The sequence below is a fragment of the Emydura macquarii genome, unplaced genomic scaffold (genome assembly GCF_026122565.2).
Source record: "Emydura macquarii macquarii isolate MOO-44397 ecotype Brisbane River unplaced genomic scaffold, CSIRO-AGI_Emac_v2 contig_2680, whole genome shotgun sequence".
NCBI classification, from domain to species: Eukaryota; Metazoa; Chordata; order Testudines; family Chelidae; genus Emydura; species Emydura macquarii.
In genome coordinates, this window is record NW_027132817.1 from 4,579,949 (window position 1) to 4,652,037 (window position 72,089).

The 72,089-nt window shown below is 41.0% G+C and overlaps 2 protein-coding genes across 3 annotated transcripts; both read left to right on the forward strand.

The window, feature by feature from the left end:
• The first annotated feature begins 38,266 nt into the window (after window positions 1–38,266).
• On the forward strand, window positions 38,267–48,678 carry LOC137164618 (uncharacterized). Of its 2 annotated transcripts, none has more exons than XM_067565522.1 (2): window positions 38,267–38,537; window positions 48,540–48,678. In XM_067565522.1, the coding sequence occupies exons 1-2, from the start codon at window positions 38,499–38,501 to the stop codon at window positions 48,630–48,632; spliced, it is 132 nt and encodes a 43-aa protein (XP_067421623.1). In that variant the 5' UTR covers window positions 38,267–38,498; the 3' UTR covers window positions 48,633–48,678. The 2 variants fall into 2 exon arrangements, with proteins under 2 accessions (XP_067421623.1, XP_067421622.1); XM_067565521.1 differs by having other exon boundaries at window positions 48,537–48,676.
• A 268-nt stretch (window positions 48,679–48,946) lies between these two features.
• Window positions 48,947–58,689, forward strand: PTP4A1 (protein tyrosine phosphatase 4A1). The gene is made up of 5 exons (XM_067565520.1): window positions 48,947–49,085; window positions 51,224–51,316; window positions 53,289–53,419; window positions 55,785–55,859; window positions 57,281–58,689. The coding sequence occupies exons 1-5, from the start codon at window positions 48,981–48,983 to the stop codon at window positions 57,396–57,398; spliced, it is 522 nt and encodes a 173-aa protein (XP_067421621.1). The 5' UTR covers window positions 48,947–48,980; the 3' UTR covers window positions 57,399–58,689.
• Window positions 58,690–72,089: the final 13,400 nt, after the last annotated feature.

Consider the following 72,089-nt stretch of genomic DNA (forward strand, 5'->3'; position numbering starts at 1 on the left):
AACAGGAATATTAAATCTTTTACTATGAGCAAGAATATGCTCTAATTTCAAAATTTAGAATTTATAACTCTCATACTTCTATATGTGGCCCCCTAAAATTTTTATTCTCTCAACCACTCCTTTCAGGTAATTCATAGAGATTAATTGATTTGCCCATGTTCCTACTGGACGTCTGTGACAGAGCAAGAATTAATTCTAGGAACTAGATCCACTGGTTGTCTAAACTGTTGGTTTACACCACTAAAGATCTGGTCCCTAGCACTCCTTAGTGATTTAATCACAAGGATTGGGATTTTTCAAAGAAGCCTGTGGGTAAATCTACACTGTAATTAGACACCCACAGCTGGCCTGTGCCAGCTGATTTGGGCTTTGGCTAAGGGGCTGTTTAATTGTGGTGTAGATGTTTGGGATCAGGCTGCAGTCCGAACTCTGGGAACCTCCCACCTCGCAAATCCTAGAGCCCAGGTTACAGCCTGAGCCCAAACGTTTGTATTAATTAAACAGCCCCTGAGCCCAAGCCAGCTGCCACAGGCCAGCACCAGGTTTTTAATTGCAGTGGCCATACCCTAAGAGAGCTAGAAAATCAACTCCCATTGAACTGAAGAGAGTTCCCTTAAACTCATTTGAAAATCCCAGTCATGAGCATTATCCTTAGATTATTATGTAAAATAAAGCAACATTTCTTTTTTAACTATAAATCACTAACCCATATTCAGACAGTCAGATTAGGGGACTAGGAGATTAAATTAAAATGCTTCATGAAGAGGAACAGGTGCCAGTAAGGACAGGGTTTCTTACGTCCCTGGTTAATGGGGAATTCTTTAAATCAGAGTAGTGAGCATTGATGTTGAGGTACATACACTCTGAGCTTTACTGATAACTGTCTATTTAAATAGCCCTGCTTAACTTTCAAAGTCCTGTCCTGGTAAGCAGTGAGTTCAATAGCAAACCTTTAATGGATTCTCTGGAGGAAGTCTCTCCTTTGGTTATTCAAAATGGTGGTCAGGAATCTAAAAGGGTTATTCCATTCTTATCATTACAATTCTCAGGACTGGATTAAGACTATATTGGTTTTAAATTCACTAGTATTTGTTCCCATCATACATTTAAATGACTCTTTCCCACCAACCAGAGAGAAAGCAGTATATGGAGTGCATGCAGACATAGGCTAGATGACACCAAACTTCTGCCTGCCTTTTCTCTCTGCTCTGGTGACCTGATCAGGGGTATTGAGCAGGGAACAAAGATGTAGGATTGCATATCTGAGTCCGAAAACAGCAATAGGTGGTTTGGTGCACAGCCAAGTTCAATAGACCAACATTTGTTGCTCACCAACTTTCTACTTTCCAGACCAGGGGATCCTGCCCTGATTTTTCTATTATGACTGCATGAAGCAGGAATATTTTGATCCAAATATATGTTTTGGTTTTGTTTGCTTTTAATGTCAATCTTCTTGCTTTTATATTCAGTTTATGTGGCACTCAAAAGTTTTATATTTAGATGGTTTCTTCATAGTTGGGTCGTCAATGTTTAAGATAGACACTTAGCTTCAACACTAACCACAAAATGGAACTACTCATGAGAAACTCTGTAATCCAAACAGATTTTGCTAAACTATTAGAATATTTTGCATATAATGACTCACATCAATATCTTTAATGGATTTCCTTTCCTCATTCTACTACGCTGCAGTGGCCGTATATTGATCTAACTTAAGTTGACATAACTTTGTAATGTACACTTGCCCTTATTATTTTTAGTATTATTATTATTTATTATTGTGGTGTGAAAAATGTTTCTATGGAGTCTGGACCTTGACGATACCTTGACCAAGAAAATTGGACCTTGAAAAAATAATTAACTATCCTTGTCAAAGGCTATATTAATCATAGAATCATAGAAGATTAGGGTTGGAAGGGACATCAGGAGGTCATCTAGTCCAACCTCCTGCTCAAAGCAGGATCAACCCCAACTAAGTCATCCCAGCCAGGGCTTTGTCAAGCCACACCTTAAAAACCTCTAAGGATGGAGATTCCACCACCTCCCTAAGTAACGCATTCCAGTGCTTCACCGCCCTATTAGTGAAAAACGTTTTCCTAATATTCAACCTAGACCTCCCCCACTGCAACTTGAGACCATTGCTCCTAGTTCTATCATCTATTACCACTAAGAACAGCCTAGCTCCATCCTCCCTGGAACCCCCTTTCAGGTAGTTAAATGCTGCTATCAAATCCCTCCTCATTCTCTTTTGAAGACTAAACAAGCCTTGTTCCCTCAGCCTCTACTCATAAATCATGTACTCCAGCCCCCTAATCATTTGTGTTGCTCTCCACTGGACTCTCTCCAATTTGTCCACATCCTTTCTGTAGTGGGGGGCCCAAAACTGGACACAGTAGCCTCACCAGTGCTAATTAGAGGGGAATAATCACTTCTCTCAATCTGCTGGCAATGCTCCTACTAATGCAGCCCAATATGCCTTTAGGCTTCTTGGCAATAAGGGCACACTGTTGACTCATATCCAGCTTCTTGTCCATTGTAACCCCCAGTTCCTTTTCTGCAGAACTACTGCCTAGCCAGTTGATCCCCAGTCTATAGCAGTGCATGGGATTCTTGCATCTTAAGAGCAGGGCTCTGCACTTGTCCTTGTTGAACCTCATCAGATTTTTTTTTGGCCCAATGCTTCAATTTGTCTAGGTCACTCTATAATCTATCTCTACCCTCCAGCATACCTGCCATTCCCCCTGAGCCTAGTATCATCTGCAAACTTGCTGAGGGTACAATCCATCCCATCCTCCAGATCATTAATGAAGATGTTGAACAAAACCAGCCGTAGCACCTACCCTTGGGGCACTCTGCTTGTTACTGACTGACAACTAGACATTGACCCTTTGATCATTACCTGTTGAGCCCAATGATCTAGCCAGCTTTCTATCCATCTTATTGTCCATTCATCCAACCCATGCTTCTTTAACTTGCTGCTACTTTAACTTACAGTGGGAGACTGTATCAAAAGCTTTGCTAAAGTCAAGGTATATCACATCCACCACTTTCCCCACATCCACAGAGCCAATCAGGTTGGTCAGGCATGAGAATAGGTAACCCTGAGAATGGAGGTGACTAACAGTCAGTGAATGTGATTAGTGTGTACGTACCCTTTCCAGTTCTGATTCACTTTAGACAACATCTAAATCCATTTCAAGGTTATTGCAGATAGTGCAAAGACTAAGAACAAAAGATTGTGTTGCAGTTGCTGAAAATATGTTAGAATCAGAACAAAAGGAAAAATCATAGTAGGAAAATAACAAGATGCCAGTACAAGGTACAGACAAAGGACCAAATTCTCATCTGCCTATAGGACTTGGATATGGTAATGTGGTAAGCCATCAGGTAGCTGGTTGCACCTCCTTGTTCCTGTGCCTTGGCATAAACTGCAGCTGCTGAGGAGCAGTGTAACTCATGACATTGACACAAGGTGATCTTACAACACTGGAGAATTGGGTTCAGTGGAGATCCACTCTGCCACACTGCCAACATGCATCTGCTTTCCTTTCTCCCAAGTGTAGGGGGCAGCTGGCACAATCAGCACAAAGTGGACTTAGTGCACCAGAGAGTACAGCCAGGACTGAATATCTCACCTAACCCTTCTGTTTCAGTTTCCCTATCACTAAAATGGTGATACTGGATAGTTAATTAGGAACTGAATATAATTGCTTTGAATTTTAAAAGTATTATAAATGCCTTTAATATTATTAATTTTGTGGAAACTTTAGATGCTATCTTTATCTTGCTCAGTTTTTGTTTTGTAAGGGTGTCAATGTAAAGTTATGCTGTAATTACTCCAACCTTTTTTGGTAGCATATTGCACATTCCCGGATTTTGAGCCATGATGACTGATCAACCACTGTTCTTTCTAAGTATCCATGTATAGTGAAAACAAATACTGGGATTTAAAGACATTTATCCTATGGACTGGCAAGCAGCACACTGCATTTAATGCCACCTCCAAGCGACTGTAAATAGAGGCTGCAAACTTTCCTTGTGACTTTTTTTGAGAAGGGAATAAAACATGCCATTGTCTTACTTTGTCAGTCCTCTACGAATGAGAGGCAAATACCCTGCCAAATCTGAAGGATTTTTCTGGCTGATTTGAAACACTGTTTTCTTATAAAATCCAAGAAGTCCTGTAATGTTCTGTTCCTTAATGCCAGCTTGGCAAATGCATATGGCCCAGGCTGCAATTTTTTGTCTGAGTGGTAGAATTCAACAGCTTAATAATAGGCCTTTTTGGCATTCTATAACTTTCACTTCTAATTTCCTGTAGCATTTTTTTCTTAGTATATCCAAAAGAACTTTAGCACTCTGGCAAAATTTCAGCACATCCTAAACATCTAAGATTTCTTAGGTTACTTTGCTTCTTAGAAGTCAGCATACATCTGATAATGACTCCAAAAAGCCAGCGCTGCCACAAACCCATTATTCCACTTGAAACAGCAGGCATCGATGGCAAATCTTCTAGAGAAGAACTCTTGACCACAAAGTTTTGGAATCCTGCTTTCCTGGCAGGGCAAACAGTGCGTCAGGTTTGATATTTGGAGTTAGTTCATTCCCTGCTTGAATGTCTTCTTCCCCAAGGGAAACCAACAGAAGTTTGGGAATTATATTTGCAGTCAGAGGTGGACTGGCTGGATAATAGTCCAGTACGCTATGCTACAAGCACAGCCCTAGTAGATGTGTTTTCTCCTCTGGTGCAGATTTACACATGCATCCAAACCCAGCAGCCCAACCCAACTGACTCAACCGTTCAAGATTATCTTTGGCCTTTTCACCTGTCTGGTAAATGGTGTGTGCTTTTGACATACTATACATAATTAAAATTTTAAAAGTGCTCAGCTATGCAAATGTACAAGCCACTTACCAGATTGGCTGGTGAACTTTCAGCATCTGAAGCACCTGGGCTAGTCAGATCCTATTTGCAGTACATCTTTCAGAGTGCATTGAAAACTATTAGTTCTGTAGGTATTGACTTATGAAATTAAACTCTCAAACTTACTATTGTATTAGCATAGTTCTTGCATATAATATTTTTAAAGGAAATAAGCATGAGCCTATCTACCTGAATAACACTTGAAAGATCAGACCCATAAAAACTGCGATAACAAAAATCTTATAAAATGAAAGTTGAAAGATTGAGGGCAGAAGTTGGTCCATAATATGATGTACTAAAACATATGTGTACTACTAAAGACTTCTTTTTCTCATTGTGTCTTCTATCCAATTTTTTACCAGTCCCAACTTTGCTTCACTCAAAAATGGTCAGACAGACTTTCTAAAACCTTTTATTTTGGGGAGGACATGTTGGAAGAAATTACATGAGGATGAGTAAGTATGAGATATTTCAATCCCTAAAATATCTGAGACCATTGTGAGCACATGGAAATAGGGGTTTATAAATTCCATCTCTGCTTTAAGTGTCATATTGCTATCCTTGACACTATAATTTATGTAAAGAACACAAAGTTCTCCCTGTGCTCAACTTCCAGTTTATAAACACTTGTGGTGTTCTGTCCAAAGTGGGTAAAAAGCCATAAAATAAACAGGATGGCACTGGTGGTAGAGCTATCCTGCTTGATGTGTGGGCTGCAATTATTAGTTGAGTCAGTAGCATCCAAAGTATATGCTTTACATGTAAACTTTGTCTTTTTTCACTTGTCCAGGATTTTATGGCCATGCTTTGTTAACTATCAATGTAAAATTAGAATTATATTAAGGTATATTCACCTCAGAAACCTTGGGATTTCAAAATAATCTTGTTTAGCTTTCCCTTAAAGTGATATTTAGATTTAAATGGGGAAGATCCTTCCTGATCGGTACATAGTGGGTGGTGGAGGATGTAGGACTTTCCCCATACTTATGGCCCAATTAAGAACCAAGAAGAACTACAGTCCCTATACTCTAGGGAACGTAGGAAAAAATATTATTCTATTCCTGCTTCCCCTGGGGGTACAGTGTCCCTGAGATTGGGGAGGTGCTGAACCTAAGCCAGGGGAGAAGCACAAAGACACATTCTTGGATCCAGAATCTGGCTCATAGTGTAAATATTGCATGATCTGACATCCCTGAGGAAAAGTGCTATCAAATTATATTTTAGTTGGCCAACATCTGTCAGACAGAGAGAAATGTGTATATAGCACTGATCTTAAAAGTCTAAACAGGGTGTTGTACCTTGGCCAAGCAGCAGCAGATTTAGAACTTTGCAGTAACTAAAATTTCCTGTTGCAAAAAGCTGTGTATCTGTTTTTCTCCTATTCTATTTTTATTCACAATACAAGTCCTATTTACCTTACACAGAATTGGCAAAAATGAAAAGCATAGCTACAGCCAAACAAGTATACCTGCAGAAAGCCTAATTAAGGCTCCAATAGGTCCAGTCCTGTGGCCAGACAGCATTGCCTCATTGGCCCAGGGTTTCTCAGCATACTGTTTTTTCCTTTGTGCCCTTGTATTCTCACCTGGGAATACAGCATGAAGAGATGGATTCCAATGTCCTCCTTGCTAAGAATGGGCTAACTCAAGTGGACATGGCTATTAACTCCCACTGCTGTCCAGTAGCCCTGCAACATGAAGGAACTCCTCAGCCAGGTTCAGTCATAACCAAAGTGCTGCTTGGCTTTCCTGCATATCTCCATTTTAAAAAACGACTGCCTAACCTGTACAATCTATGTAATGACTATCAGGATGCAGTTGCTGGTGCCCGTTCCTGTGAGCAAAGGTTTTCTTCATTTAAGCCTGTCAATGAAGCATTTCATAACAAGTATTCATGTAAAAAATTCATCACATACAATTCTTTAGCCAGAGGAAGAGTTTTGTGTTTATAAGAGCAATTCCTGTGTGTCTGGTGGGGTTTGAGTGAACCACAGTGGCAAGAGCAGATGGAGGGTGGAGAATGCAATGGCTATCTTTTTTACATCAATGTTGACTGTACAGACTCCAAACTGAGCCAATAGGAACATTAACGACATACCAGTCCTCCACAATTGTCAATCTGTCACAGACAGACAGTTCAGTACAGGCGGCAAGTTTTTCCTTGATTTTTTTTCTCTCATTCAAAATAGTGGAGTAGTTCATTTGCTAATCAGTAAACTGCAAGGATGACATTGATATTCATCAGATTTCTCATCATCTGAGACAAATATTTGCTTCCCAATGCAGATGTGTTAGAGGAGGTAAATGGAATCTTTCCCTGCCCTAGCACTCTCACTCATGAAGCAGGCATATGACTGCATGCACTCCTCTAGGTATGTTCACGGTGCTGGCATTGTTCAGTGCTATAGAGGGAGCACAATAGAGCAGAATGGAGGGATAATTGTGGATTTTCCCCCTTCTTGGTATTTCTGGGGGAGCACAAGGCACATCCTGCTTATGGTCTACCCCAGTGACCTGGAGGGAGATGACTGGCTACAGGTACCTGGGGACAGGGTGAGAGGAAGTAGCTTGGGACAACCAGCTCTAGAGTGTCTGAGTCTGAGGTTGGACCTGTCAGTGTATTACAGCTGGATTCCTGCTGACTCAGTGGCAAACCAGTTGGCCACTGATAGGGCCCTGGTCTGGGATGCAGTGGAGTTTAGTGGGCCTGCATCTCCTTCCCCCCTTCCCTAACCACCCTGGAATTGCTTGGCTTCCTCTGAACCTGCATACCAGAGGGTACTGAGCTTTGCCAGCCCCACCCCATCTGCAGGGCTGGGGGCTAAAAGACTGCTCACCAGCTGTAAGCTTATTCCTCTAGACCAAGGCGCTGTGGCCTTCCTCGGAGCCTGGGCCTGAGGCAGGGTTGCAATACCTCAGCTGGGCTGTGCCACCAGCCTACATGGAGGGAGGCCACTGGGCTGTGGGATGGCCAGGGTAGGTTGGGGTGGGGCAGCGCTGGTGCAGACATGGGCTCTTGGGGCACTCTGATACTGGGGCCACCTGGCCACCAGCCAGCCTGGCTGGTGGTGCTTGGAGTCAGACTGCCAAGGGTGGAGCTGTGACAGGAGAGGGGTGGAAGGGGTGTAGCTTTGGGAGGAAGGGGCATGGCTGGGGGCTAGCCTTCCTGAATGGGTGCTTCACCAGTCTCCTGCATTTATTTTTATGGGGGCCCCCCCTTAGCTTGAGGCTCTGAGCTGCAGCCTCTAAAGCTCCTGCATTAATCTGGCCCTGCCTCTAGAGGCTATTTGGGCTATCACACTTCCACAACAAGACCTCTGGGAAGAATTCCTCCAGGTGGTCTAAGCATGCCTTGGGCATGTAGCTGCTGCTGCACCATTACCAAGGCTGAGCCTTCTGGACTGAAAATGGTTTATAGCCACCTCTCATGCAACTTTCTCAGACTTTCTAAGCTGCATTGTCTCAAAGGTCTTTCTTGACTGATGAAGACCAGTTTTGCCAGTTCTTGCAAATTCAAAGCAAGTTGTATGCTATTTGGTGTTTTCCTTAATGCTCCAGCTCTGAAGTCACTTTATTTTGTAAGAATAGTCTTGCTATTTTAATGAAAGTTTCTAGTACCCATGGTGTTTTAGTCTAGAGGTGACATATGTGAAACCTATGGCTTCCATGTGGGGTGGTAGTTGAGTGATTGTTAATGCATCCTGGGCATTGTCTATGTGAAATCCTGCTGTGGATGACAAACCTAGGGAATTCCAACACCATGATAAGCAGCAGGTCATTTAGTTACTCTAGGAAAAAGTGTATTGAGCTGTATATCTGTAGACAGTAGGACAGCAGTTCCCAAACTGTGAGTCATGACCGTAACTGGGATTGCTTCATCGGCAGATGGGGTCATGGCAATCATGAGTGCAGAGGACAAAATGGCTTCCTCCGCATAGTGTGACCTCATACACACCATATGCATGAGGTCACATTGCATGGAGGATGCAATTTTCTCTACAAAATGGCACCCTCCATACAGCATAACCTTGCACGCACCATGTGTGTGAGATTACGCAGTCCAGAGAACGCCATTTTGTAAAGCAAAATGCCATCCTCTCTATGGCATGACCGTGCATGTACAGTGCGTGTGAGTTCAAACTGCAGAGGGGACATCATTTTTAAACTGCAATTTCCATGCTGTCTGGGGTAGTGGGAAACAACACATCTGCAAATGGGGTCATGCAGGAAAAATGTTTGGGCATTGCTGCACTAGGAGTTCCTTTTGTCTTTTGCCTTGCAGGTCATATGGAGACATTCAAACGTTTGTTGCTGGCATGTGGCAGCATTTGAGACTAGAGGGGAATGAATGTCTACCGGGCCTCTTTTTCCCATGTTCTAGCTGTGCTGCTTCCTGGGAGTACCTAAGGTTGTGAGGTGCCTTGCTACCACCTGCTCTTAGCAGGAGGTTGCCTTGTCTGCCTGCTGTGGGCCAATATCCCAACTCTACCAACTTCTGACAACACAACCACTGCCTTCCAGGACTCTGCAGGCCCTACTTTCTCTTTCCAGGTTAACGATAGGAACACTCCAACCCCCAAGTCTTCTGAGTATGCCCTTGAAATGCCCTGCCCTTGTTCCACTGGGCATTCACAGAATTGACAGGTCTGCTGCTCCCAAAGAATAGTACACACCAGTTTACCAATTTCATGTCAGGATCACCACTCTGCTCACTCCCAGATGTATTTATAGTAAAAACAAGAAGTGTATTTAACAAAGAACAGAGACTTTAGAAGAAGCAAATAAAATAAATGAGACCAAATGATTACATAAAATATAAAACATTCCCACACATTTTAGAATCTAGTATTTCTCATCAGCATTTTTCAGCCAGGTAGGCTGCAATCTCTTTTCCATGTCATAAGCCACACTCTCAGCTTGTTTCCTCATTAAAGGATGCAAACTGTAGCTCTGTACCTACAATTATAGCCCAAAAAATCCATTGTCTTCACTTGTAAACAGAACTCTCTCTTCCTTTAAATTCCCTTTCTGGAAGATTTCACAATCCTTTCATTAACATTCGTCTCAGATGATAAATGTATGGTTCACAATGAACACCCAATACTCCATTTACATGTAGTCAAAGATAAACATCTCTTCCAGAAAGAAACCTGTTTCTCGCTTTTCGGTGACCAGCCCCAAATCACAGGCATTAAGAACATAATTTTCAGTGCATGTACATAACTCCTTACATAATAGCCATACATAAATTTCACAATGACCTGAAGACCAGTGACACAGGCTTTCAGGAGATACTTTACATGACACTCTTTGGAAAACACATCTGTAGATACCAGACCCGAGAGATTCCTGCAATACCCTATCCTCTCTGCCAGTTGGTCCCAGAGGTCTGTTGGTCACTGTAGTTTACTAACATGAATAATCCCATTGACTTCAATGCAAAGTCTGCACAAAATGTAAGTAAATGAAAACGTATCTGAAACACAGTAAAGATAATGTATTTTTTAAAATTAATTTTAAACTGAAAGAATATTCAAAAGCAAACTACCATTTTTCCTTTAAAAAAAAATGGGGGCACTGTATCTTGAAAACTAAGTCTCCAAGGTAGCAAGCTGAGATCTTTAACCAAACAGGTGGCTGAGTACTGCCAACAATAGAAGGCAAGAAGTAAGCAGAGTCCAAATGCGTCTGAGTCCAGCAGATATAGATTTTGACAAAAGACTTTTTAGACACCCTAATTTATCTGTACATACTTACAACTTATTTTTAAATGTTATATTTAATATGACAGATGATTTTAAAAGGCCTTAAATAGAAATCAGATGTTATCTTTTGTCTACTTAGCAGCAAAAGGCAGCAAAAAAGTTTACATTAAAATAGAGGGAGATTTCAAAAGTTACTAATCAATAAGCAGCATTCTATTATCTCCCTATCAAAAAAATTGGAAATATTGGAGCGGGGGGGGAATGGTACTCTCTAACATCTGTAATTCAGTTTTAAAATACACTTCAAAGAGCACTAAAAAGCATAAACCAAATTACTTGAAAACTACATAAAATATCCCTTCTTTGGAAATCACATAGGGTTGGAAACACTTTTTTTTTTTTTTAAATAAGCATTTTAAAAATTGGGTTTTGCCCTTTAAGAGCAGAAGCCAAGAAGCACAATGTGCAGACTGCACCCTGCAGAAGGTAATAACCAGAACACAGAGTCCTCCTCACCAGCTACAGTAAGAAAACTACAGGACTTCAGCTAAAGGACCTTCCCTCTTTCCTCCAAAATTAATGCAGTTGCTAACCTTTTGGCTCTTTGTTCTTTCATGACTTTTGAAATATTGGATTGCTACTATTCCTCATTCTTACTAATTCAGCAACCAGCAATTGTAGCCAAAGAGAATGGGTTGATTTAAAAAAAAAAAAAAAAAATTACATCCAGGCCTTTGAAGGTTGGGGCTTGCAAGTGCTCAGTTAAAAGTGGAAGTGGAAAATCAAGTCTAAAAGTAGTTGTGGGACAGAGAGCAAACAAAGATTGGTGTCTGTTTAGGTGGAAATTAAGAAATGTCAGAATTTGTTTTTAACTCTGTTATGCTGAGTTTGCACTAGACCAATTTGATGTTTGATCTTTAAGGTACCAGATCTCTTCCACTTCCAGCATTGAGAATTCTTTGTTCAGACCTGGAAGCTGTACAACTTGAATTACCTGTTCTACTGAGGATGTGGGGGAAATAATAAAGAATACAATACAAGAATGGACAATACCCTGATAGTCACATGCAAATACATGTGTTCACTAATATTGTCACTGTGATTTTGACAATCAAAACTAGGCCTGAAATGAATCTGAAACTTGAATATTGTGGGCTTACAGGAAGCAGAGATTTTACACTCATTTTTCACTTAAAAAAAATGAAACCTTTAGGATTTCACTTGTCTACACAGAAAAGATGATAGAGGAAGCATGTCTTCTCTGTGTCAGTGCTAGTCAGAGATTTTATTATGGTCACTGATGTACAAGCATAAGGTAGCAAAGACCCACAACTCTGCGCTTGCATTTTCTTTTTAAATATTGTTTTTATTTTTAAGTAATATAGTATAAGTGAGTCAAACCAACACTTATAATATAAGTGAGTGTTGGTTTGACTCACTTATATATAATATATATATATATATAATATATATATTATACTTAATATAAGTGAGTCAAACCAACAATACTATAACAATATAAGATAGAGGCAACAAGGTAAGCCATTCTTAAATAACTGAGAATCCTATTTGTTTTTATATGAAGAATGAACTTGTCAGATACATATTTCCAAAGGTAATGGCTGCCTTGGGCCAAATTTTCAAACTTGAGTGTCTGAAGTCAGTCCATACTTAGGCACCTCAATAAGTGACCTTATTTTCAGAGATGCTGAATGCTAACGCTTCCCATTTAAGTGAATAAGATGGTCTTATGAGGTACCAGACTGGGTCTCAGGAGATCTGGATAGAAGACACTTTCAAATGTACCTTAGGATTAAAGACCACATTAAAATCAAGAAATATAGATACATGTGTCTAACAATAGGCATACATGTTTGAAAATTTGGGCCTTTACTTTTTTAGACTCTCAAATTAATGTACATGTCAAATTAGTTATTAAGGTCATAAATACTATGCTATTCTTCAGCTTCAGAGCCATCAATTAAAAAGTGTTGAAATCCTACAGTAAAAAATGAGGGGGTGAGCAGAGGGGGGAGAATTACTGTGCTGGATGGAAATTCACATATATTGCATCTACCTTCTAGCTGAAGAGAAAATATATTAATCTACAGCCATATCACTGTGCTGTGAGATATAAAAGTGAAATGCTAGCCACTGGTAACCATGAACAGGACAATGATACTTTAGTTTATGACAAAAGTACGAGTGTAATCCATGGTAAGATGGCAAACCTGGATAATGATATTTTGTTTACCTAAAATTCTAGCTTCAACATTCACAGTATTCTTCAATTTTTCCTACAAGCTGTTTTGCAAAGAGGTGGCTTTATTTCAGAGTAGGTATCACGTGAGATAAAAGGCATTATTGTACCTATTTTAGAATTTCTGTTTTATTTTCAATGCTATGTTTGTATTATCAGTCAGTTATTACCATGAAAGAAAAGATGTCAGATTTAACATTTGTGTCCAGTAACTTAAAATGTTGCCCATGATATCATCATCTCGGTTTCAATATGTGTGGATGTGGAATCATTAGCACTAACAGTCATTTCTCTGAAACACCAACACAAAACAGGTAGCAAGAAGTATTACAAATCAGTGTAGAAATCTTACTTCTCCTTCAAGTGATTAAGTGCCATTTACATTCCACTGTAGGTGTATGTGTGCTCAGTGCACTAGAATCTTGTCAAGCAGTACAGGGGGCAGTGCATGTGCCCCAGCTATCCTTGTGCACAGAGGTGAGTATAAAACGTTTGTGGCCATTTGTCCCCCCCTGACCTCCTCCACAGTTGGAGCTCCCTGTTGCTCTAGAGTTTTGGTTTTCTTTACTAACCAGCTTTAAAAATAAAAATTGTACATAGATTTCCATAAGTTGTGTGGTAGTTTAATTAGATAATTTTATGCATTGTGCTCTGTGTGTCTCTCACCATGCAGAGATTTCCCTAGATTTAAACAGTTTGCTGCTTTCAGGACTGTGATTGCTGTAAGTGAAAGACACTCAAATTGTCTGAGTTGTTTGGGGAAGGGAACAAATTAGGGACAAATGCTCCATACATACTACTTTCCCAGCAAGGACAAAGAAGTCAAGGGAATTACACCTGAGTTTGTTTGCTTGAGAAGGCAATGTGTCCTTCTTCAGAGTCTGACCTTGACCACATGAGGATGGAGAGCTCTTCTATGAGAAGTGCCCTCGCAGCTGCCCCGGCCTCAAAATAAAAATCTGGAGAAGAGACCTTGTTCTTCTTCTCCTGTCAGTGGCGTATTGAGGGGAGGGGCCAGACGGGGGTGAGGCTGCCCCGTCCAAGCTGGCGCAGGGATGGAGTGGGAGAGGCGGGCACCATGTGTGGAGAAGAGGGGGCGGTAGAGCCAAGTCTGCATTTGCATGCCCCAAGCCACACCCCCACCCTGCAGGTACAGACCCCCTGAGATGCTGGCTGAATTAGGGGGGCCATTTATTATATTTAACATCAATATGTCAAAACCATAATAATACATATGAGATATGCTGTGTCAGGTACCATTAGAAAGGCTATAATGTGCTAAGTAAGATGATGATGTTTATGTTCATGTGTTATATGTATTGGGAGTTATGGATATATTTGAATATATTTGTATTTCAACTTGTGCTGTGTTTCTGGGCGGCACCCCAGTTCGGATGACTACAGCACCAGCCTGCTTAATGGCCCACTAAGGAAACTCACAGGTACAAGGGGTCCAGGGGGAGAAGCCAGGGATATACCTGATGAGTCACCAAGATGTACTCATGTGACCCTGGACTCCATCTTATTCTTGTAAATTTCCACAAGCAGCATGGCAAAGGCCAAGGGACATAAAAGGCAGCTGCACTACATCATCCATTTTGTTTTCAGTCACCTCTGGATCAACCAACTCATCTACAACTAAGCTGTGAATCAAAGGACTGAGACCCATCCAGGTACTGGATGTACATCAGAGGGACTATACAAGCCTGCAAACTCCACAATTCTACTTCTTTTTACTGGACCTAGGGGCTGATTGGGAGCCAGAGACTGAAATGCACTAAAGGGGGCTGTGTATATTTTGTTTTAGCTTCTTGATAACCAGTGCGGGAAATCAGAAGCATTGTTTGTGGCTGGTTGGGAAGTCTGACTTCAGTATCACCCAGCAGTGTTGGGAAAATCTGCTCTCCTTTCGCAGCCTGCCCTGACCTTGGCATTTTCAGGTGGCTACCCTAGGCACGGAAGGATCACCCCACCCCCCTCCAGGGCAGCTGGGGATTGCGCTCTGACCCCTCCTGCAATGCGTGGGTGGGGTGGGCCGAGTGAGGCCTGGGGGTGCATATGTAGGCCCCCAGGCGCCAAGACCCACAGTACTCCACTGTCTCCTGTAGCCTTCTTGAAGCAGAAAAAGGTTTTTTTATCCTCAGAAGCTAATAGACTACACAGGTTTTATACTTCTTCCCAGAAATGGGACAAATCATCTGAAAAGTCTTCCAGCACAGAGTCAAAATTTGGTCATAAACATCTGTGTTCGTTGATACTATCTAAGGTGGCACCACTGACTCCAGTTCTGGCAGGGCTGTCAAGACCGTTGCCTTTGTCTTTGCTATTGGCAACTACTTCTCCTCTGGCACTATCGGGTCCAGTGCTACTTGTACTATCTGTGAAACACCCTCTGTTTTGGTACCATTGACAATTCTGGTATTCTTTGCAGCAAAAAACTTATTGGGACTTTCTGTGCCTGATTCACCATTACTTCATTGTCTGACTGGTAACAATGAGCTCATCCACACTGGCACTGTCTACCTTGCCTGCTTCATCAGCAAAGTCTGGACACCAGTCAGCATTTTGTCCTCTGCAGCAGCATCCATCTGGACTGATTAGAGCCAGCTTCAGTGCTGTCAGTACTAATGGTGGAGTAGCATGTATCATCAGTGCTGAGGTGTCTAATGACACCCACTGGAGCAGTTCCTCCATTTCTGGAAGAATGGTTGTGCTCTGTATCCAATTTTTCTTGCAGGGTCTGTCAGGTCACCTTAATCATCACATTCTAGGGACACTGCTCAGACCCATGGTATGGAACAGGAACACTATTACCCTTATAGGGATGTTCCAGTTTGGTGTCCATATTGTGAGCAGTATAGAGATTGGAGTACCCATCTTGCCCATAGTGGGCATTCCAGACTGCTCCCAGACCTTCTAGATCTCCATCTGCAGCACAGTGAAGAACAAAATCACCACCTCCAACCTCTGCTCCTGAACCTTCCAGTCTATTAGCCAACCCCAACACTGGGAACAACTGACAAATAGTAACCCATGGAGAAACACACAGATCTACGTCCCATTCCATCATCTTACCCTGATGAGGTTGTAACACCAGAGTTGTCTTCACCTTCTCCAGAAGACTTTAAGATCTTTCAAAATATTATAAGGAGGGTTGCCACTTTGCTAGGTGCACTGGCAGAAGTTGTGCAGGACAATCTGTGCAAACTCTTAGACATTCTGCGGGCTTCAGACCCTGAAAGGGTTACTTCCTAAAAGGTAGTCTCAGGTCCACTTTGGATTTGAGAAAATGGAACATTTTCATCAAGAAAATCAAATTTAGAATGAACACCCTCATGTCTATTTTGCCTTTCCTGGAGACTTAGCTACTGCTCTCAATTTGCAGGAATGTTTACTTTCATGTGGTGGTACATCCAAGCTACAGCATATACCTTTGATTCATTGTTGGGAACATGCACTACCAATACACATAATGCCTCTTGGTCTATCCTCAGCCCCAAAAGTGTTCAACAAGTGTATGTCAGTGGGTAGTAGCCCATCTCCAATGTTCCAGCGTTCAAATTTTCCTTACCTGGATGATTGGTTAGTCCAAGGAACATCAAAATATCACATTTGAAACAGCAGTAGCATCAGATATTTTTTCTCTCATCTGGGGTTGAAATTAAATGTAGTGATACCCCAAAAATGGGTTTGGTGGAGCTCCCAGAATAGCCCAAATACTGCCCCCTAAATCTGCTTTCTCTAAGATATGGATCTCCAGAGAAGTTAAGGAAATACCTGGAAGACCTGGACACAGTCTTCCTATAAATCAGCGGTGGCCAAACTTACTGCCCCCCGTCCCCTTCCCGAGACTCCTTTCCCTGCTCAGCAGAATCCTCTAGCCCCATCCCCCTGTCGCAGGGCAGAAGCTCTGAGCTCCCCACCCCAATCTGGTAGACAGAGAATGGAGGAGCATGGGGAACTCCACGAGCTGCACTTTTACTGTAAAAGCCGCATGTGGCTCATGAGCCACAGTTTGGCCACCACTGCTATAAATGATTGACCTAGGCCATATTCTTTGCAAAACAAGGCACCTTTTATTAATATAATCAATAATCCCTAAAACAGTAGTAATCTAAAACACAAATAAAACACAAATTCCTTACTGCAAGTTAAAGAGCATTTAAACTGCAATAACATACAATGCAAATTATTCTAAGTGGGTGTGCTCTGTCACAAATGGCCAGTCTGTCACAGATCACTGACAGCAATTCTTAAACAATACTTTAGGTTTTACATATGTAAATTACAATCAACACACATTTAATCTGCTTGAGGTGCTGCTCTTTTCCTCTAACTGCTGCTGTTGTTGCTTGCTGCTGATGCTTATCAACTTTCTTTCGCTACTCAACTCCTCCTCGCAATCAGGGCTTCTCCAGCAGCTCCTAACTTCCGCTCCTGGTCAGGTTCACCTGCTTCAGCTGCTGTCAGTTCCTGACTCTGTTTGCTAACTATATTGCCTTTTATATTATGCTAGCTGTTAGTTCCTTTATCTATTTTTAGCCTCAATATTTCATTGGCTATCTGCCTAATCTATTTTTCTCTTCCAATCATTGTCTATCACTTTTGTGACCGTTATCCGTGAATTGTTGTTTACCACTTTTCATGACATTTAGCCTACATTCTAATGGATTACATTCTATTATGTGACCTTTTGCTTACTTTTGATGGTGGAGAATCATGTGACCTTATCAGATCTTTACTGCACATGCTCACATATTCTCAGTACCAAACATTACCTCAGATTCTTGAATGCATGCCAATATCTGCATGGCTTGACTTTATTCAGTATACTGTCCAAGCAGACACTTTGGATATGCTGATTTGAATAGCTGCCCAGGTCTTTGAGTCCATGAATTGGTCCATGAATACCCCTCCAGCACATCAGCAAAGGGGTACCTTTCTCACCACCGGAATCAGACAATGATTCTTGTGACAGATGTTTCCACCTGGCCTGGGATGCTCATCTTGGACACAGTCAAGATTAGGTGTTAAGATCAAAACAGAAGGCTACTCTCCATGTAAATATATTAGAACTTGAGCCATTTGTCAGACCTGCAAGATATTCATTGCTACCATCAGAAATCAAGTGGTTCAAGTTCCTATCAACAGCAACTACTATCTTTTATCTAACCATGGAGGGAGGTTGGAGGTCAGTTCAGCTTTGCCAAGAACAATTTGTTTGTGGAACTTTTTGCATAAGAAACAATATTTTTATTAAAACATTTTACTTTCCAGGGGTGAAAAATACAATGGAGGACTCTCTCAGCAGACACTTTGTATACTACTCATGATGGTTTAAACAAGGGTTCTACAAGGTAACAAACCTTTTTTAGAGAAAACTTGAATAACAAATACAGAAGGTTCTGCTGCAGGGCAAGTCGCAGCCTGGGCTCCATAATAAATATCTTTCTTCTTCCCTGGTCAAGTCATCTACTATATGCATTCCCTCCATTTCCATTAATTCCAATGGTAATCAGAAAGCTGAAAAGAAGCAAAGGAACCATGATCCTCATAGCTTCTGCCTGGCCAAGGCAATACATAGACCTAATTCAGTTCTCAATTTGACCACCCAAATGTCTGTCTCTAGTTGAGGGCCTTTTGTCTCAGAACCAAGGCCAGTCACTTCCAACCTGCAATCTCTCTATTTTAAGGCTTGGATAATCATTGGCTGAGTAATGCTGAAAATATCTGCCCTCAAGATGACCAGATCATTTTGGCCAACAGCAGAAAGGTCCCAACTAGAACCATTTATGAGGCACAATGGACAACATTTTCAGTATGGGCTGAGTTGCATAGATGCATATCAAACTACCTATTACATTTGAAATATTCTGGGATCTAAATTAATTCAGTGAGAGTCCACTTATCAGCCATTTCTGCATTACACCTGCCTATGGATTGATCTTTTTTCAATCTTTTCACATCCTTTGTCAGGCCCCTGCAGCTTATTCCCAAATGGCCTATTCCCCTCTCTGACAGTATAAAAGGAGCTCTCATGAAGCACAGCTTTGCAACATGCAAAGAGTCCGTACACTCTGTCGTGGCTCTCCACATCCTGGCTTCTTCCAGACACAGCAAAACTGCATCATTCCCACTGCCTAATGGGCCTTCTGCATCCACAGCAGGAGGTGTAGGATTTGCTGAGAAATGTTATAAATATCCATGGGGTAAAATCCTTAAAAAACTTCACTCCTAAGTGTCTAAGCCTAACCCCTAACTCATTTTTGAAAACAGGACTTAGGCTCTTAAGTCATTTAAGTACTTTTTGAAAACTTTACCCATAATCTTTTAAGCTACAAACCAGCTCCTGAAGTTCTTACTCAGTCATTATTCAGGCAAATTCCCATCAAATAAACTGGATTTATTTGGGACGGAGTAAAAACTAAATAAGGACCTCAGGATGTGGTCTGAAATTAATAATCCTAAAATAGAAAATGCACTGTTTTGTTAATAAAGGGTAGCAACAGCACATCAAAAGTAGAAAGTAAGGTGGTTCTCTAAACATGTGAAAACACAAAACAGTAAAACAGTATTTGTGGCAAGTTATGTAAACAACTGTATTGCTAGCTATGAACATAGTGATTTCTGAGTTTCCATTTACTGGGGTTTATTAAAGCTGGCGGCATTTTGTTGTACCTTTTTGTCCTGTTCAAAAGATTGCTAGTTCTGGAAGCTTCTGTTGAAGGCTGGATTTGCTGAATTGCTATAGAGTTTTGAAAAGCGGCTTCCTAAATTGTATGGCTCATGGATTTCTTTATGGTAGCATCAATATTGATGGCAAAGAGTTTTAAGCTTTGTTCTGATTTTGTGCCCACTGAACGATATGATGTGTCTGCTTTCAAATCCTTTCCTGTCAAATTTTGTAATGCAAGTCGTTCTCAGACTGTAGTTTGTGTAGACTTCTGATATTTTCAGTATGTCTCCTGCTCACAAAATTAAATCTTGATTTGAGGCATGTTCCTCAGATGTGTTCTGGAAGGTAAAACATGTGGCTACTTCTCTGTGTCACTGGCTTTTTGTTACTCTGAAGGACTGTGGAATGATTTCTATTTGTGTCTAAGAAGTTGAAATTAATCGTATCTGTATTCTGCGAGTATCTTTCTTGTACATATCTTGGAAAATTGTGTTGAATTTCTTTTGGTGTGTCAATTATCTACAACATATTCTGAGAGACTTTGGATGAAATCCTGTCCCTATTGAAGTCAATGAGAGCTGTTTCATCCTTCTTGATTTTGTTGTGAACATAATGTTGGATTTTCTGAATTCCTTTTTCTGAACTATATCAGATTTTGAAAAATGTGAGGAGAAGATTAAGATCTAGAATTCATCATGAGGAGGTAGCAAGAGGCTTCCAAGGCTTTGAGAGGAAGATTAAGCATTTGTTGTATTGAGAGAGTTATGTAACTGGATGGAGTTTTAGGTTGAGCCATTTGTCTAGAATGGGAAACTATAGCTACCTCCAGTAGGTTGGAGGGCATTGAGGTACATGAGGAGCACTGAAAGGGTTATGTAACACGGAAGGGATTAGACTGGGAATCTGTGTGGGAGTCACTGTCTGCAAGGAGAAATATATTCATTTTAAGATTTGCTTAGTTTACTGAAGACAGGGTGTTACCTCGCAGCTGGCTCACCTGAATCCCCCTCCCCCCACACACACACACACACCACCCCGCAGCCCATGCTTGAACCAGAAACCAAAGGCATTTCAATATGAAAAGGCAGTGAAAAACCCTCCCATCAAGGGTGATACAACTCCACATGCCTCATCTACATCAAAGATGTAAAAAGGGGGCATACAAAAGCCTCATCCACATCGAAGATGGAAAACTCACTGAATTCTTGGATTGCTGAAGCAAGGAAGCACTGCATTTTAGGAAATCTCTGCTCTTGATGTAAATAAACTAACACCTGTGCACATCCAGCTCTGCAGTTACCAGACCATTCTAGTTATTGATATGCAAAACACTGTATCCTGGTTGCATTGTGAGCTCCCTCTCAAGGAAAAGTGCCCTTCCAGGAAGGATCAGCTCCTTCTGTCCAGACATTGTTTATCCATAAACAAACATGGCATCTACAAATCCCCTATCAAAGCTCAAACTTCTGTTCTGATGCCTGGATCCAAAATGCTGCATCAGTTCCACTGTAACTTCCCTCTCTTCCTGACTGATCCTTCTGGGAGCTCTGCCAGACTCAAAGCACTCCAGACCCTAAGCTGACAAGCCTGTTCCTGGGAATCTCTGAGCTGCATGGAGTGTTGAGATCAACTCCCCCTTCTTCCCCCAACACACCTTTTCTCTCTCCCTTAGTCCAGGTATAACTTTCTACTTTTGTAATCAAACCTGGGATAGCTTTCTCCAATACCCCCAACTGTAATTGTGTAGTACTGTAAGCATTTGATTGTTTTTCTCTCCTGGTATGGTATTACTATTAGTATCATAAGTTTTATATACCTAGCAATAAAATAACTGTTATAATCAAGCTGGTTGCCACTTTCTCTCTCTATCTCTCCAAACTTTATTTTACTCTTTGTGTTCTTGGTCCTTATCTTGCTCTGTAGCAACGCTTCTCTTACCTAAGCCAACGATCTCTGGAGTGCCCAAAAATCCTATGGGGTTTGTTCATCAAAGGGGTTATTGCTAGAACAATTGTGGTGTAAAGGGGCATATGCAGGGGACAGCCAGGAAGTGCTATTCTGCTTAGCCTATGGAGTCCAGGGGCAAATAAGGGTGCGGCTCAAGGTGCTGTTTGACCCAGCCTGATTGAGTCCAGGGGCAAATAAGGGGAGTAGCCAAAAGGTGCTGTTTGGACCCAGCCTGCTCTATTCTGGTGCATTGCAAAGGGGCATATAAGGGTGGCCACTGAAAGTGTGGTGTCACCCAACCTGCTGAGTTCAGGGACGCATAAGGGGTCAGCTGACAGTGCTGAAATCCTGGTCCACTCAGACGCACTTAGTTCATCTGAAATGTGTGTGTGTGTATCTGTGGGGGGTTTATTTGAATCTGTTGCTGGAGGAACCCAGCCCTGAAAACCTGGTCCTGCAGGATAGCTCCATTGGGAGGGGGCTTGTAGCCATATGAACACACAAGTAACACAAGCAGTACATTAATAGAATCACACCCCCCTTCCAGGAAGGCAAGTCAAATCACACCCCTAGTATCACACTCCTTTCCAGAAGGTAACTCTAATAAATGAGCATACCCCAAGGTGAAGGGCAAATCTGGTAACAAAGGGTTCTAGGAGTTAATATACAGAAGTCACTCTTCAGTGAAAAGGCCTTGGAATGTTTTTTGTGGGTTTTTTTTTTTTTTTTTGTAGGCCTGAAATAAATTCTAACTGTCAAGCTTCTCAGGAAGACATTCCAAGGTGTTCTTAACAAAATGTATCAAACAAAATGAAATTTTCACTCTCTGGAGAAAATTTCCTCCTCAGAAGTGTTCTTTTAGGACAGTGGGTTTCAAATGGAGGTGCAGACCCCTTTGGAAATCTTAAATATAGTCTGTGGATCCCCAGAGTCTGTGGACCATAGGTTGAAAACCACTGTTCTATGGTGATGACAATCTTTCGTGGACCCCTTAGACTTAGTTTTCAGAATTCCAGGGGTCCATGGACCACAGGTTGAAAATCAGTGTTTTAGAGGATAGGGTCTATGTTACGGGGTGGACATAGGCCCCGTGCTGGAGGCTTCAGGGTTCTACCACATCCTGCACAGAAAGAAGCAGAAGAGAAGTGCTCCAAGCAGCCTAGAATGGTTTCAGGGAAGCAACCAATCAGAGAGGCTGTAGGGAGCAGTCAATTAAGGCCCAGAAGACTCACATAAAAGGAGCTGCAGGGCCAAAGTCAGTCAGTTACTGAGGAATGAAGTTGGCACTTGTACTGGGCTGAAGGACCTTAGCACCATGGACAGCTCAGTGCTGGCAGGGACCAGAGGAGTGAGGATAATGGCTGAGCCTGAGCACAGAAGAGTTCTGAGGTATTGGTGAAGGCTGGGGCCAGGGGGAAGTGGCCCAGGGAACTGAAAGCAGTTTAGTTAAAGGGACATGGTGGCATGTGGCTGCTATACTTAGGGTCCCTAGGCTGGGACCTAGAGTAGTGGGTTGGCCTGGGTCCCCTGCATAAGCCACTGGGGAAGAGGCCTATATCTGGCCAAGCTGGGGCCAGAACAGATCAGAGTAGGTGAAGTTTCCAGGGAGGAAGCCCTGGGGGCACGGCTCCCTACCAGGGCCAGGAGCGCTTAAAGACTTTGTTGGACTAATATCCTGGAAGGGGTCTGTTTTAAGTTCTGTTTCCATAGAGACTGTGTGTGACTTGGCCAGAGGACTGAGTCTCTAGAAATCAGAGAAACTACCAGAAGAGGTCAACACAAATGGAGACTGCAGGCACACTGAACCAGAGGGGGCACTCATGAGAAGTGGATGCAATGCCATTACAGTCACCACTGACTTGCTGTGTGAATTTGGGCATATCCTTTCAGGTCAAATTTTCAAAGTGTACTGAAATAAACATAAAATATGTACTATTTCTAAGATATATTTAATGGAGCTCAAAACCACTTATCATAGACTATGCAATAACATTTTCCTTGAGTTTGATTCCTTTTCTCACTGTGAAGAGCAAAGGAAGGAGATGCTATAGTTTATTATGACCGCTACGTTGACTGCGCTGGTATAAAGCTTATATGATTCTGAGGAACTCCCATTAATTTCAACTGGAATTCCACATACAGAGTGCATGTAGGATCAGGCCCTGTAAGGTTAAAATGGATAAAGTTGACCTATATACTGCTATTTCTTGGTGGGGTTTTTTTTAAACTATTCATTTAGGATTTTCTGACAGGCTTACAAATCATTGCTATGTAAATATCAAAAACAAAATTATAATTGAAACAATGCGCTTCCTTTTTGTTTTAAGAAATCTTATGCAGTAATAATCAAATCCTCTATTTAACAAGTGTTACCATATTACTGAGTGAACATCTTTACAACATCCAGGATGTTGTTTCTAGTAATTTTATTAAATTGAATTAAACTACTTAGGCATATCTATCAAATGTGAATAGTGGGGGGAAAAATTGGACAGGCATGCTGGCATTTTTTGCATGTATCTGTATTTTGATCACTGAAAAAATGATATCCAAATCTATTTATCCTCTGTATATTTAATTGTTTAATTATCTCTGTTTCTTCATTTGAGGGTATTGCTAAGGCCTGTCATACAATGCTTAACCCAAAATAGGCCCAATGCCTCAGAGAGGTGGGGAGGGGGGAAATAATTTATTATTACTATATACATCGTCATGCTATTAAGTCACTGTCATCAACTGAAACAGTTTTCATTATGCAAGAAAATCCTAAATTTTCCCCATCAACTGCTGCTGATTACTTCTATTATAAAGGTCCAATTTACATTTCATTCCATGTTATTACTGAAACGAGCAGTAGCCACATAGTGCATAGAAATAGGTAAACTTCTTCAGCATTGTTTGTTTGATCATGTTAATAATTTTGATATCCTACAGTTTTCCACCTCATCATTCCGTGCTTCAGGGGCTATAATATACTAGTGATAATGAAGCAAGAAGCCTACTTTGAATTTTTCCTCATTCTGGGAGGTAGAAGTCCAATCTGTCCTCAGAATATAAAATTATACTTGTAAAATGTTTGAGTCTTGAGAAGGAATCGGTCTTGAATGGGAATCCTAAGTAAATAAGATCTGGTCTACATGGGGTAATATATCAGTATAATGTGTGTATTTATATATAAAGCTTGTAGCCAGGAGGTGTAACCTCCTTTAGAGATTAACAGCGAGGGAGAGCCAAACCCCCTCTTGGGAGCAGAACCCAGGAGTACAGCAACACCTGACCAGAAGCAGAGAGACAGGGCAGGAAGTATAAGAGGCAGCCCTTCCCGCTCAGTCAAGAAAAGGCGGCTGAGGGAGAAGGACATCTCTTACTTGGTGCTGGGGCATGAACCTGCACCTGACTGTTACCTGGAGGAGAAGCTGCCAGAGCTGCCCACTGCCTAGGGCTCAGAGGACCTGAAGGAGCTTCCTGAGCCCGGTGAGCCAGAGGAGACCCCTGGATCCTGTGACTTGGAAGAGCTACCCAAGTTGCCAATCCCTTGTGGGCCAGAGGAGGCCCCAGGACCCTGTGACCCGGAGGAGCTGCCCTCTGTGGACAAGTCTAAAGAGTTTCTGAACCTGCCATTGAGCGACGAGGCTGAGGGATTCTGGAACTTCCCTTGGCAGAGTACCCCAAGGAACCGGGGTCTGACTTCAGGGACCAGGCACTCTAGGGAGAGGGTGGGAGGAAGTAGCCGAGGGGTAGCCAACTATAGTCTGGCTGAGCTTGTGCTCGCACTAAGGCAGCATGTTTCAGCTGAAGCCCCGCTGACCCAGTAACAGGACACTCTGTCACTGCCAGGGCACTGGGCTGGGATGCAGTGGAGACAAATGGGCCTGCCTCCCCCTCCCCACTTCCTACCCTGATCTAGGGGTAATCGCCCGCTGAAGGCCAGAGCCTGTTTCCTGCTGTCTGCCCCACCCTGCCTGAGAGCTGGGCTTTGGACTATTTCTTTGCCTGCCAAAAGCTAGAGTCTGTTTTCCTCATTGCCTGCCCACCCTGCTTGAGGTCCGGGCCTCAAACTGCTTACTCACCCTATGAAGGGCGAGAGACTATTCCCGTTTGCCAGTCTGCCCTGCCTAAGGGTCGAGCCCTTGAACTGCGGGCTCACCCTACTAAGTGGCAGGGCCTGAAACCAGGACTCTCCCTGCTAAGGGCAGGAGATGGTCCCCTTTGTGTTTGGACTCCACACAGGGCGTAGGCGCCGGGAGGTGTGGCCTCACTCGGAGACTGACGCTGAGGGAGAGCCACCAACCCCACCCACAACAGGGTACACTTTAAAATCTATACTGCTATAACTTCCCAAATGGCTGTTCTTATTCTGGAATAAGAGTGTCTACAAGGAGAGTTAAACAGGGATAACTGTGGCAATATAATTATGCAGGTAAATTTCCCCATGTAGACAAGCCTTAAGTGTGGAACACAATGTTTTTATGTACCACTAGAATACTCTAAAGGGTGTGATGGAAATCAAACAATCTGTAAATAGGGTGGGAGTATCCTAGCATTGTATGTACATACAAGAACACATCAGCTGTGCAATGAAAATGTATAGGTAGAACAAAAGTGCATGCTAATGAAAAACCTGTTTGTGCCTAATATGTTGGAGAAATCAAGAACATTATCAGTAGCAATATTATGGAGGTAATCCTTCTGTCAAGTCAGTGTCTGCTTGGATTATCTACTACCTAGTTGCCACCCTTGTAAAAGCTGTTGAGAAACTGGTTAACTATAACATAAGTGGCTTTAAAAAAAAACAGTTTATGGATTGGTATTATTTCTTCAGTCATGATAAATCCTTCTCTTGTTTGAATTCTGCACTTCAATATCTACTGGACCAAAGTCCCATTGCATGGACATTACCACATATTAATTATGTATAGACAACAAGGGAAAGAAGTAATATAAGTTTTCAATATAAGTTAGAGAAAAAAGTTAAACTTTTTGTATCTGTGGGTAAGGTATCCTTTAACCAGTCCATGACTGCACCATAGTGCCAGTGGTTTTGTACAAAAAGCTATATGGTTCTCTTTTCCAACACTGAGAACACAGCTAAATATGTAAGAGTGATTTGCAATGAGCAGATGGCTGTAAGGAAAATTAAAAACAATAGTGAAAATGAATAGACAAGATCTAGCCATATCCAAAGATCCAGCAACAACTATGTATGCTGTGATCTAAGCATTATTTTTCTAAATATCTAGACATACAATGAAACTAAAAAAATAAAACTCACCAATTTAAAAATCTTTCAGGTTTAATAACTCAGAGTGTTATAGCAATACAGATAAAGAAACATTTATTTACATTATATATTAGGCAAGATTCTGTATTACACATGGGCCCATTTATCCCATTTAAACAGCAGAAAGGGCCTTACCAGTACTGAAATTTCCCTGACAAACATGAACTCCTTGCTGGTGTCAAGCTGGCAATACCAGCCGCCTCTATCCCCTACACAGAGCATATGTCAGGGGAAGAAGGGGGTAGGATGGAGCAGAGGCCTACTCCATCAATCCTTGAGAGATCATATGCTAGTATAAGGCTGCTCTAACTCACACTTGGGCCATGCTGGCATCGACTCAGGAAGAGATAACTGGCTCCCTGATTGCCCTCTCCTCTTCTGAAGCTCAGAGGTGGAAGAACTGAGCCATTGTTTTTATCTGACAGTGCCCATTTTAAAAGAAAGCATGAGACATGTTTTTGTAGACTGAACAGAAGGATACAGTCTGAAAAACAGATTCTGATTAGAGACATCCACTGAACCATAAGAAACCACATAGTGGCTGATAATAGGGATAAAAAAGAAGGATCAAAACCAGAAATGAAACAATGAAATTTTCGCTACACTGAAAACTGACTTAAGGGTGAGAAACTAGGTAGCTATAAAAGGAGATTTTTTTTTTCAAGCAGAGCAAAGGTTATTAGAGTAATGCTATAATGAAGGGATCTATTTTATACATGTTAATAATTTGTATAGGGAAGCTAAAAGCAAAATTTCCAGCTGAGATATAAAATTCAGAAGGTATAAGAAATAATATGTGACATAAGGAACTGAACTAAGCTAATAAACAAATAAAGGAGCTGTTATTAATATCGTCCTCTTCCTACCTCCAAAAACTATTAGCATAGGCAATATACCATTTCACCTTAAATCCCACCTTGATTTCAACATGTGAAAAAAGTTTAGTCATAGAATTTAAAACCAGAATGGACCATAAGATCAATTAGTGTGACAATCTTTCTATAACAGGCCACTAAATTTCACCCAGTTCTCTCTGTATTGAGCCCAATAACTTATGTTTGACCAAAGCATCACCTCTGTTTGGCTAAAGCAGAGGTTTTCAAACTGAGGGACATGACCCCATTATGGCGGCATGGAGGAATGTTCAGGGGGGCGAGTGGTGACACCAGGTGGTTTGTGCCAGTCCCCACGGGGGGTGGGGAGGTAGTGCCACCTCCACCCTCTGACTCACCTCACCTGACCACCCAGCCTGAGGGTCAGTGTCAACCGTGGCTGTGCCATATTCTGCTCCTGGCAGCCTCCATGCCCATTGCTGGCTCCAGCCCCAGAGACTGTTGCATGTACCTTCCCCCACCCTGAAAACCCGAGGGGGGAGGGACAGGTATTGACTCTGCCCTAGCGGTGCAACCTGGCTGCAATGTAGAAGCAGTCTGCTGCTGAGGAGGCCTTGGCTGTGCCATTAGTAAGTATCTGTGTATTTGAAATGTACAGGTGTAGGTAATGTAATTAAAGCTGTGTTAAGATCTCTGTTAGATTTATGAGAAGGCTACAAAGCACACTTTTGCATGTGTCTATTTTTGACTGGGTGGGGGGGTGCAACCAAAAATTGTAACTCAAAAGGTGGGGGCTCAGCTCAAAAAATTTAAAGATCACTGGGCTAAAGCATATCTTCCAGAAAGGCACCTTGTCTTTATCTGAAAACATCAAAAGGTGGAGAAACCACCTCTTCCTTGGTAGTTTGTTTCAAGAGTTAATCACCCCTCACTGTTAAAAATAGTGCCTTATTGCTCATTTGAATTTGTTTGCTTCAGCTTCCAGCCATTGGTTTTTGTCATGCCTCTCCACTATTTTTGTACAGGCGTAAATACCTGCCCTTTCCTGGTTACTATGCGGCCAGTCCGCCGTCCAATCTAGTATTCAGTAGCTAAGATAATCTAAAATCAAGATCTAACCTATAATATTTATTATTCAATTAATTTTAAAATTAAATTAAATTACATGAAAGGACAGTTAAACATAGTCAACAGGTCAATAGTATGAAAATTAAGCCCATTAATAAAATTTAAAATATGGAGAATAAATATATCTATATCTAAAATATATATCTAAAATCCACAGGATACACGAAATGAATGTTCGGGTTCACTGTTTATTGCTAAAAAGAGCCAACATATCCGTTGTAGCATACATAGCAAGTCTGCACACACATTCTTTAAAACTTTTAAATTTATCAATACCTAAAATTTTAAAAATTTCATCATTTCTTTCACTCCATTTACCTCTCGCCCCAACCACAAATCCAAAGAAGTGGATGATCTTCCCACCAGTGAGCTGCAGCACCTCCTCCTCCAACTCAGAGTAGTATGCCTCCTTCTCAATGTGGGCTGCCTCCACACTGTCAGCGTTGTCTTCCCATCTAACTGTGACATCCACAACGGCTACCACTCCTTCCTTTTCAATAATGAGGTCAGGTTTTCTCAACTTCCCTTCTTTATTATGAAGGTAAGGTTCAATCCAAATTTTACATCCTTTATTTCCTACTTTATCAATTAGTGCTTTAACTATTCTATTATGTCTTTTAATTCTTGCTTCTTTCATTTTTATGCACTGACCAGAGATATGAGGAATTGTCTCTTTGACCTTACCACACCATCTACATAACCCTTCCTCCATCTTCCGTCCTCTTGCTAGAGCTTCCCTGGTGGGAAAAACATTCGCTCTCGTTTGCAATGCCGCAATCAGAGAGGAGGACCTGGCCAAGCAAGGATATTTTAAAAACGAATTACTAATACAATCATTTTTAAAATATTTAATACCAATTCCCTGACATCTTAAATTACTCCATTTTAAAAACTCTTCATCTCTCCACGTTTTAGGATTAGCCGTTTTAGCACTATATATTAAAATTTTCTCCACTAAATTTTCCCCAGCATATAAAAACGAGAAATCTATCCAATCCTCTTTGGAGACAATATGTCTCCTCCATTTACGAATTAACATGTTTGGAATTTGGGTACTAAATTTTGTAACTGCTAAACCCCCATCTCTAGTTCTAGCATAGAATAGCCCGTCAGATATACACTGGGGAAGATGTAAAATCTTTTTAAGAGTGTTCCTAACTAAAACATCTAATTCATTTAACATATAAAGTGGCGGCTCGATTAAAAGTAATTCATAAAAAACTCTCGTTAAAATGTAAACTTTTAAAATTATCAATTTCTGCGCAGGTTTTAACGGAGCCTTACATAAACGTTCACACCAATCAATTAATTTTTCCTTAGGGGAATTATTAGCCACTCCCACCCATGGATCTATTCTTGCACCTAGATATCTTTCAGACTCACCAGGTTGAATATAATCAATTAATTCATCACCTAATCCCCATTTATCTTTTGGGTTGATAACATATGTTCCCATGCTTGGGAAAATATGAAAGCCCTTTGTCTTTTTAACATTTACTTTTAAACTTGAATTTTTACAAAACTGATTAAGAATTTTTAAATTCTTAACCATTCCCTTATAGGACCTACTTAATATAGTGATATCGTCGGCAAAGGCCAATGAAGTTATCTTTCTACCCTGCATTATAAAACCATCTCCTTCATCTTCCAATTTATATAAAAGAGGGTCCATGGCTATATTAAATAAAATAGGGGAGAGCGGGTCACCTTGCTTAACTCCACTCTTAATTAAAATAGGTTCTGTCTTATCCTCACCAACACTAATTTCAGTGTAGCAATCTGTATACAAATCCTTTACAATATCAATAAAACTCTCTGATATCCCAAATCTCTTTAACCCCTTTAAAATGTGACCATGGCCAACCGAATCAAATGCCTTAGCAAGATCAATAAAAACAACAGCTATTTCGTATTTATTTTTCTTGGCCCCTTTAATTAACTTTTCTAAAATCGATATATTTTTCTCACAGCCAGAGGCTGCGATAAAACCTTTTTGTCTGGGGCATAATTTAACAGCACTTGATAATCTTTTAGCTAAAATTTTTGTATACAACCTAATCCAAATCGAACCAATAGTCAATGGCCTCCAAGATGATATTTTTTTCAACTCTTGTAGATCCTTGACTTTAGGAATTAGGATTGTACGATTGCCTTTAAAACACTCTGGAATCTGTCTATTTAAAAACCAAATATTAAAAATCCTTACTAAAATCCTACTGTCTAAATTATAAATATCCCATAAATCCTTAACCTTAATTCCATCTGGTCCAGGAGCACTACTATTATCAATCTCTCTTAAGGCTTCTCTAATTTCATCAATTGATAAAGGCCAATTTAAAATTTCATTATCTACCACTTCTTTTACTTTTGGCCATCCTCTGGTATTCCCATGTCCTTCTCTACCCAAAATTTCTTTATAATAGGTTTCAATCTCCTTAACTGCTATCTTACATGTCGCTTTATCAGGTTCTCCCATAATGATCCTAGCCAACCTTTTCTTATCTTTTTCAAAGAGGGTTTGATAGAATCTAAATTTAGCTTTTCTCCCAGCATATTTTCTATTTCTATTATGTTTATCAGGAGGCTTACCCACTTTTCTTCCTTGTTTCCCATTATCATTCTGTATATTATTTTCTTTATTATTTTCCAAATTCTCTACATCTTCATGAGGAGAGTTCATCAACAATTTACATAATTCCTCAAATAATCCCCAATCTTCTGCTACAGTGGCAGAAGCATTTAATTGCTGTTCAATAAAATCCAATTTCTCTAAAATACGAGCCCCATTACACCTAACTCCTGTTAAAAACCTATCAATTAAAATTTTATCTTTTAAAGGTTTAATTTTCTCACGTGGGGGAATATCTTCTAAAATATCTCCCATCCCGCCCTCTTCCCATAAAACCATAGAATCTTCATCCTTTTTAACCTTATTCTTGGCCAGGTCCCTCCTCTTATCTGATATTTGCTTATTTGTTTTTGTTTTTAATTCACTTTCTATACACTTATTAATATTTCTAATCCCTGCATATTTTATTTCAAGCTGAATCAATAATTCAATTTCCTCCCTTGTCCATACCCGAGAGCGACTTGTTTTCCCAACCACTCTAGCTTCCTTTCTTTCCTCATTCCTCACCGCAGGATGCCTATGTCTGATGTGTTGACTCCGCCCCGAGCGAGTGTAGAAGGCAGACCCACAGACAGTGCAGGCATACTTCTTCTCTCTGAGTTATCCACCTCCTTGGGCCTGCACTTGGGGTAGTGGCAAGCTATGTTATGGAACTGCGAATATTTACCACATTTTTTGTAAATAACTCTTATTGAAGTGCTTTTATGTACATTATTTATATGCTTCGCCCATTTACCGAAACTAGCTAAAATTTGTGAACATATAGGGCAATTAAAACAATCTACGGGATATTCTAAATAAAATATTCCCTCTTTAAATGAACTACTCTCTTTAAAACTAGCTGTATTCATAAAATTTGTATTAAAATTATCTCCTAAAATATTTCTTCTATTTTCCATAGAATCATGTTGTAAATTATTAAAATTGGTATTATTATTATTAAGATTATTAAATTCTATTAAATATGGATCATCAAAAGAATCTAAATATTTGTCATAAAAGCTAGATTTAGAATCGATTATCTTAAGGTCACTATATAAAACATTCGTAAAAGCCATCGGTAAAAGATTAAAAGCTCTTTAATACCCTCTTTTTCTTCACGTGAAGTTATATGCAGTAATCAAGTCACCTCTCAATCTTCTTTCTGACCTTGTTTACACTAGCACTTATGCTGGCAAAACTTTCTTAGGGGTGTGAAAAAAAACATCCCCTGAGCAACATTAGTTTTGCCGACATAAGCGTTAGTGTGGACAGTGCTATGTAGGTGGGAGATGCTCTCCCACTTGACATAGCTACCACCACTTATTTATGCTACACAAGCGCTCCTACAGCAGCACAGCTGTACTGATGTAGTATTCCAGTGTCAGACTCACCAATGCCAAATACAGAAGTAAAATAACCTCCCTCCCACTACTCATTATTCCATACATCTAAGGATTGCATTAGCCCTTTGTGCCTGAGGATTGCACTGGAAGCTTGTGTTCAGTTGCTTGTCCACTATAAACCTTAGATCCTGTTCAGTCACCGGTTTCCAGGATACAGCCCTGTATTCTGTAGGTATGGCCTGCATTCCTTGCTCCTAGATATATAACTTTGCGTTTGGCATATTAAAAGCATGTTTTGTTTAAATGGGTCCAGGTTACCAATCAATTCAAATCACTCTGAATGACTACCCTGTCCTCCTCATTATTTACCACTCCACCAATCTTTGGATCACATACAAACTTTATCAGCTGTGATTTTTATATCTACTTCCAGATCACTGTTGAATAGGGCCTAATACCAATTCCTGCAGAACTAGTATCCCACGATTTATTAAAAATTAACAACAGCAGGCTAGATATCTCCTCAGCCAACTTTTAAGTTATGTGTTAATTCCACACAGGGAACACAGTGATGAGTATACAATTAATTTGACACTGCTGTGAATGAGAGCAGAATCTGGCCATTTTGTTTACAGTCTAGAGAATTATATCTCCATTAACTTCAAAAGAGTGACCCTAGATTAATACAGGTATAAATTAGCGTAACATCTGGCCCACAGTGTTCTTTTGAATTTTCTAACCTCTTCACTCTAACGTGGTTTAGCTGAGGCTGTGAAAGGGATAATAACTTGAAATCTCATCAATTTTTAAAAAGAAAAAAAAGAGTTTGAAGTAGATTCAGATAGCATACCTGTCCCTGTTTCACTGTGGTAATATTTATTTGTGATTTAGAATCACATTTTCCTATTTTTTATAAACTGATCTTTTCCCCCTGTTACTATGTGACAGACTCACATCAATGACAAAGGCAACTGACTATACAGAGGAAACTGAGTGTACACAAAGGGCTATAAAAGATGAACATATTAAAAATATTTCTTAATTTTTTTCAGTCTTTACAATTATACTAATTTTAGGTGATGCTTTTTACAACACGAGAAAAAAAATAAGATGTCAATATGATTGTGTAGGATGACAGTGTCCCCTTAATGAGCTCTCTATAGCATTTCTTACTGTGACAAAACTCCTCTTGACTTTTTTGACAACTAGGGAGAACTGAATAAATATTTATTTCTAGTTTGTTCTTGAATTACATAAATTAATTAGTAACTTTGGAGCAGATTATGATACCCTGACTCTCTGAAACCCTTACTATTTGAGTAGTCTCACTTGCTTCAATGGGAAAACTTACATCATAAAGTACTACAGTATTTCCTAACTTTTGAGTACTTGGCTTTGCAACCTAAATATCCTTGTAATATGTTTTTATGTGTATACATTTTCCTAGATTTTAAAAATAAAACTGGAAAAAAAATTCCATATGGAATTATATTGCTCCCCCCACCCCCACGGATCATAAACAGATTTGGATCCAGAGAAAAAAACCTCTGCCACTTGAGCTGACAATAATACCAATTGTAGGTTGTTGTTATGTATGTGGACTACCATTAGATGGGGACAGGACACACATTTTGCCAATGGGTTTCACTGATATTTGCTGACAGCAGAGGAATGGTGAGACTCAGGAATATTGGTTCCATTCAAGGTTCTGTCAGAATATATACTATAGGGATCATAGACCTTCTTCTTCTCTTCCACTCAAGCAAGACCCTTTATGCTCCATCCCTTCCAATCTATCTCTATCCCAGTCCTGTCTCTTTCCCACCCCAGCTCTATTGCTGTTAGATGTCTCACTATGTCCTCTGTAGCTGAGACCTATAACCTGGGCATCATCAATGATTCCTGACTCTTTGACTCCACATCCCTGCTATGTCTAAATGTTGTCACTTTTTGTGTCATAATGTCTCTAAGAGCTAATGAAAACTTTGTCCAGGCCTTCATCGTCTCCTGTCTGTGAATATTGTAACTATACCTTCCTTCTCACTGCCCTTTCTCATATCCATATCCTCTCCATTCCAGTTCATTTAAAGGCAGCTGCAAAGGTTCTTCCTCACTCCAGCCATGTCACCCTCTTCTAAATCTCTCTGTTGGCTCTCTCTTTTCACCTGCAAGTCTCTTCAGAGCCCTGCCCCTCTTTACTTATCTCCTGTATTTCTTTTTTTGTCACCCCTCCTATACCGGCTCTGTTCAATAAATTATATTAGCTGTGATCATTCATGTCCTTCTCCCAAAAGTATCTTTGTACCTTCCTCTATGCTATGCATATGCATGAAATGAACTCTGCCAACTGTCTTCTAATTCAAATCTCTCCAAGATAACACCTCTTCTGCAACACCAACAAAAAGTATAGGCTGAGGAGCAGTAAGGTATAGCTGAGATGTTTTTAATTAATTAATTTTAAAAAAGCAATTAGATGCTTCCTGCATTGATGGCAGGGGTTTTCCCATCATTGCAGATAATCCACCTCCAGGCACAAAGGTAGTTAGTGATAGAAGCATTTGGAGGCCATATCTATACTGGGGGTTAGGTTGGCAGAGTTACAGCTGTCAAGAGAGTGAATTTTTCACAAACCTGAGCATTGTAGCTATGCCAATCAAACTTTTAAGTGTAGACAAGGTCTCAGATTGTACATGACTTGGAACACAGATTGTTGCTGTCTCTTTATGTAGTGCATAGTACAATGTGACCCAGTGGTGCACTCATGGGGGGGGGGGCAGGAGGGAGCCATGGCCCCTGGGTGCCAGCCTGGAGGGGGGCGCTGGCCGGGCCCTTCAGAGTTCTATGGGAGGCACTCATAGCCTCCTTCATGCAAACTCCAGCCACCGGCAGCGCAGCCGGAGGCGCTCCACCCGGGGGGAGGGCGCCTCACTCATGGCTGGAATTCCTCCCTGGGGGGTGGGGTTTCCCAAGCGGGCCAACTCAGTGATGGACTGCCTGCTCCGGGGGGGGGGGGGGGGACGACGGGCACACAAATGCAAGCATTGGCCCCTGGATGCCAGAGACCCATGGTATGCCACTAATGTGACCCCATCCTGACTGGAGCCTCCAGATGCTACTCTAACATGAATAATACATAAATAATAATTCATTTTAAAAATTGCACCACCCATCTTTTCCCAGAAGGCTAAAGTCTATGGGCTGTCTTTTTGTTCTGTGTTTGTGACTCTTACTTATAGTAAAAGCTACTATAATACAGTAAGGGTGCTGCAACATACTAAGGACAGGTCTACATTAAAAATTTACATTGGCTTGTCTGAAGTTTGTCTGAAGACGCCCTAAACCAACAGGAGAGAGCTTGCCCATCATCTTAATAACTCCACCTCCGCAAGTGGCAGTAGTGTTGGCAGGAGAAGCTCTACTGCCAACATAGCACTGTCTACACTGGCGCTCAGGTCGCTATAACTACGTTGTTCAGTGGTGTGGATTATTCACACCCCTCAGTGATGTAGTTATACCGAAGTAATTTTGTAGTGTAGGCAAGGCCTAAAGAAGAAAGTAACTCGATCCCCAAAACCCTGATCAGTTTAATGTGCAGTGAAAACAGTAAACAAAAGTCTGCATCGTTAGAGGAAAAACAGCTTAGGTTAAAGCAGATAAAGGGCCTATTTAATCCTTCTCAAGACCTTCCCTGAAGAAATTCCCCAGACTTTTATCCAAGATATGGAGAGATTGTGTCTATTCCAATTTTTTTTCCCTAAGGCCTTGTCTATACTAGCACTTATGCCGGCAAAACTTCTGCCACTCAAGGGTGTCAAAAAACACAGCCCTGTGCAACGTAAGTTTTGTCGGCATTAGCTTGTGTAGCTAGTGCTATGTTAGCAGGAGATGATCTTTTGGTTTTATGATGTTGGTGGGAGAGCTCTCTCCCATCGACATAATGCGACTATACAAATGCTGTACCAATACACCTGTTTTAGGTGGTTTCATTATGTTGGTGGGAGAGCTCTGTCCCATCGATATAATGCGGCTATACAAGCACTGTACTGATACAGCTGTGCTGCTGTAAGTTTTAAGGGTTTTAAGTTTTAAGCCCTAAAATTTTCCACTGTTACTGTCACCAGTGGAGTGGCAACAGTGGGGAGAGTGCTTCAAGTAGCCTTTTAATCATCCCATTGTCTAACCCAGTTCTGAACAGGTCTATAAGACACAGTTGTTAAAGTGCCAAGGGCATCTGAAGCCTTCTTTATACTAATGCTCTCACTGGTAGAGCTTCACAGGTGATAGTGCAACAGAGGGAAATTAAAAAAACCAAATGAGTTGTCCTTGGAAAATACTGAGTTTTAAGTACACATCTGAGCAGTCTAGTTTCTTAGTCCAAAATGAAGCCTCATGGATGCGGGGAACTAATCTATGCAGATCACACCTTCATATTACAGATGAGGAAGGAATGAACTAGTTTTATCTGGAACAATATGGAAAGCAACCATGAAGCTGAAATAGGCAATTATTTATAAAGGTGCAGCTGACAGGCATATAGCTATGTTAAGGTGTTTCCCCTGGTGGGTGCTAGGGATTGTGCTGCACATTCCTCTATTTACAGTAACATGATTTCATGATGCCAAATTCAGTCCATTAAAATATATCACTTCACCCACCTTGTCTCTCTAAAGGTATTTCCCCCAAGTCACATTTCACTCAAGAGCTGGCCGCTTTTCGGTGCTGTATGAAGCCATCTCTGTGTATAGTGTATTAATTCATTACATTTGTAAAGTGGCTTTTGGGGTCCTCCAGGAGTAAAGAGCTATGGAAATGCAAGGTCCTCTCCTCCGACCTACAAATCTGCGCTTATTCACATTCAGCTTCTTAAAAAGATCAGGGCTCTGGCACCCAGGGGGATGCCCCGGGACTGCACTACTCCTTTCTTGTTCAAAAGGCATCAAAGTAAACTGACCTCTTGGTCACCCAGTCCCTCCACCATTTCCCTGCGCAGCTTCCCCCCAGTCCTTCCACTGTTCCCTGCCCGAGGTGCCCCCCGCTCCAGGCACCCAGCCTCGGGTACATTACACAGGCTGGGGCTATTTTTAGACGGGCTCTAAAGGAAGACCACTAATGAGTGGGGGTGGGGGGTGATGCGCAATTGGCAAGTTAGGCCACTAGAGGCTTCATCGCACTTTCCTCTTGTCCTGGACTGGAGCAGCCAGTGCTGGCCAGTCCGAGGTACAGAGGACAAGGCACTGCAAGCTCCAGCAGCAGTTCTCTGCTCCGACCCAGTGAGGCAAATTGGGAAATTCTTGGGCGCCCAGTTCCCGCCCCTCCGCGGCCCCCTGTCCTATCCCCACTCCCGCCCCCTCGGCCCCGCCCCTCCAGCTCCGTCTCCCCCTCCCCCCAACCCGGCCACCACTTGCTCATTCACTAACCGGTTCTCACCGGCTGCCTCCGCCTCTCGACACCCTCCCGCCCCCGCCTTCCCATTTCAGGCCCCGCCCCGCGGCGCCCGAGCCAGGGCTCTGATTGGTGGCGGGCGGCGCTCGTCACGGAGCAGTGTGGGGGTCACTGGGACGCCTGGGCGGGGGAAGGCGGCGCGTCCCTCCCCTCCCCTCCGGTGCAGCTTGGTCCGCGTTGGCACCGCGCTCTCCGCAGAGCCGCCCGCTTGCTGCCGCCGTCGCAGCTGTATGGTCCAGCCCCGCTCCGCCGCTGCACCCCCTCCGGCAGCTCCGCGGCCTCCAGCGCCTCCACTTTCTCCTGGTTCTGCTCCTCCTGCCCCCGGCGGTGGCGCCCGCACCCCGGCTGTATGATCAGGCTACAGTCTTCAATGAGTAACCATATTCCTGTGAGTACCGGCCCCACCACTCCCTCCCCTGCGGGCGGCCTCCCTCTCCCAAGTGTGCCGCGCTGGCTGCCCCGTGGGCCCGGCTCTCGCCTCCGGGGCCGCCCGCGCCTCGCCCCTTCTCGCCGCCTCCATGTTGGCTCTTTGTTCTGCCAGCTCCGGGCGGCTCCTTGCCGCGCCCGGCTGCGGCTCCTTGCCGGCGGGGAGTAGCGGCGGGGGCCGGCCCGGCAGCGGAAGAGGGGGGATGGTGGAGTCCCGGGTCTCCCCCGCGCTCCCCGCCCCCTCCCCCCGCTCCCTTCCCGGGCGAGGAGGCGGCTCGACACAAAGCCGCTTTGTGAGCTCGGCTGCAGCCGGCCCCGCCCGCCCGCCTCCCCTCGGTGCCTGGCTACTAGCCGCTGCTCCTCCTCCGTGCCCCGAGGAACGGCCGAGCCCAACGCCCCGCAGCCTCGGGAGGCGGCCGGTCCCCGCCGGGGCTCGGAGATGGGGGTCCCGGGTGACAAAATGGCTCCGTGTCCGTAATTGAAGCCCGGAATCGGCTCGGCGCTTTCCCGGCCTGCGCACTTCATTCGGCGAGAGCTGGCCGGGCGCCTGATGGCCCGGCAGCCCGCTGTAGGTGCGGCTGGAGCGGGGACCTGTGCCGGGGGCGGGGTGAACGGCCGGGGTTTCACATTCATCCGGGCTGGGAAAGCGCCGAGACAAGCCTCGGCGTGTCCGAGGTCTGTGCGTGGGCGTCCGCTGGCCGGGCGGGCGGTGTCGCAGGGAGCCGAGGGGGCTGGAAAGTGACTCACCGCACGCGGGAGGGGGAGCCGCGCTGGAAAGTCACGATTGAGCTGTGGCGCGGGTCAGTCACTCGTGGTCTGTGAGCAGCGGGGATGGCCCCGCTCAGGACCGCCGAGAGACTGCCTTTGTTACCTGCGTCAGGCTGAGAAACCAGAGCCACTGACACCTCGTGTAGGACTCCTTTGTCCAAGAAATATGAGGCCTGCTTCTTTGTTGCAGTGTCTAGTGAGTCTGCTTCCGACCGGATCTTTGGAAACCCTTTGTTGTTTGTATTCCTTTGCTTTGAGTGGGGACGCCAGTCGTGATTGCCTTATTTTAAAACGTGTATTAATATACTTATGTAAATAAGTGAGTTGTCAACTTCCAGTAGCTTTTTTTGCAGATTCAAAAATGCTTGATGACTTAGGGTCAGACTTTAAGGTCATAAGGGATCATTATGATCGTCTAGTCTAACTTGCTGCACAGTGTTCCCCATACAGCTACTATGAATGTATCCTGGTAACTTGACTGAGACTGCTTTTTGTAGTTGCCTCTGGTATGTCTAAGGAGAGTTGTCTTGTGAGTAAATCACAAGATTAGTATCAGGAGCTTTCTCTCTGCTGTGACTGAGTCAGTTAACCTTTCTGCTTCAGTTTCCTCATCAGTAAAATGGAGAATATTTTAACAGGCACTACTTTGCAAGGGTATTAATTAAGACTTCTGATAAGACACCAAGTATCATCACTGCTTAAACAAGAGGGAAAGTGGGTGAAGGGAGTACTTGGAGGAGGGCAACATTTTCTGGCGTGCTCATCAAAGCTAAGCAACTAGCACATGGTAATCTTTGAAAGTCAAAGCAGTGATGTTTTGTGCACACTGCACACGGAAACTGATGTTATCCAGTCTCTTTTTTAACAAACAGTACAGGTGGTCAAATATCATCTGACTTATGTGACACACATTAGGACTCTTAACTTTTTTAAAGTGTTCGGAGCTTTCATGGCTCCAGAGGGAGCCTTCTGATGCTATGATGTCTACCTGAGTCTGCAGACTGTCTGAAACAATGACTCAGCAGTCTGAATTCTACCTGTCTCACCTATTAATCTCATAGGGCTGTCAACTCAGAAGCCCAATGATGACACTTAAGTGTCAACATTCATTATTCCATTCCTGATTCCTTTAGCAGATGGAATGGCAAAAAGCTTGGGAGGGAAGGAAATAGAAGATACACAATGACAGAAGAGGGGGCTAGCAAAACCACGGGCAGAAACAGCAGTAGTCCAGATAACAGTGTGTTTTCTGTGATACTGAATGTGTCAAAATGCTAAATAGATAAAAATTAGTTGTAAAACAAAAGCTCTGTTTTCTCTTTGGTGTCTGTGCTGTCTCACTCTTACGTCAATAGGAGATCTTCTATGGATGGAGTTGTGTAGGGAATACTGAATTTGCATTCTGACCCACAGACCCCAAATAAACAAAATCTGTTCCTCTTCCAAATGAGCTTCAGCTACAGGCTCTTGACAAAATAGTTCATTTCTCTGAATATCTGGAAACCTTTTTTTCCCTGGCTATTACTGAATTCTAAACTAGAGTGGCAGATTATCCTGTTATATCAGCAATACAAATCTTAGTTAAGATTTAATTAATTACATGTTACGTATGCAACCCATGTTGCTAAGGGGTGATGGTACTCATAATTCTCCTTGTGTATGTATTCAAACATGCAGATATATTAATTTAGCAGCAATGAAATAAGATGATTTTTTTTACTATCAAATATTGTTTTTTTTAAATCTCAAGAAACAGAATATTGCTATTTCATGAACTGTAAATCTTTATCTGCAAATATATATATATCCCCATCTCTCTCTACCATATTTTAATTTCAAATGGATGGAAGATGCTTAACTAAAATGAACAGGATACTAGTGACTTGTTGTTTGCCAGCACTATGCTTAGACAATACTGTACAAGACCAAGAAACAGTCCCTGCTCTGAAGAATTTACAATTGGAGGAGGCAGAAAGGAGAACTGTAGTACTGGAGAACTAGGAGGAAGGTGTGATTTAGTATTAGGGCTAGACTACATGGGGGCACTCAGGAAAGTTTGCCTAATTAACTGATGGTGTGAATTTAAAATGGATTAGTTAAATCAAATTAAACGTCAATAGGGACACTTATTCAGAATTAATGTGACCTTAATTTGCTTTGGAAATTAATTAAGCGAAACTGAACTAAGGCTGCTTTAATGGTGAATAAGAGCATCCTCACAAGTTACATGGGAGTTTAACTAATCCACTTTAAATTCACATCTTCAGTTAATTTGGACTAACTTTCCTGAGTGTCTCCGAATCTGCTTAGACACGAGTCTTGTGTGCATGAGGGAATGACATGCTAACAAACTAAATATGCAGATTTTTTTTGCATGTCTATTAATTTAGTTTCCTTGTACCTATGAAGTAGGAAAGCATTTTTACAGATAATGAAACTGAGGACTTGTGAGGTTACATGACTTGCCTTGGGTGATTGCCAGACTTCCTATATGAATCTCCCAGTTTAGTCCTATGCTGTAACCCACAAGAACATCCTTCCTCCTTGAAGCATTTCCAGTATATAGTAAGTTGGGTTCTAGACACTGGGAACCTCCTGCTTGAAGTTACAATTGGAAAAGTTTTTGTCCAAGGAATAGGTCATTTTTTTTATGATTGAAAAGCATGAACAGTATCTGTTCTTCAGCTACATCAGTATGGATCCCACTCTTTGGGCACATGCACGTGAGATTGAAATCTTTTGAACAGCGGTGTCTGGGACTGGGTGTGCAGGCATGGTTCCTTGTGCCCCTCCTCCTGAGGGCACAAAGGGCACGGTGGCATTGTTCAGTTCCCGCTTATTGTCTGCTGACAGCATGACCCCATAACCAGCTGTGATCGCCTGGTAGTGATATTGTCCAGCTACCAAGTTAGAACTGTTAGCTTCCTGTTCCTTGTTACAGTTCCAGAAAACATTCACTAAGGGTACCCTTCTCCACCCTTCCTTCATGATGACACTGACTAGACATGACATCAGACTAGATTCATACTGGGAACTTGCATGCCAAATCCAACATTTAGATTCTACAGAAATTCACAAAACCACTGCTCAGCTGCTGCCTAACCCTAGAGGTGCATACATTTCCATTGGGAAAGTTCCCTAGGTGTCTAAATTTCTGCTGGTGAGTAGATCCACTGCTACTTAATGCATGTCTAAGCTTCAGCTGGTTTCACAAACTAGGCATTCACCTTATCTGTAGGGGCCTGATCAATAGGCATATGCTCAGGGTCTGCTTACTGCAGAATGAGACCACCCCAGAATTCATTCATTAGAAGTGGTGCTTTGCCTTTGTACACAGTTGCTCAGTGCTTAGAGCATTCATTCAGCACCTGGCAGATCTGATTTCAGTTCCCCCCGCCTGATCTGGAGCACGCATTTGAACCCATGTCTCCCAGGTAAATACCCTAACTATGGGGATATGTGGTATTCTGGAGTGGGTTTCTCAGCCTCTCCTGTTGAAGCTGTTCCAGTTTGTATAAATACTTAAGCATTTACTGGAGCAGGGCCAGAACCTGAGTCACCCAAGTGACTGTTCTGATCACTGGGTTATCGTACTTACCTGGGAAGTGGGAGCCCTGTGTTCAGGCCCTTCTCTACATCAGGCAGAGTGGGGATTTGATCCTGGTTCTGCTATAACCCCAGTGAGTGCACTAACCATGGGACTACAGGATGGGTATAAAGGCTGACCTGGTTCGGGCACCTAGCTCCAGGAAAAGGTTCATGGCTGTGACTCCTGAGTGGTGAGGAAGTGGAGCTTGGGTCACACCCTTCTCCTTGTCACTTCCTGTTGGCTAGCTTAGATGGCTCCCTTCTCAGCATGCAGGCTTCTGTGAATCGTGTTTTTTTTTTTTTTTTTTTTTTTTGTTTTTTTTAAGGCACTTGACTCTCCCCAGGTATTTTCTTGGGAGCCTGGGTGCCTAGTTCAGGGCTATGAGTTCTATTAAGTAGTAGGGCACCTAAAAATTAGCATTACAATGCATAACTCTTCTGAATTTACCCCTTATCTCAAAAGGACTTGACTCAACGTATATGTCATATAACTACAAGCGATCAGTTCAGCCTGTATGCCATTCCAATCCATGCTACAAAATTCAGCAGGCCAGAATTTAGAAAACACATTTGCAATGTATTACATAAACAAGCAGAAAGGCATTCATTACCCCTTTGTCAAAAAACCATCAAGCTATGGACATGGTGTCAGCAACATGGGATAATTGCCATAGCTTTCTAGCTCCCTTGGGTCAGCAACAGTCGATCATATTTTCTTAATCAGTCAGTCCATCTGCAATCAGGAATGGTCACTATGGAAGTCCACTATAGAGCCAACATTCCATCATGAGCAGGGGTAGGGGGGAACATCCTGTGATAGACCTGATCACCACCAAGAACAATACTAAATGCCTAATCGTTGCTTCCAGGGGAAGCATGAGCTTGGATTTGTTGCGAGATGCCTTGCTTATATCTTGGTCTATTGAGCTCTCCCTCTGATTTCTCTCATTCTAAGGGTATTATGCAAGATCAGAAGGAATAGAAGGTATGCTGGAGCTGCACAGATCGATGCAGCGGGATCAATTAAGCAGGCAATGGAGACCCATTCAGTCGATCCCAGAGGGCGTTTCCCATCCCCACAGCTTAGTGGGGACGCCATGGTAAGGGAGTGTAAGTAAGTCAACAGGAGGTACGTAAGCTACAGTACATAGCTTACCTATCTCCTGTCAACGGCAGCTGGCAATGTAGACCAGACCAAAGTCACATTAATCATGATAAAGAACTATCAGTCCTCCAGAAGTCAGTTAAGCCTCCCATCCAACTTTAAGATTGTTTAGATATAATATCAAAAAACCACGATCAGATACTACATCCATACCTGCAGTCCGTGCATCTTTGAGATTCTGGATTTTGGCTGGTTGAGTACTGCTGACAGAGACTGCTCGCTACAGGTGGAAGAACTGCTCTTACAAATTATGAAGACTTCCACAAAGAGAACTTACTCCTTGAAATGGAAGATGGTCAATATGGCCAGCCAAGCATTATTGTGACCTATTGGAGACTCTTACACCAAATATCCTGCATTTCAAACACTCTGAACTATCTTAGCACACCTTGCAATAATCTCTGCATGTCATTCACCAGTTCGCTCTTGATTTTTTTTCACCATCTACTTCACCCAGATTTCTGAGGGGATTATTACATGCATACCTGCCAGTCAAGGACAGCGTCCTGCGCCTGCATGAAATCTTAATGAGTCCCCTTTTCAGGTAACTCATTGCTGTCCATACACCATGTTCCCCAGGATTAGGAACCATCACATCAGCTTCGAGGGCTTGCACACTCCATGTTCCTTTGGTTTCCTCCATCCCTCACCAAGCATGCAGTTTCACAGACAGTCATGTTAAATTAGGATGAAGTCTCCTCCCGAAAGTGGTTTTGGAATTTCATTTGAACCAGTCCCATCAGTTTACCTGTTTTCTTCCCTTAACCGCATTCTGCTCCAGGACAAGAGAAACTCAACACTTTTTGGATATTTCAAGGGCTTTTATATACTACCTTGACGGGTGATGGTCTTCTCTCCAACACCATCTTTTTCTTTAAAAGGTCAAGCCATCTTCTCCCAGGGGACATCAGAATGGATGAGACAGTGCATATCTATCTTCTCCCAAATTCCTCTTGAGCTTCTCCTTACAGATTCACAGCACAAGTTATATCCTCTGCCTGCTTTAGGAACATAGCTCTATCTGAAATGTGTAAGGCAGCTACACATAGTGACACTTGACTTTTGTCGAGTACTATGGTCTTGACTTAACATCAGTACTTAATGCTCAGTTCAGAAGGGTAGTGCTACAATCACTGTTTTAGTTATTAATTATCAAGGCTTCTCAGTTCCACTTTCCGGATGGATGTTGTTTCAATCAGCCCATCTCATCTGAGACTTTGGATTTAACAAGGGAATTGAGGGGATCTGCCCTTTATGCCTTGGGGAAGAGGAGTACAAAGTTATGCAGGTCATTGTTGCAGCCACCAGCGGATGCTGCTTTTTATAACGTTCTGATCTTTTGCACATACGCATCTCATGTGGGATCTACAATTACTATAACAGTTACTGTAGCATTAAGATAGAATCGTTGCTTTTTCAGTAGAGTACTTATTAGCAATGTGTATATAGACACTGTCAAACTGCCTGGACATTAAGAGCAGTGTGTATTATGCATTTTCCTCATGAGCTTTGAGTTGTCTGGTATATCCAGTCATAAAACAATACATAATATATAGGCACACTAGTCATTTATTTGATTATGGGTTTACATATCTGGTGATGGGAACCATCACTACTTTATGTATTATCCCAGAAAGCTGTATCAATTTTTTAATTTAAAAGGATAATTGGAATACAAGTTAGCTGTTTCAACATCTAAGAACATTCTATTTCTAACTCAGTAATAGAGGATTCCAGAAATAAAAATGGTATTGTCAAGATCGGAACACAGGAGATGAGCTAGGCAGTGGTTTAGCTGAAGAATATAGAGATTAACTTGTTCTATACATCCATGGGTTAAGTAACCAAATCAAGTAAATTGTGGAAACTTGTGTTTTAGATTTAGATGGGTGTTACAGATAATCAATCACTTTTTGCTGTTAAACATACCAGATATATAGATCAGCACTTTAGATTCACTTTGTATGCTAACTTGATGCAGCTAAAGTCTGTTGCCAAATGTAGCGCTAATGAAATTTAACTAAATTGGCTTAATGCAGTGGTAGCTTGTTTTGAGTTATAAACTGGCTGCTGTCAACTGCAAAAATGGAGGGGGACTTAAAGCTATTGTAAATGCTAGTCAGCATCTAACTATAGTCCTAGAAAATCTCAGGGCATAAAACCATCTGCACATCCTGTGTGGTTAGTAATACATAGGTTTGATAAAATGGATGTTTCCCAAATGACTAATACAAATCAGGTAGTTCCAAATGCTCTCAGTATCCATTCTAGAAGCTAAATGTAACCTGTCTAAATCTAAAATAGTGTGGCAAAATAATCTAATGGTACAATGCCATTTAAAGAAATTAGTTTCCATATTGAGCTCCTCTGGTTAGCAGTGATGAGAAAAGATTGCAGTTGCATCAACATGAACTTCACTGCTTCCTCTGATGTAATAGGCTTCTCTCACCCTAGCCAGGAGAGTACAGTCTATCTGGCTCCATCCCTCAGAAGAGCAGCAGTAAAAGCCACATCAGTATTAAGTAGCCATGTTTAAGGCTTTTGCATCTTTGGGGGTGGGAACACTATGCCATGTGCTTTCTGTTGGCCCGCTAGCATCATATGGTATCAATCTGATCCTGCCCCAACAGCACAAACTAATTTGATATCACTCAGATCTGAGGCAAACTGCAAATCTGAAAACTCATGCAGGTCATGTGGTGTGTATAATCACTGAAGTCAGGGCTCGGTTTAAACCAGAGAACGTCTATTCCATCAAGGCTTCAAATCTGTTGACCTTAGACAATATGACTTCCCCCCTCAATTTCTGCAGTATATAAGCTGTCATTAAATCCTGAGTTCCTGACTATTGTGGTTGAGGAGATTAAACTCCACTATATCCTAGAAGGTTAATGAATACTTTATAGTCTTGCTGAATCTGCAGATGAATTTTTGCTAGCCAGAAATTATATTGATGAGACATTAGTCAGTTTTTGTATCCACCTCTAGATAGTATAGTCGTCTGTGGCTGGCTCTCCACACAGTTACTTTTTGAGCTAAACAACTTTCTTGCCTCCCCCTAAGTACTTCCTTTCCACTTTTCTCTTTCATAAATAGGTATAATGCAAAATATTACATGCAGTGTTGATGTAGTTGGGCACAAAATGGATCCCTGTAATGTAAGATGCCACTGTAAACTAAGCATGAAATAACTAAAGTTTTTTAAAGGACACTTCTACATCTTTCAAGTATCCCTGCCTGTATATGAATACTCATTTACTTCAAAGCAGCATTCATGGTACCTTTACCAACTTTTTGCTGCCCAACAATGCAGTATACCATGGGCATCTTTACCTCAGAGCATAAAGCAAGTATAGTGGCCAGGAATAATGCTGCTTTAGTAGACCTCTTGTGCTTTGTTATAATTAGTAAAACCAGTGGTGTGGGGGATTTTTTGTTTAATGATTTGGCAGTAAAGAAAGTGTTAGTGATTAACAATACTGGCATAAATCCAGCATGTACCCACAAAACTGATTAGTGTACATCCATAACGTGAAGTCCTTGCTTCAGTTTTAGACCTCTTTGTGGATTCCTAATCTGGCTGACTTTCACCTTTATTGTTGAAATGCATCTATTCATCTTGAAACATTACTCTTTATTAGACAGCTTTAATTTTCCTATCTTTTAAAATTATATATTTCTGGAAAAATTAATTGATCATGTGCCTTCTTACATACTTAAATTGAAAACTTCCATTTGGAATATTGTATGTAATAGATGCTGTTTCAGGATGGCTCAACTGAATTGGAATTGGTGATGCTTGCACTCAAACGTCATATGTTATGGGAGCAAGTCTTCTGTGTTTAAAGGATAAAGCAAAGGATGTGAATTCTATGTAAACTGGAAAGTATATAAGACAAATATTGGCAGTATTGTACACCAGACTAAGTTAATATACGACTTCAAAGATGCCCTAATCTCCAATGAACGTGTGCTTTCTGATAATCTTGTATTGATTTACAATCTTATAGTCACGTTCTTCTGGATGCCCTTAGATGTAGCCTTTTTCTAGAAATACAACTGTAGAATAAAAGTTCTGTTAGAACACTCTCATTTATGGCACTTTAAAAAAAAAAAAAGTGTGTGTGTGTGTGTGTGTGTGTGTGTGTGTGTGTAAATTACCTAAGTATACTCTGATTTTTAGCTAATATAATCCTGAAGTCCAAATAGTAATCATTTAGATTACTTCAGAGTTTAGGCTTTTAAAAAAAAAAAAAAAAAACCACTAATTTCTTTGAGGACAGCTTAGTTGTACAATATCATAAAACATTCCAAGTGAGACTCCTTTTTGGTTATAGATATTAAAGTGTCTTCAAGTAACTCTCTGTCTTTTATTAAAAAAAAAAAAAAAAAAAAATGACAGAAGTAACTTCTTTTTGTTTTCCTTTCCTCTTTTTACAGCAGTTCTGTGGTGTTCTTGGTCACACATTTATGGAGTTTCTGAAGGGCAGTGGAGACTACTGCCAGGCACAGCACGACCTCTATGCAGACAAGTGAACTGTAGAAATTCATTACTACTCCACCAAGAAGCCCCCATAAGAGCGGTTAAACAGGATAAGAAGTGTTGAATTGAAATTGGCAGAGCATTTGACAAAGGAGTTCAGACCTGGATGGGGTAAACTTCAGCGCACTGCCTTTTTGCCTCAGTATTACTGGATTGAAGAATTGCTGCTTCTTGTTAGGAAGTTCATTTCATTTCCCATTGCTCCCAATTTCATACTTGCCAGCACTGAAAATTTCAAGTGGAGTATAGTGAAGTAGACTTCAGTTTCACTACATCATTTCTGTATTAGAATTTTTTTAATCCTTTCACAATCTTGTTGCATGTTTTTTAACTAAATTAACATGGCACGAATGAACCGCCCAGCTCCTGTGGAAATCACCTACAAGAACATGAGATTTCTTATCACACACAATCCAACCAATGCAACCTTAAACAAATTTATAGAGGTAAGGTCTGTTGGATGGAATGCTTATTTACAATACATGTAATGCTTAGACTAGTTCATATTTATTAGTAATCTGTTTTAACCAATCAAACTCAACTCTTAATTGCTCTTCATATTGCTTCAAAACTTGATTCATATAGAGCAGTGGTTTTCAACCTGTGGTCTGCAGGTTGAATTCAATCAGGTTGAATACTAGGCACTATGCAAACAAAGGGGTAGACAAGTTCCTTCCATCAAAAAACACAGGCTGATGATATTCAACTATCACTTAAGCATTCCATATAAAACCATATACCCTAGTGCAGTGGTCCCCAAACTTCTTACAGTGCACCCTCCTTTACCCCTGTCCCCCCACACACCACCCCCAGCTGGGGCTGGGAACGGTGCCCTAGGGAGCAGGCCGGGTGGCGCTTCCTCCCTGCTGCCTGGGGGTTGGGGCAGGCCCCACTGTGCTCCCTGGAATGTTCTTCCATTCAGCCTTGGGGGGGTGGGACCCCACAGTTTGGAGACTTCTGCCCTAGTGCTTCCTTCACATTAATTTAGTTTATTCTGAAAAATAGTGACCTGGGGGTGGTGTACTGTGTATGTATGTACTTTTTATCCAATTTGCAAGAATTATATATAATAGAGAGTGTTGGGTAGCCTTAATAGCTGGTGCTGCCAGTTCTGCCAATAGTTAGTGGGTGTGTACATTAAAAAATGTTAAATGATGATTCTGGGATGCCAGTAGGCCTGTAAAAGGATTCACACACTTCACTGTTTGGAAGCATGGATAGATTCCTGTAGGTCACTGAAACTAGTCATAGCCCATTAACTTAATCCTCCACCTCCTATGAATTTCTATAACCAATGTGGATATTGCTTCTCTTTCCTTTCACCCTCACACTTAGGGTAATCTAGCATTTTTTTTTTTTTTTTGCTATCCAAGGAGTGATTCATAGAACTGAGTCAGTTGAAGATGTATTACAGTGAAACTTAACGAAGAAAAAGCTGTATAAAGCAATTCAAGATAAAGCTTCCATAACTACCCATTATAAACAGAAGCCTGTTTTAACTAAAGATGACTAGAAGGCTGAAAAACTAACTGCAGCTTGCTGAGTAATTAAAAACTAGAGATGCAGATACTTACATTTAATTAGGACATTGTTGGGGGACCCTAAAACTTATTTTTTTAAAATCAGTGACAGCAAGTCTCATTCAGTGGCATCATATGTATTTTTAGTGTGGCTTCTAACATGCCACAAAGAATAAATGTCACTAGAATAATTTAACTCTTTGCTTCCAGAATGTCAGACAGTATTCATTCTAGATTATTACTGACTTGATAATCAGTGAAAATTAGCTTAACACTGAATAATTCTGGCAGTAAATAAGCAGCACTCTAGAGAGGGCAGTTGGGAGTAATACCAATGTAAGTGGTCATTCTCTTGTGCTAAAATAAATGGTTCTGCAGTTTTATTCGTTGTGTTGAGCCCTGTTTTGATAGGAACTGTATATGCACCTAGTAAGAAACAGTCTTGCACCAGAGAACTTGCATTCTAAATAAGCAAAGGATTGGAGAAAAGGACCACTATGCTCACTTTACAGATTGGATGCTGAGTCACAAAAATTAAGTGATTTGCCCAAAGTGTCACAGGAAAACAGTGTGTCCAATATGTCCCTTAACGTCTTAAAACTAACACCACTGAAATTCCAGTTGAGATTTTAAGTGTGTGTTGCTTAAAATTTCAGTTCATCTGGTTTAGATTGTAAATTCTTCACAAGAGGGGCCATCTCTGATTCTGCCCAGTGTCTAGCATAATGGGGTCCTGATTCTGGTTGGAGCCTCTAGTTATTACTATAATACATTGTTTAGAACTCTCCATTCTACCAAAGATAGTGCCAATTTAAGGAACTCTCAAACTATATTTTGAGAATTTTTTTTGAAGGATCAGCATCTGATACTAATTTACAGTCAAGTGAACAAAATAATATAAGCTTCATTTTAAACATTGTCTTCCATTTAATAAACAATGTGAAGGGAAATCTTATTGAAACTTCTGAAAGACATTAATAAGGTTAAAGAACAAAGTACTTGGCTTTGCCTTACTGAGGAAGTTGTCAGCTGATTGTAAAGCAGGATCATTTTTTTCTCCTTAGGAACTTAAGAAGTATGGAGTTACCACAGTGGTAAGAGTATGTGAAGCCACGTATGACACTGCACCAGTGGAAAAAGAAGGCATTCATGTTTTGGTGAGTGGCTTAAAAAGATTCACTCTAAGGCTTTTTCAGACATGTGATATCACAAACTTTTAATGTCTATTGTAAATCTGTAAATGACCTAAACTCTCTTTAATTTTAAGATTTGTCCTGGAGCTTCCTTACATTAACTTTTTTGGCAGGAGGTGGAAGGAGATGTGCCTATAACAAGGAATTTACTATCTTCAGTCTGATAGGGAAACCCAGGAATAATCATCCACTTGTTAACACTAACACTCCAGCTTAGCTGAAATAACAATGTTAAGCACTTAGTGTGGAGAGGTAACCAGTGTGAGCACTGCTTTATGGTGCCCTATCCCCTCCAAAAAGTTCTGCTTTTAAACACAGGAAAGTCGTCAGGGCTTGTCTAACCTTTTTTCCATAAAAAGCTTATTAATAGAAATATCATACTTATCTAGAGGCTAATGTTTTCAGGGCAAAGATTTAGAATTAATGTGGTTCTGCTATGCAAACAGAAGAGGAGAGAATTTGGGGAGCCATACTTGGCCAAAATTTCCCACCATTGTTCACCTGGTTCAGCTCCCTAGCAGTTCAGTGGTGGGGAGTGTTAATGTAGACTAGGCACTAGCACCCATCCAAGTACCAGGTATAGGACTATAGGTATAGGGTGTGTGGGCAGAGTTAGATGATAGTGTCAAACTTTGGAGACTTTCTGAAGCCTTTTCTACACTAGCCCTTCCACCATTGTGTGGGTTCTTAATGTGGTGACATGAACAGGTGTCAGGGATAGGGTGGTCAAGAGCTTTTCAAATGGCTAAATGGGGGATTGGTTCTTGTCTCTGTAATTAATATGAAACATACCCTGCTCCTTTTGTATGTAAAAAGTTTAAAAACCACTGCCATTGTTGCTGTTGCAGGAACTGTACTGGCTGTAATAATGATCAAAATTTGGGACCAGAAAGCATAGCACAGATGTCTGTTCCGCAAAGGTGCCAGAAGGCAGCCTAATCTTCATGTTGAGAATTCCCCTTGTGTGGCGCAGTACTTAAGGGATTTCTAGGCAGTGGAAACACTGAATAATTGGCCACACATCTCTCCTGCCCTCTGTTCAGAGTGCTACAATGCTCTGCCTTTTCTAAACTGATGAGTGGGGGTGGGGACTGTTACCAGTTAGTGTAGTTCAGAGCAGCCCCACAGTTGCTCTAAATTGCTTCACTAGGAGGTTTTGGGCACAGCAGAGAATGGCTCAGTACAGCCATGGGCTATATGAAGCATTGCTGTGCAGACACTAAATATTGTAGACTTCAAAATGGGGCAAATCTGCTTACATACGTGCTCATTTTGAAATGTCTGATTTTTACTTACTTTAAGCGAACAGCTAGCACTGTTTTATCCCTCTATAAATCTGACCTTGTACATTTTTGAAAGTAAGTAGTAATCTTAAATTAAAGTTGGAGAATGGGGTAGTTAGTCAGCTACCTCAATTTTGAAAAGTGAATTTACACTTTAATTATTAAAAGTAGATAGTTCAGAAAACTTTACATACATATCCACTGAAGCTAGTTTACTGTTGACATTGTATTGCCAGTTTGTCAAGGACTGACCCTGGGGTATTAGTCACTAAAATGAGACTTCCGAAAAAGAGGGGATATGGTATACATTACAAGAGAATAAAAATAATTTAGAACTACTTCATGCATGTTAAATAAAACTTCAGTTTAATATTCCACAGACTGGATTCTAGTAACCAGTATAAATAAACAGAATAAAGCTACTTGTTTGACAGAGAGATGTCAGTCTTTAATTGAACAAACTATCTCAATAAAAATCACACCTTTCAGCTGTATTGCATTAAGTCTATGTTATGAACTTTAGTCTAAGGAGTTAAATTGAGGGATGGGTTGACAATTGAGGAAACTACTTTACTTTCTCATAATGGTTAGTGCTCTAAGCTATAGTAGAATCTCGAATTCTTTATGTGGAAGAAATTTGCCTTTAATTCTAGGATTGGCCCTTTGATGATGGTGCTCCACCATCCAACCAGATTGTCGATGATTGGCTAAACCTCCTAAAAGTTAAATTCCGTGAAGAACCTGGTTGTTGTATTGCTGTACACTGTGTTGCTGGTCTTGGGAGGTAAGTGAAACTCTAAAGTAATCAGAACGCTTTGAAACAGAGATAGCTAAAGTTTTTTTTAATTCTTTGGTATAAATGTTTCTCTGTAGTAAATGTAAGAAGTGCCTGGTAGTCAAGCCTCAGAGAATTTACCTGGAATTTACAAGATGGGAGCTGGAGATTAAGGGCTTGTCTAAACATAAAAATTATTCTTGATTACAACAGTGTGTAAATTTTAAAGCAGAATAGCTATTCTGGAATAAATACCATGTGTAAGCAAGCCCTAAATCTAGTAAATGGGGTGAAAGTTCCTCTGCTGTCATGCTCTTTTACAGCAATTACTTGCAACTTAAAAAAATAAAACAGTATGCTCTGACTGTAACCTTGTTAATCAGCTGTCCTCTTTCAAATATGTAGCCTGCTACTAGAGCTGGTCAAATAGCAGAAAAATCATTAAAAGTTTTTGACCAACTCCACAGTATTAATCTATTTGCTGAATAGTATGTGACCAGCATATATAACTGGTCAAATAGTACCAAAAAATCTTATTGAATAACTTATTCAGAAAATAACAGTGAAAATTGTTGAATGTTATTTGTATATATGTATTTGGCTAGTTCAGCTTGCTACATCCCTTGCACTAGTCCTTTCCTTTCTGGCTACATTTGTAATCTTACCTGAGTTGTTTTCAATGTCTCATCTTTTCTCTATTTTTCTTTTTCCTGTTTTGGAAATATTGCCAGACTGCTAGTAGCTAGAGGACTTATAACGATAGCCACAGATGGATGTGAGGTAGTGAGAAGGAGGGTGATGACACTGTCTAGAGAGAACGCTCATTAGAAGCTAGTATCTGCCCACCCACAGCTGGGAAAGGGTGTAAGTGTTAAGATTTTTTTCCTCAGAGCTCTGTTCTTGGATCCTCTTTAGGGACTCCATCTTACATCTAGCCAGAGGCTGACTTTTAAATTATTTAAGTTTCAAGACTTCCTGCTCTGGCCTGATGGGATACTTTTCTCCTTCCTTTCCCACCTCAGAACTTCCTGTTTGTGTGTATCTACTACTCAGTTTTCCGACTGCAGTGAGGGAGTGTCTCTGGTGCTCTGCTCCCTCCTATATAGGCCTCTGGGTTTTAAGTCTTCCCAGGTAACTAGCTCCCATGTGTATGTTGTTTTCACCTTTCTCTAACAGTAGCAGAGTGAAATGGATTTAATTCTTGTCAGTTTCAATTACTACCTTGTCTTTTGAATAACAATGAAAACTGAGAAGACTAGTCAGTTTTTCTTTCTGCTGTCCAGGATAGTATCCAGCAGTAACAAGCACTGGTGCTGTCTGAAGTGTAGAGAATTATATTTCACTCACAAGGTTTTTTTCAGTTGTAAGTTAGATATTCTTTTTTTAATTGAGCTCATCTTCTGCAGAAGTTACAGCAATTGCTCACAAAGCTTTGCCATGTAAGTGGACTTTTCAAGCCCTGACAGCAATACCAAATACTAATTGTTTGACTTCACAAGATGCAACTTCTTGGATGCAAAAGTGATGACTCAGTCGTAATTACAGCTTGGTCTACACTGCCGCCATCGGTTGACGGGAGATATGTAAGCTATCTCCTGTTGACTTACTTACGTTGCCGTACCGCAGCATCCTCATTGTGACGTGTCAACTGGAGAGCACTTCCGGCATCAATCCCCAAGGAGCCGGCAGTGTAGATATACCCTATATCTTCCATTATAAACCTGTATTTCAGGGTGTTTAACTCTGAAAACATTCCCCTTCGTACTGAAATATCTCATGCTTACCCAAAGTGTTCTTCAGGCTAAGTTAGGAAAAATTGTTTTTTGTTTAAAGATAGTAAAGCATAAGTAATTTTGACTTTCACCAGCTGAGACTTCTCAGGTACTGTCTGTAATCTAGTTCACAGCTGGTTGTAAAAACTTGCTTTAGAGTATAATTTCATTGAGGAAAAATTGCCTCTAACTAAATTTGAAGTCTTGTTTCTAAATTATGGTCACTACAACTGTTAAACAAAACTGAGATGGTTACAGTTGGAAAGCATCAGTGAAGACTTACATGAGGAAAATACTGTCTCCAAAAAGATGTCCTGCAAAAATTGCAATCTGGAAATGAACAACAAAAGAATGTAGCCACTTCATTCACACCATAGTCCTTCATCTCCTGAAATGTCTGTTTTGATCAATCTCATTAACACATTGCTTCTCTTAATTTTAAAATAGTTTAAAAAACAATTGGTATACTGTCAATCAAAAAGGTATAAATGACTTAATTCCATATAGAAGAGACATTTTGAATGGTTTGAAAAGGCTCCACTGACTTTTAAAGTTTGACTCTTTTGACATGTGCATTCTAAAGATTTATCTTGTTCTTCCAGAGCTCCAGTGTTAGTTGCCCTTGCACTGATTGAATGTGGAATGAAGTATGAAGATGCAGTGCAGTTTATAAGGCAGTAAGTATTAAACCAGTGTCTGTTTATTCTTTTTAAGGCTAAAGTAGATAGCGAGGAGAGACTGCTCTATCAAACATAACCTGTATACACGAGGGTGTTGTGTAGGATTCTGAACAATAAAGAGAATACAGTGGCTGTGTTATTAAACTTGTTCTTTAGATTTAAACATAGTAAATTTACTGTAAGTAATATTGCAAAACCAATTAAAGGTCTTAAGTCAGTGGCATTAAACCCCTGGCCCATATGCCAAATCCCACCCACTTGAGCCATATGAAATGTTAGATAATGTGAGCTTCAAGCTCTCATTTTGAACTATCTAGCTTTCATAGTTGCAAAGGTAAGCTTCCAAACAGAGTGCCATTAATACATCTTTTCCCTTATAGTCATATCTGCAGAGTGGTAGGTATGCAAGAGACACAGTACACTTGGAACTCAGGTTGAGTCTGTAGTACAGATAGCTGGAACACTTCTTGAACTGTAAATCTCACTTTCACAAGAGTTCAAGAATAACTATGGATACATAATTCCACTTATCAATTTTCTGATGTCAACTACCCTTGAGAGACGCTACCACAGTTCATACTAGTTTAATTGGTTTTGCTTAGCAAACTGAAAGCTTAATATTTGTAAGTTTTAATTTGAATCTCTGTCCATTTCCACAACTTCCTGGTTTGTACTCAGTCTGATGGCATTTTCTAGAACAAAACAGAATATCGTTCCCATAACTATCACCTCCAGCAAAAAGCTGGGTAGGTAAGCCTTTAGAACTCAATTTTGTCAACCTTCAAATAATAGTTAAAGTAATCGTATGTTCAAAATAAAAAACAAGACACTTCTGTGGCAATTTTTTAGTAAGGCTGCATAAAAATCTGATGAGTGTGCTTTCTAAAATGTGTGCTGTCATCACTACCACCAACTTCTGACACAAATTCAGTACACTTGAGGGAAAAAGTAGAGCATTTTTTTCCAGTAACTTAGTATTTTGAATGAGTTTCAGTGAGGTACTAAACAAACGTAGTTAACGTTCCTTTTGAGTGGAAGAATAGCTTAAACTTTCCTCCTGAAGGTTTCCCAAGATTCAGGAGAATGCTCAGTGTGCAGGATCCTGCCTTAGAGCACATCTGATGAAGCACCAAATTCTGAATGCCATCCGAAAAGGAGATTGCAATATTGTTAAGATTAAAAAAAAAAAAAAAAAAAAAAACTACTGTGGCTGTAACTGGTACTACATCTTAAAACCACCCTTCTCTTTGCTCTGGTTACCATGCCATTAGCTGTTGTTTGCCCTCAGCCATTTTAAACAATGTTTTTCAGTCTCCTCCCCGCCCCTCCCCCCCCAATTATTTCAGGAACTGTATTTTATTTCAGAAAGTTACTGTTTTGTGTCTAAAGATGATCTAACAACTACTTTTGTCATTTAGGAAGCGACGTGGAGCCTTTAATAGCAAGCAACTTCTGTATTTGGAAAAATATCGTCCCAAAATGCGTCTGCGTTTTAAAGACTCCAATGGTCACCGAAACAACTGTTGTATTCAGTAAAGCCAAGGCTGCCTATGCTGCTGCTTTGGAGGTAGAGGATGGAAACTAGAATTAGGCAAACTACATGCAGAAAGACATGTAGGGCTGATAAATAGGCTCAATGAAACGTCCTTAGGCGTCTTTATAGGCTTTATATGGCAGAAATGCAACTTGTGTGTTTAGGTTAATATCACCTGTTTGGAGAACCAGTAAATGTTTTGCTGTATGCTGTCTTTGAAATGTTTCCTTGGTCATAACTTGTATCAACTGAACTATCTTTGAATCATGTAATTGAATCTTATTAATCTATTTCCCAATAATAAAATCTGTCCCAGTATGAAATGTAGAGAGGGGTAGGTGCCAAAAAACCCAGCACAATATCTATATTTTTTCTGTAAATTACAGTGTAGTTCATGTGATGCATGAACTACAACTATATGGACCTTACTTTGTCCTTTTTCCTACAATCACTTCAATATTGAGGATATGGTCTATATGGTAATCTGCCTGCTCTCACTGTATATTTGTCTCCCACAATCGCACTAGAATATCAGGATTTGCACAATCTTTGATTTTTATTAAGACTTAGTGACTTTTTTGGTGTCTTTCTGTAACCCTTTCCTTCCATTCTAAACCTCTGCATTTTACAAGTACATTAATTCTCTGGTTACTCATATAGAAAATAATTCCTTACATTGTACAGAAGCACACAAAGTCTTTAATGTCTCCAGACAAAAAGCCTTACATTTAAATTAATGTTGGCACTTCATGTGCAACTTAACAGAGGGCCTGAAAAGGATGGGAGGGGCTATTTAATATTTCTAGTAAAATGTTGCCTTTGTCTTGTGCAGGAAGTATAGAATATGCCCTTTACTTTAGTAAATATTTTTTTAAAATTTAGAAATGCTTAGTTATTGTAGCTAAAACAATTCTTAATCATAAAATTTCTGAAGATCTTGTAATTTCTTTTACTGTACCTCTTGAAAGTTGTTTACCAACTATTGCTTTGTTGAAAGTGATTTTTTTAGTTTTGTTTTTTGATTTTTCCTTGAGTTTCTGCTATCAACTAGGCAGACCTGTAATATTTTATATGCCTTTTGAGCTGTGTAACTTAATATTTGAATACTTGATAATTTGTTTTATTATGTAATTGATAAAATGGTGATGTGTATTAATGTTAGTTCAACCATATATTTATACTGTCTTGGGAATGTGTGGTTATAGTTCTGTGGGAGAAATAATTTTGCCAGTGTTCACCAGCTTGTAAAATCTAGTGCGAGAGCTTAAACATCTAAATAAATACTGAAATGCACTTACTGAGTCTGCTGAAATATTTATAGTGGCTTTTAGTACTTAACTGTGTACTCAATCCTAAATATGGATTTAGGAGCTTAATTTTAGGCACCGATTTGTTTGTTGGCCCAAGTGTCCTTTCTTCTGTAAGAAAGTAAAAAAATAATAAATATATGAGACATTTACACAAAATAGTAATAATCTAAAACTATTCTACATTATTAAGGTGGCATTGTGCCCCAAATAGAATGTACCTCAAAAATATTTCAGAAAAGGTGAAACCTGTTTAAATGTAAGTTTCCAAAATGAGTGTGGTGATGTAAATTACATCCTGATGAGAGGCTGTAGTGCTCTTACCAGTAACAAATTTGGGCACCTGAGTTAGTCTGACCGTTGCCTTGGGTATGTGTCCCCATTCCTCACTATTGCTGGCTTAAAATTGAGGGGACATAATTTTTTACATGCATTCTGCTGCACAATTAAAACACTGATCAAAGTTGGTATGTGTTCTGCATTTTAGTAAAGGAAGAAAATCAGAGCATTCTTTAGATTACATAAAAATGGGTGTCTCAGCAATTTCTTTACCTATTCTTCCTGAGTTACAGAAAGACTTCTGAAAGATTACATTAACGAAGGGGTTAGCCCCCTATATAATCAGAGTCGTTAACACACAACTTTAATATTTAATGGTGTATATTTTAATATGGTATTGTCAGGGAAGAGGAGATCTTTTCAAGAACAAAAAGCATTACATGATTATACAGATGAAGCATCTGAGTTTTGCAGAGGAATGAGATTAGTGGAGCATAGTAGTGACACTATACAGAAAACTAAAGTATACAGTTCAGTAGGAATAGGTCATGTGAAGAAGCAGGAAAGATTTCTAAAATTGACCCCCTCCTCCCTCCACTTAGTATTTTGAGTGGTTTTTGTCCTATAATCAGGGAGCAGCGTCAATTAGGGAAACACTTGCATGTTAAATAGAGAACCTATCTCTCGTGAAGAAATGTGCACAAATGTAATGACATTATTGTAGCTGTACTGCAGTGGTAGCTGGTGCTTAATCAGGTGACCACGGTAGTTGAGCTTGCTATAGTAAGCCCTGCTTTTTGCAAGTGCAGTACATTTGTATGTGGGGTTTGTACTGCTATTAATTACAAAGGCTGTATCTACACTTAGGGTATGTCTACACTGCTGGCTTCTTGGGGATCAATGTGGTGGAGTTGATTGAGTGGGTCATGGAGACCCGTTCAATTGATTCCCAGAAGTGCTCTCCAGTCAACACCATTAATCCATTTCCCCGAAAGGAGTAAGGCTTCATTGACCAGAGGGCATCTCTAGTCAATGCTGCACAGTGAAGACGTCGCAGTACAGCAATGTAAGTAAATTGACAGGAGTTACTCAAGCTACATAAAGTAGCTTGTGTGTCAACCGCCAGCAGCAGTGTAGACCAAGCTTCAGTGGCATGTAGATCACATACTGCATGACCCTCCTAGCATGGATATAAATAGCAATGTAGCTGATAAGGCGTTGTGTAGGCAAGCAGGGTTAAGTTAGTCATGTAGGGTATATAACCTGTGTGCCCAAGCGGTGCCTCCCATGTCTATGCTCTTTTTAGCAGTCTAGTGTACGACTGCAGGAGCCTTTTTCCACCATAGGGACAGGCTCTGGCAGTTCCCTGGTGCTGGAGCTTTTCAGAGCTGCCAGAACCCTTCCCCTCTCCTGCTGCTAGAGCCTTTCACTGCCACATGGAGCTACCTGCTGCCATATGGATGCAGCCTGCTTTTCATTGTGGTGGTGTCACCATGCCTCAATGGGTCACAGCTGAGGATATCAGATTCAGGACAAACTGCTGAGAAATGAGGCAGATGTTCCCCAAACTGGTGGTGGTTCTTCCATGAGCTGTACCAAGCCAGTAACAAAAGTGTCTGTCTCACCACACTTAAGTCAGAAATGCAGTCTCCTTACGTATCCCAGCCCTTGCTTTATCACCCCGACATTAGGCTTAATGATAAGTGGTTATTTAAAACCAATTTAGTCAAAAAGAAAGGGTTCTTCTGGTCCCTAGAGACCAACCACACAGCCAGGTTGATATAGAACTCAGATTTTACCCAATAATCATGCTGTTGCCTTTAGTATCTAATATCTAAAGGTTTATAAGAGTAAAGGAGAGAGTTAAAATGGTCGTCAATATATACATACAATCGTAAAGTTTATGGATCAGTTTTATAGCAGTGATATTCTAGACTGCTGGCTTGTAAAATCCCTGATAACTTCCAAAAGATTGGAAGGTCCTCAATCCATGGTCAGAATGCTCATTTTAATATAAGTCCAGAAATCAGAGCAGAAAAGAGGCAAAATGGAGATGCTTTCAAGTATATATATCTTCTTTCATGTGGAGGGGATGCTCTCAGTCTCAGTTTGTGGAAAATTACAGGCACAAGATGGAGTCCAGGGTCACATGAGTAAGTCACATGCCCTTACATGCTTTGATGAGTCATAGGAACACAAAAAGACTCATTGGGCCAGGAAAAGCTTCTATGGCCCATTGTGTTAGCTAAATACCCTTTAATGGACCATCAATTTGCATAGTTTTGCATCAATTTGCAATTCACTATGTGCTGGCTAGATGGGATACAAACTACCTTATGGGTGTTATCCCAGGAGTAAACACATTTGAAATACAGGTAGATATGATACCTACATATAAACAGAATAATCATACTTGATAAATTGTAACTTTTCCATTGATACTTTGTATTAAGGTTTGTTGCAATTATATAACAGTGGTAGCAACAATGATATATATGGTCATATTTTAATCATACAACATCATAGGTGTGTAACTGCATGTATCATACATGCTGGCACCAGTGTAGACAAGGCTGTAGATGCAAATTTCCTTAATATGTAGACCAGGTCAGAATAAGGAACATTCCCCTGCAAATATGGAGCTCACTGCTTTTTTTCTGTGTTTCAAAAGAGAGAAACAGACTAACGGAAATGTTCATGACCTGTGTGAGGTGTGTGGGAGAAGGAAAAATTCTAAATGTAGATACTTGCACTGCAACCTATACTCATCCATAGAAATTAATAACTGCAAAGAGCATTGTTTTTCTTGCTTTTTCAGTAAAAATTATGCCTAAGAAGGGAATCTTTAATTCAAACAGATCCATGCAATAAAAGTAGACTAAACCCTGTATCATAATAGGTAACCAAAATTTTTTTATTTCGCTTAAGTAAAAGTCAACAATGAAAATATGAACCCTTCCTGGCTGCTGTTTGCTCCTTCTACTGCTGTGCAGAAGTCCTGAATGTGATTGTGAATTTCAGAAGAGTTACCCATTCTAAAGTCCACAGAACAGCCATGCATGTTGTAAGCTTGATTCTTGAATTCCTGCATTGTGATGTCATGTGAAGTGTATTTGATGATGAGGTAATATCATATTGTGAAGATATATCACTGGAAGAAAAAGATGCATGCATTCTAGCATTATATGTATTGTCACAGCATTATTATTTTATCCCAAATAACAAACAATTTGCATTTGATTCACTATGGGGTTGGTTGCAATTTGCACCTCTTTGCACATGTACCAAAGAAGCATTTATTTAGATAGCTGCTTATTAAAGGAGCACTGTCCATCTGATGTACTGAATGAGGTAGGGATCCTGTGATACTATGTGATCATGTAAATGAAGCAAACTCAAAAGGGGGTGAATTAAGGTTGCACAAGCAGTTTCTAATTTTTTAGCACTTCATCATAATATTGTTCTTTTAACATAACTGTTTTGTGTTTAATCTATACATGGTTTAGGCTGTTTTAAATAGTTATTGAGTGACAATATTAACCTGATTAGCAAAAGGAAGTATTTTAGAAGAATGAAACTGATGGAGTTTTCACTTCATGTTTAAACAAGCACTTTCTGTGACTATTACATTTCTTTTAAACCTTAACTATTTAATCAGATGGTAAGCTGTCTGGGATAGGGCCATGTTTTTTAATGTATTTGTACGTCTTTAGTGAAATGGAATACAGATCCTGACTCGGGTCACTGCTGTAATAAAATAATAATTGGTAATTAATTATCATTTGCAAATTTTAAAGCAAGTATTGAAATGATTTGTATGGGTTATTTTGTGGACTGAAGCTGTTTTGAGATATTGCTTTAAAAGGTCAGGTGAAGAGATAGCTTTTTAAAGATAATATGCTTTTAAAAATTTGATATAACTTGATTTGATTTTGTTCATTTCAAATTTATGATACAGGCAGATACATCAAGCAGAGGTAACTTTTTCCTTTTGAGGGATTTTTGCATAACTAACATCAATGCTGATAGTTATTCATGTGCGCAGAGGAAAGAATGCCCTGACAACCATTAAACTTTGGATATCTCAATAACAGCAACACTTTATTTATCAGTGGGAAATACCTTCTTGAAGCAGGGATGGTTAAAAGGTTATAGGCTGACAAGAAAAGATAAGGACAGTGCCAGCAGATCAAATAACTTGCTTTAATTTCTGATGCAAAGTAGAACAGTTTCAAAGTGTACCTGAAGAAAACCAGATACCATGATGTTTAGAGACCACATTCATGAGCAAGATATGTCCAGACAGGTAATACAAGCCTATCAATCCATCATCACTTTGCAGTACCCTTGCCACTGTAACAAAGTTAAATAGCATCTGTATGAAAAAAAAAATGCTGTAGGAAATCAATAAAGGGACAGAGGGAAATTTTCCATTATTATGTCACCTTCCTTTAACACAGCAGTAGAACCGTTCAGGACATGAATGACATACAGGACTTAAAAATACATGATTTCCCCAAAAGAGAGTCAGAAAGCATATAGACAAACAGTACAATTTCTCCATTTCTAATTCTGCACTGGAATAACATTATGCTGCCACTTGCAGTTTTAATATACGTGGGAAAGATTTTGGTATTAATGTCTTAAAAGTAATTTATTTCACACTAAGGCCTTGTCTACACTAGACTTATGCCAGCAAAACTTTTGTCACTAAGGGGTGTGAAAAAACACACACACACACACACACCCTGGCACAGGTGTACCAATACAGCTGTAAGTTTTAAGTGTAGACTAACCCTAAATCCCATTGGTTCCCCTTACCATCAACAGTGTGTGGTGTATAGAGGAACCAATCCATGGAAAAACCTGCAGTGGGGAAAAGTAACATATATTAAAAACAGATAAGGCCTGAATGGTGGTAAGGAACTGTTCTAAACAGCTGACTTCTAGCCCCCTGAGGAAAAGGTGCAGCTTATCTGCAGGGAAAGTCTGCAGAAAATTAATGCTCAGATAGCATTAATTCCTACTACATTCTCTGTGACTCTGTGACCCATATACAGAGGAAGGTGGGGGATAGCAACCACTGAGTATGTCTATATAGCAATAAAACCCCATGGCAGTGAGTCTCAAAGCCCAGGTCTACTGACTAAGGCTCTCAGGGCTTATGCAATGGGGCTAAAAATAGCACTGTAGCTGTTTCTGCTAGAGCTGGAGCCTGGGCTTTGAAACCGAGGGACGGGGGTGGGTCTCAAAGTCTGGACTCAAGTCTGAGCAGGAATGTCTATAGTGGTATTTTAAGCCCCATGAGCCTGAGTCAGTTGACCCAGGCTCTGAGACTAGCTGCCATGGGTCTTTTTTTGCTGTGTAGTCACACCCTAACAGTCAGTGCAACTACTGGTCCAGTAATCATGGGTGTGACCCTTCCGTGCCCAGGGTAGCCAAGGTCAGGGCAGGCTGCAAAAGGGGAGCAAATTCTCCCAACACTGGTAGGTGACACTGAAGTCAAACTTCCCAACCAGCCACAAACTGTGCTTGTGATTCCTCAAACCGGTTATCAGAAATACGCATAGCCCTCTTTACTGCATTCCCGTCTCTGGCCTTCAATCAGCCACTAGGTCCAGTAAAGAAACTAGTTATTTAAATTCTATGCTCTTTACCAAAAAGGTTTCTCCTGACCCCAAAGAGTCAGCCACAGTACCAGATCAATATGAGTTTGGATCTTACCCAAAATACCACGCTGCCAGCCAATCCTTTAGTAACTAAAACTAAAGATTTATTATAAAAAGAAAGAAAGAAACTATAAGAGAAATGTTAAAGGATTAAAGCAATCAGATACATACGGATTATTTGAAAGTCCATATATATCAAGTTTCTAGGAGAATAATGGTGTTAGCAGGCTTGTATAGTCCCTCTGGTATACATCCAGTACCTGGATGGGTCTCAGTCATTTGTTTCACAGCTTCAGTTGCAGATGACTTGATCTAGAGGTAAATAGGTGGCTGAAGGCTGAACCTGACTGAAGACAAAATGGATCCCATGCACCTGCCTTTTATGTCCTCTGGCCCTTGTCATGCTGCTTGTGGAATTTCACAGGAATCAAAATGGAGTCCAGAATCACATGAGCAAGTCCTGGTGACTCATCAGGTATATCCCTGGCTCCCCCCGGCCTCCCCCCCAAGGCCCCTTGCATCTGTGAATTTCTTAATGGGCCATTAAGCAGGCTTTTGTTCTGCAGCCATCCTGTCTGGAGTGTGACACAGACAGCATAATTTGAAATACAGATATATCAAACATATCCATAACTTCCATTACTCATATAACACTTGAACATAAACATTATCATCTTACTTAGCACTTTATAGCCTTTCTAACAGTACCACATGGCATATCTTACATGAATTACTATGATTTTGACATACTGATGTCAAACAATATAATAAATGGCCCCCCACCCCAATCCAGCCAACATGACAATGGGGATGGAGAGATACTGCAGGGGAAAAGAAACAGAAATCCCCATCTGCAGGTGGCCAGAATCTACAAGGTGGATCCTAGGTCCTCTACCAGCTTTTTTAGTCCTACCCACTCTATACCCTTGTCATGGACTGAAGGGAAATTCACTTAAAGAAGCCTTCCGGTATGCCAAGAAGCGGAGGAACTGGGTATGAAAATCCTGCCTCCAGATTGGTTATCGCATACTTGGCTGACAGAGACCATATCACAGAAAACAATTAGTGAAGTAGGAGAACTGTGTTTGATGTGTTTCTAAATTCTTCGAGAGGGCTAAATAGACAGTTATACTTTGCACTTGTTTGATACCTTCCATCTAGAGATCACGAAGTGCTTTACAAACATAAATGAATTTAGCCTTACAACACCCCTCTGAGGTACAACAGTGTTATCTCCATTTTTACTAAGGAATAGAAAAGTTATGTGACAAGTCAATGGCAGAGCCAGAAACAGAACCAAGATCTCCTGTCTTCCAGTCCTATAGTATCAGCACAAGACTTCCACTTTATAATATAATTTTAGACTCTATGAAGCTATCTGCTTAACAAAATGTGGGGCAAGAGGAGAATGAAGCTGTGAAATAATCTGACCCTCAGAAACATTTTAAACCCATTTTTCCTGTTTCTTCAGTGAACATTAAGAGCTCATTCTGACAGGAACTCCCAGGTACATGCAATATTGCCAGCATTTAAACATATTTTCCTGGGACAAGTCTGTGAAGAGGTCATAGCTTTGGGGAAAAGCACCTCTGTGTGCATGCGTGTTGAGTTTAGGAACAGGCAGAAGGAGGGAATCACTGGATAGGGATGAAGGGAGAAGTGGTGGTCCATTCTTCTAGGCCTACCAGAGAGCTACTGCATGTTTTAAGAGGACTTATAATAGCAGCAACTCCCATCCCTCCAGGAAATGAACTCCATGAAGTTGCTCCATTCTCTAGATCCCCCTCCATTCCAGTAAAACAGCTAGCAACTCAAGCTTGACATGAGAACCAGGTTATGGAATGACCTGAGCCTTTAGATGCTTTCCTGGAAAGGAAGGAGGAGGCTCCCATACCTTCCAACAGTCCCAGGACTTTGTTCAAAAAAGGCGATATCTTGGCTTATCAGAAAAGGTTTATCTTGGCTAAACTGGGACTGCATTGGCAGCTGTGTTATATCCAGTGGTCAAATGGTTCTCCCTCATGCTGTGGCCTATTAGCAGCATGCAGGGGCCATAAAAAAATGAAGTAATCTTCATGGAGATTCCCCAGGTGCACACATTACATAGGGCAGACAACACTGCCCTATGTGTCCCCTTCCCACCTCCCACATACCCCAAGTTTAGTGCAGCCAGGGGTCAGTGCCCTAATTTAGGAGCAACCTAGAATCAGGAGCGTGCAAAGGTGATGTAAAGCCCATTTTACCATCCCTCTCACCATGGCTGCAAAGTCTCTATGAGGCATAGCATGGACTTTCACTGTTGTCTATTGTTGGCTGCATGTGTGTTCTCCCGATGTGCTGTGCCAGCTCTGCACATATAGCTGGCCCAGCAGACCTTGATCGAACTGCCCAAGAAGACCGCAGACTGAATTCAGTAACACAGGTGCTTGTCTAGGTTTAATATCAATGAAGCATGGTCCTGCTGCCCTGGTTCAATGGTTATAGGTACACTAAAACATATATGTTCGTTGCAATGGACTCAGCTCAGTGAACAGCAGGACCTTCTATTCCCCTTTCAGCTGAACAAAGACACACCTCATGTAATCCTCTTTTATACACTGATACAAACAAGTTACATATTTCATCTCTGATAGTTACCAACATTTACCTTCTACATGTTGGTTCGATCAAAACAACTCTATCCATCACCCTGACCTTATCTTTAGAAGGGATCAATATGTCTCTGTGCTATCTTCAGATACTTGGTATCAGGGTATAATGGTACCACCCTTCTGAAATGTGTTTATGTGAGTGTCCTGTGTCTAGTACTTCTTAGGAATGGATTTTGCAATACCAGTCCTGTTCTTTCAGGTTCTGTGAACTTGCAAGTAGGAATGTTTTGTAACAGGGCCTGACTTTAGTTCAGGCCTTAAGCCTGAGACCAGGCCCCTTATACTAGGCATCATGTCTCAGGCTCTCTCTTTCTACTACACTCACCTAAAAAGTTCTCACATCCTGTTCAATTGGAACAAAGATGGCAAAAATAACAACAAAGATACACACAGGTATTTCTATTTTCAGGACCTCAGTTAAAACACTGAGAATCCAACATCTTCAGCCAAAGCAGTATTTCTGTGTCTGGCTCTATGGTCTGCTTTTTCTGCTCATTATCTCTCAACTCAAATCAAGTTGTATCTTTTTCTTAAAATTATTGACAGAATATTTTAAGAAAAATGCCAGTACAGACAAAGCCTGTAATTCTCTTAAACCCCTGAGATGCTACTCAGCACACATCTTTGACTTCAGTACAGAGTTAACTCAGGTGATCCGCCTCCAGCTTAGCTTAGGGCGAGCCATCACACTGCAAAGTCACACCTCAGTTACTGTGGCTTCACCAGTGCTACATTCATTCATGTGTGTTTCTAAGACTTTTGGGGCCATATACCATGGTTTATTGTGCTGAAATAAGCTCAGCTGCTCTGTGATTCTTTTCCAGTGAACTGTGAGAGGAATTCTGGGCACATGGAGAAAACTGAGGAAGGACATTGAAGGATTATTAGTACTTGTGTGGTTTAGCCAGATTGAAAGCATCACTAAGATCGGGTCAGAGGATTTTGTGTGTGCCCTGGAGGGCCATAGAGACAATACCTGAGCAAGAGCCTGAGTTAACTCTGCAGTGAAGACATACCCTCAAAATCATTCTTCAACCACAGCCAACAAAAAGCCATGTTCAAGTGGAGGTATGTCTGAGATTTTCTCGCCAAACAAAGAATGCTCACACCCACCCAAGTACAGTAGTTTTTATTTATTTGCTATTTAATTACCAATAGAGTTTGGGTCGTGGGCCACTTTCATTAGAATCAATGGCAAGTCTCCCATTGACTCCAAAGGGAGTTGGATTGGGCTCTGAACTATTAGCCACTAGGAGGGCCACATAATGATTTTCATGTTCAATCCTTCCTCAGTAGTTCCATATCAAATATGGTCCACAGGGATTGCCCCCACTAAAGAGGTGTGCAGAATCAGAGCCTCAAATGCCAGATTCATATTAACTATTCATATTAATTACTATAGTCTCTAAACTTCCAGTTTCTTGAATGGATTTTTTCCTCCGGGTTTAGCCAAAGAAGTTTTAAACTCTGCAAAATATTGCAGTTCCTTCCTGTCTTCACTCTACATGTTATTTTCTTTTTCAGTTCCTTAACCTGATGTGTTCCAGTGAGTGAGTGAGGTTTTCCTACTGAATTGTTTTCTGTTTCTGTATTTTGACTATCTCTGGTGAAATCCTGGCCTCATTGAAGTCAGTGGCAACCCCAGAGCTAGATTCACAAAGGGATTTAGGTGCTTAACTGTCTTTTTAGCAAATAAGTCCAAACATAGGTGCCACTGACATTCATTAAACCACCATTTTTCTGCTCCCTAACCCAGTAGGTGCTCACATTTCTGCCACTGGGCATGCTCAAAACCACCTAAGACCTGATGCTGCCCCACAGTTAACAAGTGTTTGGAGCCCTCATTCACACATAAGCCCCATGGGGAAACTAGGCAGTCCTCTGCCTACCTAATTTGTGGGGTTGATCTGTTAGGTGGCTCAGAAGATGCTCATTTCATACTAAGCACAGTGAAGGGGTGTTTGTTTCCAATATCCCAGTGGTTAAGACACTCAGTAAGGATATAGAAGGCCCCTGTTTGAATCCCAATGTTGCTTAGAGCAGGGCCTTGTGTATGCCTTGCTTGACATAAGTAATTTACTTCACTTTTTTTTTTTTTTTTTTTTTTTTTTTTTAAAGTGGGCACGATTGGGAAGGTGTATGGAAGGTTTAGTTGCTATAACAAGCAGTATGCTGGAGTCAGGATAACTAGCTAAGATCAGCATGAACATCCTGGTGTTAGTAAACAAGCCTAATGTAAAGGAAGGTAGAGGTCAGATTATACATGAACAGAGCATGCTGTACAGGGATTGGTAATACCAAAATGTGTAATGCGATGTATAATAAATGCAATGTTCTGTGTAAATGTATGTAAAGGAAGAGGTTTTCTTCTGTGTACCTTTGGATGTGTGGTATGCCCTATATCCACCCCCTATGTTTGAGTCTGATCAACTCAGCGTAGCTTTGCTGTATGCCAAATAAAGATATCCGAGTGACAAAATCTGGAGTCAAACTCAGTTGTTGGGAAGCCGGTGGAAAGAGGTCTCAGAGGAAATCCCAACAACTTGAACCTGACTTTCCCCCATCTCTGGTGAGTGCCCTGATTACCAGTCTATACAGTCAATCTCTTGCTTTATTTTCTCTCTCTGTGGTGCAATGATTATTTAATTGTTTGTACAAAGTGGAATAGCTCAACAGGAGAGACTGAAAAAGACCCATCCGAGGATATCCAATAGCCTAGAGGTCAGGGCCCCTATGGTATGTTTACATTGCAATTAAAACCCTTTGGTTGGCCTGTGCCAGCTCACTCAGGCTCATGGGGATCAGGCTAAGGGGCTGTTTAATTGTAGCTTAGAGGTTTGGGCTGAGGTTGCAGCCCAAGCTTTGGACCCTCCCATCTTGCAGGATACTAGACTCCAGGCTCTAGCCTGAGCCCAAACATCGACACAGCAATTAAACAGCTTCTTAGCCCAAGCCCCATGAGCCTGTGTTAGTTGGCATAGGCCAGCAGCAGGATTTTAATTGCAGTGTAGACATACCCTTAGTTGGGATGTAGGAGACCTGGGTTCAAGTCCATGCTCTAAATCAGACAGAACAGGAATTTGAAAACAGGTCTCTCACATCCCAAGTGAGTGCCCTAACCACTGGGCTATTGGCTATGACAGGGTAAGAGAGGGTCTCTCTGGTTCTTCACAAGAAAGGGCTCACCTGCCATGTAACTCCAGATGATTTACAGCTGAGAATCTGGAACTAGATAGGCCACAGGGAGATGCCTATCAGTTAGATTAACTACCAGATCAATAGGAATTAGTTTGGCATGTATTTTTGTGGAAGTAAGCCTTAATACCTACCTGCTTCCTCTATATTTCACTCCTAGCTTACTTAGGTGGTTACTTGCTGGCTTCTGAAAAAAATTTTCTCATGCATCTAACTCTTCCTATGCATTACTTGGGGCTGTGAATTCTACTGGGAATTAGGTGTTCCACTTTGTGAATCTAAGAATTAGGCATTGCAATGCCTAAATTCTCCTTGTGAATCTAGCCAATGTTGACTTGAATAGGGCCAGTTCACCCCCACATACATATTCTTCACTCCTTCATTTTGTTAACTTTAAACTGGTTTTCCCTTCCTTAGAACTTTTTTATTGCACTGATTGGAAGCACATTCATTTAGAAGTCCATTTCTTGGTAGTGAGGAAGCTTTCTTGGCCAGAGTTTGGTAGGAAGAGGCAACTGGTGGACAAATAGGAATGTAAGTAGCATAGTCTTTGCATGGTATAAAGCAGGAGTACTTTATGCGTAGTGGAAAGTAGAGCTGAATTTGGGTTTATGGGGAAGAAGATGATGTTGAGATTTGAATGTGGGACTGAGTTCCAGAGGAATATGTAGGTCTTGAGCTTTGTACAAATGGGGTATTAGTGGAATGCAGTAAGATTTATTGCACTTTAATGTTTTTTCTTATTACTTATTGTTTATTTAAGTGTTGAACAAATAATTTGGTTCCATATTGTGAATTAAGTTGGATGACGCATTCATATCTTAGAGAGATAATGAAATACTTCCCTTTTCAAAAGTAATTGGGGTGGGACACAGCAACCGTTAAATGTTAAACATTTTTAAATCTGCAGAACCTGATAACTTGTATCTGTAAAGTACAAAGGAGTCTTTCTCCAAGAATCAGGCAGCACAGACAATGCTGAAGAGGTTTATGCACGATACCGGGAAGTCTGATAAATCAGCTTCAACTTCATGGTGTCACAGTGGTCAATTATATACCCTTTCTTATTGATTACATAGTACATTTTAAATTCTATATCTATTCACTTACAAATACAGACATTGTCCCATCCAGAGAGAACAGTGATAATGGTAGTTACATACATGCAGAGACACTTTTAATCACTTTACTTACATCAAGGATGCTAGGGTTACACTAGGGTGGAGGAAGGGCTCCCAGTCCTTACGGATAGGTGGATGGGAGACAGACAGAAATTCTAAAAGCAAATGTGCTGTTCTCATTGGAATTAGAATCACTAAGAGGACATCTGGCTACCTGAGTCATTGGATGTTTATGCTAGCCATTGTCCTTGAGGATCAGATATGCTCGTTAGCCATTTACATGAGTTTCGATTTACAACTTGTTAGCTGAAAACAATCTCTAGCCTTACATATCTAAGAGTCTTAAGTGAAATGGCCAAGAAACTCTATGAACTACATTGATGTTGATATTTAACAAGCCTTGGTATATAGGAGAAATCCTAGAGGATTGGGGGCAGGAGGAATTAATGATAGAAAGGATAATTGGGTAAT

Coding starts and splice junctions, on each gene's coding strand:
- LOC137164618 (XM_067565521.1), top strand. CDS start 38,499: ATGATCAGGCTACAGTCTTCAATGAGTAACCATATTCCT. Junction 38,538..48,536: donor CAATGAGTAACCATATTCCT/GTGAGTACCGGC, acceptor CTCTTTTTACAG/CAGTTCTGTGGTGTTCTTGG.
- PTP4A1 (XM_067565520.1), top strand. CDS start 48,981: ATGGCACGAATGAACCGCCCAGCTCCTGTGGAAATCACCTACAAGAAC. Junction 51,317..53,288: donor AAGAAGGCATTCATGTTTTG/GTGAGTGGCTTA, acceptor CTTTAATTCTAG/GATTGGCCCTTTGATGATGG. Junction 55,860..57,280: donor GCAGTGCAGTTTATAAGGCA/GTAAGTATTAAA, acceptor TTTGTCATTTAG/GAAGCGACGTGGAGCCTTTA.